We start from the raw sequence: 70,709 nt of genomic DNA on the forward strand, positions 1-70,709 counted from the left end.
TATCTTAATAGCTAAATATTTTTTCACTCTCAAAGAATACATTTGCATCCATGGGGGGGGTTATCACCCACACTGAGCACACAGTAGGTGCACCACAAATGTTTATGGATTCAGGAGAGAATGCATACATTGCATACATTGCAAGAGGGCCAGTTCATCTCATCAGAAGGCACTGCTGGGTTTCAAGCAGAGTGGGGAGTAACTATCCACCCAGACAGGGAAACACCTTTTTCACAACAACACCGGATCCTTAACCCACTGAGCGAGGCCAGGGATCAAACCTGCGTCCTCATGGATGCTAGTCAGATTCATTTCCCCTGCGACACAACGGCAACTCCCAGGTCTCGTTCTTTTTAATCTGTGTTAATTTGATGGGAAAAGAAGGGAAAGAAGTAGGGGGAGCGTAGAGAGGAAAGAAGGCAGGTGGTGAATACGTAAGATTTGGTATCCAATGAGACGTGGAGAGTGGTAGCCAGAGAGAAGTCAAGGGTGAGTCTTAGGTGGTCCACTTGGGCCCCTGAGTGGATGCTGGGATGGACAGTCAGGAGAAGAAACAGGTTGGCATGAAGGTGATGATGAGTCCAGTTTTTTGGCTCTCAGTTTGAGGTACCCATGAGACATCCAGAAGGTCAGATATTGGAAGGTCAATAGTGCTTGCAGATCTGAAGCTCAGAAGAGAGGCTTGGGTTCCAGAAGAGAAGAGTTGCAATAGTGGTTCCTGATCCTGGAGTGGAGGGAGCATGGCTGTGCAGAGGCCATGCTTCAGGAGCCCCTGGACCCTGCAGTCCCCTCTGATTTCAGCTGCAGTTACTGTGGACAGTTCCACACAAGCCCAGGCTCTCCTGGCGCTGGCAGAGTCCCAACTGGACCACCACAACCTTCTCCACCCCATGGCTGTGTGCTCATCCTGCTTTCAAGTGCCCCCTGGAAATGCAGAAAGTCAGCGTCCTTGCAGATGTCCTCCCCCAGCAGAGGCAGGAGTCAAAGGATCCGTGCTTTGCCCCCATTCCTTCAGGTAGGCAGGGAGAACCCTCCTTTAACAGGCTGAATGAGGTTCATCTACACACTCCTGGAATCCTGACTCTGAACCCTTTGCACAGAGCCTGGATCTTTGCAAAACTGTCTCCTAGAGGGCGTGCAAGCTGGCTCCTCCAGACGGGAGGGGGTGAAAGATGGAAGGCAGGTTTCCAGTCCTGATCCTCAGACTACGCTCTCCCAGCAGGAAATCAATGCCCCTGCCTTCTTCCCCGCTCTATACTGCCTCCAGGGCTGGGGGAAGCAGGACCTCCCTCACACTCAGGAGGACCCTCTACCAGCCCCTGCATGTTCTCCACTCCCACCTCTCAGGCTCAAACCGGCTCACCTGTCCTGGATCAACTGCAACAGCGCCACCTTCAGGTCATCCCGAAGAAGTGGATTTACCAAACCCTTGGGGCCGTGGGTCGGGGGCGCCACTTAGAATCCTTTCAGCTGGCAGATGTGATGGCAGAGTCTGGGTTTACACCGCAAGCAGATAGTTTAGGGCACCTCACTCCACCTCTCTGAGCTCTGTTGTACAATGGGCATGGCAATACCCCCAGGGGAGACTATGAGGCTAAAGCGAGATAATCACACGGCACTGAGAATGGGCCCCGGGGCCCCGCAAGAGCCCAGTGACCATTTCTGTTGCAAGGCTGATGACATGCTTGTTGGCCTGGTTTGGCAAATCCCCCAAACACCCAACAATTTCTGCATTTTATGGAAAAAAGAAAAAAAGAACATATAGAAGTGCTAGGCCCCCTTTTCTTTGATTCGTTGCTTTTTTGCTTTGGACCTCAGAGGCCCAGAATTCAATTGCTCACAATTGTCAGTTCAGCCCACAGTCATTATTAGTCACACATGGGTCCTCTTGTGTTTTCCTTTGCTTTGCTTTTGTCTCTTCCATCCTATTTCATGAACTCCCTTCCTTCCCTCGGCCCTCTCCTCACTGGCAAACCTTCTTAGGTAGGAGTGTGTGAGTGTGTAGCCACGAGACTCTATACTGCAGCATATAGATAGGCAGTCTCTGCCAGACGCCTTGTTTGGCATTACATTTTTATAACCTGCCCGTGTTAATACACGTCATTCTCGCTCATTCCATTGAACCCTGCCTGGCGTTCATTCTTTGCATATGTCACCTGTGATTTATCAGCTCCTTGAGGAGCAGGCATCTCGCTTACTTCCATCCCCTTGGCTATTACCAGTACATGCTTCGAGGAATATCCCCAGCAGGTCTCTGTCTACCTGTGTGAGGGATGCTCTGCAGGACGGGCCCAGAGGAGAACTGCTGGAGTGTGGGGTATAGGTCCTCCACCCTGGCCCCACAGCTTACACTCCTACTAGGACAAGGGTTCCTGTATCCCCACATCTCCATCAGTGCACGTCCATCTAATGGCTGTGGAGCTCCTTGTCACCTTCTCCTGGCCTTCCTGGGCTGTCCCTCCTGGACGTCCTGCAGAAAGAATCCATGAGGCCTCCTAGATGCCACATATTCTTTCCTCTTTTTTTCTTTTTAGGGCCCCACCTGAGGCATATGGAAATTCCCAGGCTAGGGGTCGAATAGGAGCTACAGCTGCCGGCCTGCACCACAGCCACAACAATGCCAGATCTGAGCTGCATCTGTGACCTTCAGCTCACAGCAACATAGGATCCTTAACCCAGTGAGCAGGGCCAGGGATAGAACCCACATCCTCATGGACACTAGTGGGGTTGTTACCACTGAGCCATAATGGGAACTCCTGTATTCTTTACCTTTTAAAACAAGGAAACCAGCTGCTGGATGTCCACACATCCCATCACCTGCTGTCATCCATACCCAAGGAACCAACATGGTCCCAGCCAGCTGGACAAAGGATGCTGCCTGAGCCTGAAGACGTACCAAGGGGTGGGACCAGCCCCAAAATGGCCCTGAAAATCCCATCCATACTGGGTGCTGAATCAACCCATCAAACGCCGCTTGCATGCCCACCACATTTCTCTAGGAAGCAGAAATGCAGGGCGACAACAGGGGGGTGGGTGATTTTGTTAGGGCTGCTGTCCTGAGCCCCCATTAGCAATTCTCTTAGTTGTCTCTGAGGGCCGAGGGGCCATGCAGTGTATAATAAGCTAGGGTCTGGGACCAGGTGGCAGTGTTCCCTTCAAGCTCACATTTCTCCAAATCTCTGCAGTGCTTTTTCCTATAGGCTTTCAGAGTCATGGGCTCTGGAGTCAGAATGACCTGGGTTCCAGTCCCAACTTGGCCACCTCACAGGGCTGTTGTAGATGACTATGTGTCAATACAGTGAAGTGCTTAGCTAGCTTCCAGGCACATGCTAAGCCTCAAAAATAGCCATCCATTATTCATAAAGATCCCATCAGAGGAAATACATTCTTTACTTTACAAATTATAAAAGGGGCTCCCGAAGAGGCCAAGCCACTTGTGGGAAAGCAGAATTCAAACTCAGGTCTGTCCGTTTCCATCTTCTCAGGCTGCCTGACTTCACTGATCCCATCCTCTGCCAAGACCTTGGGCTGAGGCCAGTGCCTTCATAGGCACTTCCAGGTCCTGGATGCAGTGGGGAACAGACCCCCCTGGGCCAGCTTGGCAGGAGTCCCTAGGGGAGTGGGAGGCCCAGGGCAGGCCTGGGCCCCAGCCGGGCTGCAGGAAGCCCCCAGGTGTTGGGGAAGGCAGCAGCCTGGCCGATCTCCAAGCACATTCAGAGCCAACCCAAGGGAAACCCCCATTCTGCCATTGCCGGTACGCCTGGGGCACCAGCATTGGAGACATTAAATATTAAATGGGTCGGCTGGCTTCCAAGATTGGTAATTAAAACTCTTATTTCATATTTTACACAGGATGGACAGGGAGGTCATGGGGCTGCTCTAAGAGGTTTCATAGCTCCCTTGTTCACTGATGATGTGGCTCTTCTGAGGGAAACCTCGCTCTCATCTGGGAACCACACTGCCCTATTTATAAAGTGATTTCCTGGGCGGGCAGGGAGTGGAGGTCAGGAGGGTCTCCAAGGGTGTAAGGCCTATTCAGGGCTCCCAGCAGGGTCTCGGGCTTTCTTCCTACTTCTCCAAAATGGATCTGTGTTCCCAGGAGCCTGCAGAGGGCTCGACCTCAGGCCCCTCACCTCTGCTGCAATTGCAGCCTGGGACCTGGGCACTGGCTCTGCAAATGGGGAAGGGGAAGGAGCGCCAAGGCAGCTGGAGGGAGGGCCGGAGGGAGGCGGAGCCTTCCCTTAGCCTCCAGCGCCATCTGCTGGGCATATGCTGAACTGCAGCTCCCCTGAGGCCAGCTGGAGACCAAATTTGAGCTCTGAGCAGGTGAGAATCAAGAAAAGTCAGGCCTGGTGATTCGGGAAACACTTTTAAAAACAATTTAGGCCTGTGAATTTTTCACTTTCATTCTCAGGGGTCAAGGGATAAATAAGACTCAGACTTGGATCCCTGGGGACCCAGTCCAGCAGGATTACTAGGATGCAAGTGGAATCATGGCGGCCTGGGCATGAGCCCTGGCCTTCATGATTTATTTACCTTAGTGATATTGTTGTGGGTGCTGTTCTCATGCTGCATGCCCATTTGACAGATGAAAACACTCAGGCTTGGAGTACTACTCAGCCATAAAAAAGAATGACATAATACCATTTGCAGCAACATGGATGGAACTAGAGACTCTCATATTGAGTGAAATAAGTCAGAAAGAGAAAGACAAATACCCTATGATATCATTTATAACTGGAATCTAATATACAGCACAAATGAACCTTTCCACAGAAAAGAAAATCACAGACTTGGAGAACAGACTTGTGGCTGCCCAGGGGGAGAGGGAGGGAGTGGGGGGAATCAGGAGCTTGGAGTTATCAGATGCAAACTATTGCTCTTGGAATGGATTTACACTGAGATCCTGCTGTGCAGCATTGAGAACTATGTCTGGATACTTACATCGCAACACAACAATGGGAAGAAAAATTATGTATATATGTATGTGTAACTTAGTCCCCATGCTGTACAGCAGAAAAAAAAAATGAAATAAATAAATAAATAAAGTCTTGAGACAAAAAACAACAACAACAAAACCTCAGGCTGAGAGAAGATCCCAAAGCCAGATTATTCCCCGCCCTCACCCTCATCATCAATCTTTTTGCAAAGCCTGCTCTTTTTACCCCCAAAACATAGCATGAGTTATTTTCTTTGTCCCACAGTCATTGTGCCCTCCTCAGTCAAGCCATTCTCACCTCCTCCCTGGACTGCTGCGAAAGCTTCCCCCAGAACCTTCCAGGGAGGATCTCGGCACCTCTGGCCTCACCCTCCATGTTCTATTCTTCCAAATAGCCTATGTGAAGTTCCCATTGTGTCTCAGGGGGGTAAGGACCTCATCTCCATGAGAATGTGGGTTCGATCCCTGGCCTCGCTCCGTGAGTTAAGGATCCGGTGTACTTCTAAGCTGCGGCATAGGTCACAGAGGCAGCCAGGATCCATGTTGCTGTGGCTGTGGCGTAAGACCCAGCTGCAGCTCTGATTCAACCCCTGGTCCAGGAATGCCCACGTGCTGCAGGTGTGGCCATTAAAAACAAAAAAGCCACTGTGATCTCAGCACTTGAATTAGATCACATCCACTGCTTGCTCAAAAACAGTGATTGCTCCCATTGCCTTTAAAGTAAAATCTCAGCTCCTTGCCAGAGTCAGAAAGGCCCTGCACAATCTGGCCATGAGCTTCTCACCAGCCTCATCTCGTGCCTCTCTCTGCTTCTCTCCACCCTCCACACCGCAGCCATGTGGGCCTCTCAATTCCTTAAACATGCCAAGTTCGTTCTGACCTCAGCTCTTTCGAAGATGCTGTTCACTCTGCCCAAAATGCTGTTCCCTTCACTTCTCTCCTAATCACAGAACTCCTCACAGAGGCCTTTCCCAACCACCTTCTCTAAGGAACATCTGCCTGTCATTTTCTAACCCATTCCTTTGTTTTGCTTTCTTTATAGAACTTCTTAGCACTTGCAATAGTTATTTCTTTTTCTTTTTCTTTTGCCACACAGAAGTTCCCTGGCCAGGGATCAAACCTGTAGGATAGCAGTGACCTGAGCTGTTGCAGTGACAACACTGTATCTCTGAGCCACAAGGAAATGCCAACAATTGTTTCTATTTGCTTATTAACTTTTTTTTTTCCTTTTTAGAGCCACAACTACAGCATATAGAAGTTTCTGGGCCAGGGGTCAAATCAGAGCTGCAGCTGCCAGCCACAGCAACACTGGACCCGAGCCGCATCTGTGACCTACACCACAGCTTGCAGCAATGCTGGATCCTTAACCCACTGAGCAAGGCCAGGGGTCAAACCCACATCCTCAAAGAGACAACACCAGGTCTTTAACCCCCTGAGCCACAATGGGAACTCCATATTTACTCATTACCATTTAAAAAGTGTTTCTCGGAGTTCCCATTGTGGCGCAGTGGTTACAAATCCAACTAAGAACCACGAGGTTGTGGGTTCAATCCCTGGCCTTGCTTAGTGGGTTAAGGATCTGGCGTTGCCGTGAGCTGTGGTGTAGGTTGCAGACACAGCTCGGATCCTGCGTTGCTGTGGCTCTGGCGTAGGCCGGTGGCTACAGCTCCGATTCGACCCCTAGCCTGGGAACCTCCATATGCCGCAGGGGTGGCCCTGGAAAAGGCAAAAAGACAAAATACTAATAATAAAATAAAAAGTGTTTCTCCAAATGGAATGTAAATTCTGAGCAGGTTGGGAGCATGCCAGTTTTGCTCATCATTGCACAGGGACTTCAGATAGTAGATACCAAACAAATACCTGGTACCAAATGCAGGTATAGCGTGTTGGAGAAGGTTTTCTGAGGATGTGACATCTACACTGAGACTAAGAAGTGGATAGGACTGGCTCAGGAGGAAGAGGAGGGGTCAGTTAGGGGTACCTCAGGCAGAGGGACAAGCAGGTCAAAGTGTCATAAGGCAGGAAGATGCTTGGCACCTTCCAGAAATTAAAAATGGATGGGAGTTTCTTGGTGGCTCAGTGGGTTAAGGATCTAGTGTCATCACTGCTGTGGTGTAGATTCAATCCCTGGCCCAAAAACTTTTACTTGCCGCAGGCACGGCCAAAAAGAAAATTCAAAGAAAGCTAGTATTGGAGTTCCCGTTGTGGCTCAGTGGAAACAAATCTGACTAGTACCCACGAGGACGCAAGTTCAATCCCTGGCCTCGCTCAGTGGGTTAAGGATCTGGCATGGCTGTGAGCTGTGGTGTAGGTTGCAGACTCGGGTCGGATCCTGAGCTGCTGTGGCTGTGGTGTAGGCTGACAGCTCCAGCTCCGATTCCTCCCCTAGCCTGGGAACCTCCCTATGCCACGGGTACGAATCTCCCCCCCACCAAAAAAAAAGGACAAAAAAAAAAAAAGAAATCTAGTATGGCTGGAGAGGAGTGGGTGAGAGTAGGCTACGGCAGAAGGCTGGGGGTAAATGGATTTGGACCTTGCGCACTCAGAGCCTGAGACCCCTTAAGAAGCTAGAGTCGAGGGGGGAGGTGAGCAGATCTGTGTTTTATGACATTGCCCAGGCTGTACCGTGAAGCACACGGGGAAGGCTGGAAGCAGGGAGACCATTTGGGAGGCCACCGTGTATTCACGTGATGGATGGGATGGCATGCCCCAAACTAGGGCAGAGGAGACAGGAGTGGAGATAAGTTGCTAAGTGCAGAGGCCTTGGGAGCACATCAGAGAAGGGGGCAAGAGAAGGATTCACTGGTCTACGTGATTGTACGGAATGGCATATGGAGGCAGGAGGCTGATGCGTGGGGAGATAAAATAAATCAGCTCTGAGTCTTTATGTTGCAGATCGTAGAAAACCCAAATTTAAATTGCTAGAAAGTCCAGAGACAAGATGAGCTTTAGAGTTTGTTGTTTGCTTGTTTGTTTTTCAGAGGCCAATGGTGTCATCAGTTACCCTGTTTCTTTTTGTCTTTTGGTTTTGCCTTCCAGTGTCAAGTGTCTCCCTGAGGCTGCTCCCCTCATGGTGCCAAAATGGCTGCAGCAGTTCTAGGCTTTACATCTGCACCTGCTCAGCCCAGAAGAAGAGAAAGGGACAGCTTTGGCTCCCTTGGGAAAATAGGAATAGACTTTCCCTCAAAGGCTAGCAAACCTCCCCTCATGTCTCATTGATCTAAAGTGAGCTTTGGGAGTTCCTGTTGTGGCTCAATGGGTTAAGAACCTGACACAGTATCCATGAGGATGCAGGTTCGATCCCTGGACTTGCTCAGTGGGTTAAGGATTTGGTGTTGCTGTAACCCGCAGATGTAGCTCAAATACTGCATTGCTGTGGCTGTGGCGTAGGCTCGCAGCTGCAGCTCTGATTCGACTCCTGGTCTGGGATCCTCCACATGCCACGGGTGCAGCCCTAAGGGGAAAAAAAAAAAGGAAGAAGAAGAAGCCACCACATCCAGCCTCTTTTCGTCCACATTGAGTTGCCGTGAGTACCTGATGGCAGTTATTGTGCCATCAACACCCTGCCAGGATTCAGGGCTGGGATGTTTAGCCTGTGATTTGACATCTCATAACCACACAACAATCATTAGCTATTAATACTTCACATCTTTTCCAATGGCTATAACCTGATTTTATAACTTGAATCAATGCCATGCTGCTTCCCCCCCCCCCCCCCGCCTGCACTCACAGTGCAATATTTGGGTTCTGACTGCTGATAGAAAGAAACAATTTTGTGTGAATGGCTGTTTGGGGACCAAGGCATCCCAGAGCCCTGAACATTAAATTCACTTGCAGCCCCAAGCTCAAACCCCCAAAGCCTCAAACCAGGTTGGTGATGCTTAGTCCCACGATGCAGAGTGAGCCAGCACCCCCCACGCTGACATCCCCCCACGTCCTGTCCATCGCAGGTTTTCCATTTTATCCTGAACCAGTTTGTTACTGTTCCTTAATAAACCACCCTCGAAGCCTTGTGGCTTGAAACAACAGTTGCTCCTCGTCACGCACGCCTCCGCAGCTTGGCCGGGTTTGGCTGAGTGAGGCTGGACTCCCCTGGGCTGCTCTGCTTGAGGCTGCAGGGGCCTCTGGTCCCTCCACATGCTTCTCATCTTCCTTGGCCTGGCAGGCTATGGCTGCCGAGCACAAGGGAGTACAGGAAAACACAGGAGGCCTCGCCCACCCACGTATCAAGTCACCAAGACCAGTCAAGGATGGAAAGTAATCTCCAGCTTCAGTGGGAAGGACCACCAGTTATATGGCAAAGGGCATGGATACAGGGCAGGGGCGGGGGTGTGCAGGATGGAAGCCAATGAAGCATGGTTTTATTTATTCAAAGTAATGGATATGGAGTTCCCGCCGTGGTGCAATGGGTTATGAATCCCACTGCAGCAGCTTGGGTTGCTGCGGAGATGTGGGTTTGATCCCCGGCCTGGCACAGGGGATTAAAAGATCTGGCATAGGTCACAGCTGCAGCTCAGATGGCCTCAGGTGTGGCCATAAAAACAAAAACAAAGTAATGGACAGTGTCCGGAGCTAAAATGATTGGTGTTTAAGAAGTCAACCCCTCCCCACACACACCCCCCCTTAAAGGAGGGGAGTGGATCTTGCTTGCTGGGTCGGCTTCTGCCCACCCTGTCCTTATGGAGATTCTGGATAATCAGTGAATCTAACAGAAAATGGGGGGCGGGGGGGCAGTTGATCTGTAGAACACAGAGAGAGAGAGAAAAGAGAGAGAGAGAAAGAGAGAGAGAGGAAGTTGGAGGGAGTCAAGAGAAAGAACACTGCCCAGCTCCAACAGCGCCTCAGGCCCTGTGCAGGGCTTCCTGACGCCTGGCGAAATCCCCAGCCTCAGTTCCTTTTAAAAAGCCACTTAAGGAGTTCCCACTGTGGTGCAATGGGCTTGGCGGAGTCTCTGCAACGTGGCTTCTGCACAAAGGACAGACACAAAGAGCAGTGGTGCAGAAGGAGGGCCTGGAAACAGATTCTCATACATGTGGGCAAAGACGTGGTGGCCCTGCAGAGCAGTGGGCAAAGGAGAGCGTTCTCCATAAGTGATTTTGAGACAACTGGGTCCCCAGAGAGGAAAAAATGAAATGGGACATCTAATTCCACCACTCGCAATAAAAACAATATGCAGACTTCAGGAGGATTTGGAACCAGGAACCGGAGGACTTTGGTTGAGAACTTTGGGGACTTTGGGACTTCGGTGGCTCCTCTGTCCTGACCCCTCCTCCTCCTCCCCTCCTGACGTTTATTGGGCGAGTTTCAGGTGCTGGGCAATGTACTGAGGGCTTGACGGGCAGTCTTGTTGGGTCCCTGCAACGTTCCCCCAGGGACAATATTATCATCCCCACTTTACCGCTGAGGAAACGGGCTGGAGTCAAGCCCTTTGTCCGAGGAAAAATAATGCACATGCGGCAGGGCTGGGATTTGAACCCAAGTAGGGCAGTTCCAGAGCCCGCCGTTCATTCTTCCTCCTAAAACAGCCCTCAAATCTGCCCCTTTCTCTAAGTGTCCCTTAAACCTCTCTCACGTGGATAACTGCAGTCATTGAAGGCTCGTAGTTCTCGCCCCCTTCAGTCTTAAAAGACAGAGTAGGCGTGTCATTTTTCCATCCAAAACCCTTTTATTACGGGCCTACTGATAGACAATCCTGTTCAACGGAATAGAATTGAGAGTCCAGAAATAAACTTGTATGTTCAGGGTCAACTAATTTTTTTTTGTCTTTTTGTCTTTTTATCTTTTAGGGCTGCACCTGCAGCATATGGAGGTTCCCAGGTTAGGGGTCCGATCAGAGCTGTAGCCGCCAGCCTACACCACACCACAGCAACATGGGCGCTGAGCTGCGTCTGCAGCCCACACCACAGCTCACAGCAATGCCAGATCCTTAGCCCACTGAATGGAGCCAAGGATCAAACCTGAATCCTCATGGGTCGACTCTTAAGGTCAACTAATTTTCAACAACGGTACCAAGACATTGTGATGGGGGAACGTTTAAATCAACGATAATAAAAAAAATTTAAAAGGGGAAAAAAAAAATAGCACCTCCTGGAGTTCCCTCTGTGGCGCAGTGGGTTAAGATTCTGACTACAGCATTTAGGGTCCTGCAGAGACCTGGGTTTGATCCTGGGCCTGGCACAGTGAGTTAAAGGATCCAGTGTTGCCCCAGGCGTGGCGTAGATTGCAGCTGCGACTCAGATTCAATTCCAGCCTGGGGAACTTCCACATGCTGCGGGTGCAGCCAAAAAGGAAAAAAAAAAAAATAGATTGATAGGTAAATGATAAATGGATAGATGGAAAGATGATAGAGAAAATGAAAGAGAGAGATGAATCATTTTTTTCTCTCTCAAAGCCAAGGTGAAAGGCAGTCCCTGTTGAGGAGCCACTCCCGGGGTTCCCCATTTGAACGGCAGGAAGACAGTTTAGCGCTTCTGCTTTGGAAATAAATGGGTTTAAGAGCATCAAGACAAACACCCCGGCTGGTAAGAACAGCTAGACTAGAGGGTATGGCATTAGCATACTGTTAGTTAAGGAATAATTGCTCTTAGGATACCAGCTTCTGCACAATAAAATGATTTTTAAAACAACATTTAAAAACCCCGATTAAAACATAATGCTCTGTTTAGTTACTGCCACAAAATGTTTCATTTGCAAATTACAGCCTAGCGGATTTAATTTACTTTCTGCTGACACCCATATTAGACGTGATGGACCAGGCAGGCACCATAGGCTGTAAGCCACAGAGCACATGAGCTTGTGGGCTCCACTGCTGAGCCTTTTTGGAGGGTGTGACATGGCCAGACTTCCTCCCACCCCTGGGACCCTGAGGGTCTCTGAAGGACTGCATACTGTGCTTCTCCCTTTCTTACCAAGAAGCGTTTGGGGTTCGGCAGGATGCTGTGTGCCGAGAGTACAGACTGAAAATTGGTGCTTCTGGGGCCAAGTTCAGCCAATTGATTGTCTACTTGGCTCACTCTTGATTTCTAAATATTCAAGCCAACATTTAAAAATCAGGAGATCTCGGAGTTCCCATGGTGGAGCAGCGGAAATGAATCTGGCTAGTATTCACAAGGATTCGGGTTCGATCCCTGGCTTCAATCAGCGGGTTAAGGATCCGGCATTGCTGTGAGCTGTAGCGTAGGTCGCAGTCACAGCTCAGATCCCACGTCGCTGTGGCTGTGGTGTAGGCCAGCAGCTGTAGCTCTGATTCGACCCCTAGCCTGGGAACTTCCATATGCTGCAGGTGCAGCCCTAAGAAGCAAAAAAATAAAAAATACAAATAAATAAAAATCAGGAGATCTCACGTAAAAATCTGGAGGTTTGGCTACTTTTGAAAAATGGGAAGAATTGACAACACTGAACTGTCATGGTTATGGCAACAGGAGGCTGGAGTTTGAGAGGTCCCGTGCTTTCCAGTCTGTCACAAGCCCTGCCTTTCTCTACTGTCTCCCTCACAGTGCGGAGTTTGAGACTTATTCAAATCCTATTTGCTGTTGCATGTGAGCTGCTGTTGTTTGTTTTTTTTTTTTTTTCAGTAGAAAACATTCCCTGATTTCACGTACATCCTTCTGGGTACCAACAGGAAACAGACGGCACACTCAAAGCTGAGTAACGAGGAGAGTTCAGTAACGGGATTATTTACAAAGGTATGGAGAGAGTTTAGGAAAAGCAACAGAGAAGGATACAGCACCCAGTGCTACCGACGCTGGGAAGTGTTACCACCCTTAAGTCTGAAGGGATTCTGGAGAGAAAGCCCACAGAAGGAGCTCGGGCTGGGTCAGGGACTGAGGCTGGGTCAGGGGCTGCAGTCAGCCCAGGATGACTCCACAGGAACAGAACCTCTTCCAAGGGCTGGTCCTCCCTCCCTCCCTCCCTCCAGTCTCCTCTGATGCTCCCCCACGGGAAGCCAGAAGACAGGGGAGTCCTCCAAGGCCTCCCATATAAGCCAGCCTCCTAGGACACAGCCTTGGGGAACATGGGAAGCAAAGAGGATCTGGCCAAAGGACCAAATGGAAGCGAGTCAGCATGCCATGTATCCATCAAGAGCAGCAAAACAAAACAAAAAAATACACTGAGAAGACCAAATGTTTGTGGAAAAATAAGAGAGTATCTGTGTGAAAGTTAAGAATATGTATTTTGGGGAAGTTCCCATCGTGGCAAAGTGGAAACAAATCCGACTGGGAAGCATGAGGTTGCAGGTTCGATCCCTGGCCTCACTCCGTGGGTTATGGATCTGGTGTTGCTGTGAGCTGCGGTGTAGTGTTCCAGACGCAGCTCAGATCCCGAGTTGCTGTGGTTGTGGCGTAGCTCAGCAACTGCAGCCTGGGAACTTCTGTATGCTGCAGGTGTGGCCCTAAAAAGCAAAAAAAAAAAAAAAGAAGAAGAATATGTATTCCTACATATTTAACGTGGGAATGCCTGGTCTGCTTCTCTCGTTTGCACCAGCTTCCTGGCCCCTGTAGGTAGCTGACTCTGCACCACTGATCCTGGGGAAATTATCCCCATCCCTGCTCCCTGCCCCCTCCCCCCCACACACTTTTTTTGGCTGTCTTTCCACTTGGAGAAGGAGAGTCCCATCCACCTCTCAAAGAGGAAACAGCATTTGAACCAAGACCCTCCCATCCCCCCTCCACTCCCTCACCCATGTCAAGTTCAAGTTCAGACACAGCCCTCCCTCCAGACTTGCCCTCCAGAACAGCTTATCCTTGTTTCTGCTCCTGCTGCCATGTGGTAGCTCAGCATCCCCGCCCTGGGGAGACAGCTGCCTGGTCTGAAGGCTCCCCCACAACTGGGAGGGACCCTTAGTGCAGGGAGGGAGGAGTCAGAAGCCTGATTTTGGTCCCTGGTTTGAGCTGCATTCTCCAACTCCGATTTGCCACTAATAGAGCTGAAGCTATTGTCCCCATTTATCTCAGTTCCTTAGGCCCTGCATTGAACAGCTGGCTGATTTTTTGATTGCCCAGCGTGGACCCCCATCCTGTGTATGAAGAGTTCCCTATTTTCTGAACCTTAGAGGGAAACAGAACCTAGCTCCCCCTGAAGAAGCCCCAAAGTCCAGATAGTCACTTTCTCAGCCTCCCTTGCAGCGAAGGCGCAGCCACGGGGCCAGGCTCAGCCAGTCACGGGACTGAATCCTGAGCAGCAGTTGCAGCAAGGCTGGCGTCTAAGGCAATAAGAGCAGCAACGGCACAGACCAGGGTGTCATCAGTGGCCAGGGTGGTGGCCTTGGTGGTGGCGGCATCATCTTGGCCACTCCAGTTCTGTGACCTAATTCTGGGCACAGCTGCACAGTCACCAAGCCTGATTTTCCAGCCCTCTCAGGGACTGTGTAAGTCACCAATACCCTTTCGGTGAATTCCTTTTCCAGACTTCATTCATGTTCCTTATAACTTTGAACTTCCACTGAAACATGTGCACACAGAACCCTGGAGGAATGAGGAGGTGCATGGCACCCCCAACCACTCCTGCCAGCAACTCCCTCACAAACTGTGTGTCAGTTAAGACTGTCTTGGAGTTCCCTGATGGCTCAATGGGTTAGGGATCCAGTGTAGTCTCTGCTGTGCTGCAGATTTGATCCCTGGCCTGGGAATTTCCTCATGCGATGGGCTTGACCAAAACAAAAAAAGTGATTATCTTGACTGCAAAAAAGCAAAACAACATAATAGCAAGGCCTCAAACTAACCAACAAGAAAGTGAACATGTTGGTTCACAAGAGCCTGGGTCAGGTGAGGCAGAGGCAGCCTCTCACCAGGAAACAGACTTTTCTCCGGGTCCCTTGTTTGTCTTTCTTGCTGTCAAGTTCATTGTCAGCCCCCTCACAAGGGACCCTGCCACTGTAGGCTCTCCTCTTATAGCAATAAAATGGCTACAATAGTTCTTGAACTCACATTCTCCTGCATCACCCCTGGAAAAGGAGTCTCTTCTGGGAGCTCCCCCACAAGTCCTGGGGTGTCCAGATAAGGTCACATGTCTTTCCCTGCACACACCTTGGTAGCAGGAAAATGGGATAAGTTGATCAGCTTAAGCTCATCAAGGCTCATCTCTGGAGCTGAATCTTCTCAAATTATAAGGTGAGAACAGGGCGGGTGGCAAAGTCCCCAAGGAGAGTCAGCTTACTGCTGGAGGGGAAGCAGAGGCACAGATGCTCGGAACTTCTGGGGGACTCAGTCTCAGCTCTGCTCCTGCCTGCCAGGATGAATCTGGCCAGTTCCTTTTCCTCTTCATGCCTCAGTGTTCAGGTCTGTACCATGGTGGAGAGCAGGGCACATTCTCCAGGTCTGTGGATCTTGAAGGCAGAGGCAGCGTGACCTTGACTCAGTGGCTAGATGGACTGAATTGTGTCACCCCACCCCAAATTCATACATTGAAGTCCTAGCCCCCCAGGACCTCAGATTGTGACTGCATTTGGACACAGGGCTTTAAAGAGGTGATTAAGGGACATTACCATTATGGCTTAGCAGTAATAAGTCCGAATAGTATCCATGAGGATTTGGGTTCTATCCCTGGCCTTGATCTGTGGGTTAAGGATCCTGCGCTGTCATGAGCTGCAGTGTAGGTCACACAAGCAGCTCGAATCCCGAGTTGCTGTGGCTGTGGCGTAGGCCAGGAACTATAGCTCTGATTTGACCCCTAGCCTGGGAACTTCCAAATGCTGTGGGGTGGCCCTAAAAAAGCAAAAAAAAAAAAAAAGGAAAGAAAGAGATGATTAAGTTCAAATGAAGCCTTTAGGGTAGGCTCAACTTTTAAGAAGGGGACACTAGGACATAGAGTGACAGCAGGAGCACTTATTTGCCTATGAGGACGTAGCCAGAAGGCAGCCATTGGTAAAACCAAGGAGGGAGGCCTCCGATGAAACCAAACCTGCTGACCACTTGACCTTGGACTTGCAGCATCCAGAACTGGGAGAAAATAAATCTCCGTTGTTTCAGCACCCAGTCTGTGCTATTTTGTTGTGGCAGCCGGAGCCGATTAATAACCAGAGCTCCTGAACGTGGAAGGGGAGGTCAGTCTGGCCAAGTTCCCATACCCCCTCCGCCTCTTGCCAGTTGTGTGGCCCTGGGCAAGTCACTTCCCTGAGCCCAGGGGAATGCGGGGAACATGTTCTCCAAAAGTGGGTACTGTTTCAACTGTTTTTATTGGACACGTGCAGACACGGTGACTGTTAAGAGCAGCATGAAAAGCTATTAGAGGGAGAAGAGAGAACCAGGGCCAGTGCGTTCATCAGGCTGCAGAAGCATCGGTGGTCAGAGGTTGAGCCTCATGAGGAGGGGTCAAAGGGCCCCCCACCAGCTAGGATCAGGGAGCCCCCTCTCAGCCCTACATGCCCCACCTCCAGACCCTGTCCTCAGCATCTAGAGGCAGAACTCTTGGGTGCTCCCTCTCCCAGGTCATAAACTCTGGCATAAGCTCCAGCTTCTTCATCCATAAAATGAGGATCGGGTGTTCCCGTTGTGGTGCAGCAGAAACGAATCCAACTAGTATCCATGAGGATGTGGGTTCGATCCCTGGACTCCCTCAGTGGGTTAAGGATCTGGCGTGGCCGTGAGCTGTGGTGTAGGTCGCAGATGCAGTTAGGATCTAGCGTGGATGTGGCTGTGGCTGTGGTGCAGGCTGGCAGTTGTAGCTCCCATTCAACCCCTAGCCTGGGAACTTCCATGGGCCAATGGGTGTGGCTCTAAAAAGCAAAAAAAAAAAAAAAAAAGCACACCCACAAAAGGGAGTTTCATGGCAGCACCTCCTACCTGCAGGTGTAAATACAGATTAGGATAAGAAATGCAAAGCCTCATCCAGAGCAAATGCTTGCAAAGCAAATGTGAAGGCCATTGTAGGTGTGATTCAGCTTCCCTTGGACTAGATATTCGTCTCCCAGGATAACCCAGATTTCAGCTAGACTCCTGGCCCTTTTAAATACAAATATGATCAGTGAAAACCACCACCCCTTCTCCTGTGGAGAGCTCAGTGTGTTTCCAAGATGCCTGCAGACACCCAGGGTGTAGCTTTCCTAGTTACCTCTGGATCTAAATGCCAGCTTATGCTGAATTTATTCTATTTCTGTCCCTGTGCCCCATGTCTCCAAAGAAACTCGACCCTTCCTTTGATCTTTGATGTACATACATGCGCGCGCTCACACACACACACACACACACACACACACACACACACACACTCCTCCTGCAGGGCCTTTGTGGGTCTAACAGCCTGTATTGAAAGTCTAGGATAACAGAGAGGGGTTTAACATCACAAGCATCCAGGCAAAAGACTCCTTAAATTCACACGTTAGATATTCTTTATCGTAAATGAATGTTCATGCTTCCTGCCCTGGAGATTTCTCACTGGCCTCCCCACAAAGTTCCCTGGACTCTCAGCATCTTGCAGGCCTCTCTACCCCTTTTGTCCTTCCTCTTCTCCCCCTCTTTCCTGGAGAGGCCCCTCTGAATTCTTCTCATTCCAGTATCAGAGGAATGGAGTTCCCTTGCAGCGTAGCAGGTTAAGGATCTGGCATTGTCCACTGCAGTGGCTTGGCTCACTGCTGTGGGGCAGGGGTTCAATCTCTGGCCCAAGAATTTATACATGCTGCAGGGCGTGGCCAAAAAAAAAAAAAATTCAGTATCAGAGTAAGGACGATTTGTTGTTATCAGCCCTAATTCTTCACCCCTCCCTGTGTCCTTTTTCCATGTGACTTTGCCCATCCCTCGCCCCAGAGGGGGAATACACTTTCCTGCCCCCTGACTATGGGCTCAGCCATAGGACCTTGTGGCCGGCGTGACGTTCACAGAGATAATAGAAGCAAAAGCATGAGCTATGCATGCATGAGGCTTCCTCTCTCACACTTCTCTGTTCTATGAGAAGAGCTTCCCCTGGGCAGCTACTGTCCCTTTAGCTGGGCCCACAAATGAAAACACATGGGAAGACCTGAGCGCACTGTGCCACGAGGAACCAGGCCCGGCTGGACCCGCAGCTTGAAGCAGAGCTGCCCAGCTGAGTAGTCCAGTTTACATGTGCCAATGCTTAGCAGACCTGCAGACACATGTGTGAAAATAAATTATGGCTGTTTTAAGCCACTGAGTTTTGGGGTGAACCGTGGTGCAATAAGAGCAGACCAATTCAGTAACTGGTGCTGGAAGAGGGAGGTTCCAATACAAGTCACTGAGTTTGGGACGAGACAATAAGCAGCCAGGAAACATTTTCAGGAAGCTGGAAAATATGGGGAAACCATTAGAGGAGATAAGAAAAGAGCTCTTTGGAGTTCCCATCGTGGCTCAGTGGTTAACGAATCCGACTAGGAGCCACGAGGTTTCGGGTTCGATCCCTGGCCTTGCTCAGTGGGTTAAGGATCCAGCATTGCTGTGGCTCTGGCGCAGGCCGGTGGCTACAGTTCCTATTCGACCCCTATCCTGGGAACCTCCATATGCCATGGGAGCAGCCCTAGAAAAGGCAAAAAGACAAAAAGGAAAAAAAGAAAGAAAAGAGCTCTTTTAGAATTGGGGGAAGGCATCTAGAGGAAAGCTGGCAAAAATATAGCTTTCTTGCTACTAGATAAACTTGAAAAGAGATGTGCTCAGAAAAGAACCTGGTGGTTTTGGAAGCAAGAGTTAGGGAGAACAGAGTCCAGAACTTGCCAAGTTGGAAAAATAAAACTCTCTTAAATCTCTCCAGCCAAGAAAAGATTCTTAAATCAAAATACAGTGTGGGGGCAAAAATTCAATCAAGATCATGGGTCCTTTCAGCTGACAAAAGGGCTCCTAGAAAGATGAAGGGTGCAACTCCACAAAATCCTGATGCCCCAAAGTATTTAAGTTAATTGAGTCTCAAGAAAGAGGTACGTGTTAAAAAGCATTGTGAGAATGGCCTTTGTCACATGGAACTGACGGGAATCACAAAAATTGAAAATCCCGGAGTTCCCGACATGGCAAAGTGGAAATGAATCCCACTAGGAACCATGAGGTTGCCGGTTCGATCCCTGGCCTCACTCAGTGGGTTAAGGATCCTGTGTTGTTGTGAACTGTGGTGTGGGTGGCAGATGTATCTTGGATGCAGCATTGCTGTGGCTGTGGCATAGGCCAGCAGTTCTAGCTCTGATTGGACTCCTAGCCTGGGAACCTCCATATGACTTGGGTGCAACCCTAAAAAGACAAAAAAAAAAAAAAGAAAAAAAGAAAGAAAAGAAAATCCCAATCGAGCAATGTATGTATGTGTATGACTGGGTCCCTTTGCTATGCAGTAGAAATTGGCACGACATTGTAAATCAACTATACTTTAAAAAAAAAAATAGAGAGAGAAATTATAGGAGTTCCTGTCGTGGCGCAGCGGAAACAAATCCAACTAAGAACCATGAGGTTGGGAGTTCAATCCCTGGCCTCACTCAGTGGGTTAAGAATCCAGCGTTGCCCCATGAGCTGTGCTATAGGTTGAAGATTTGGTTCTGATCCCGTGTTGCTGTAGCTGTGGTGTAGGCCGGCAGCTGTAGCTCTGATTCGACCCCTAGCCTGGGAACCTCCATATGCCTTGGGTGTGGCCCTAAAAAAAAAAAAAGAGAGAGAGAGATTATAGGAGTTGCCGTTGAGACTCAGTGGGTTGAGAACACGACATAGAATCCATGAGGATGCAGGTTCTATCCATGGCCTCACTCAGTGGGTTAAGGATCCGGTGTTGCCACAACCTATGGTGTATGTCACCGATGCAGCTGGTATCCAAAACCTGTGTTGCTGTGGCTGTGGCATAGGCCAGCAGCTGCAGCTCTGTTTTGACCCCTAGACTGGAAACTTCCATATGCTGTGGGCTTGGCCCTAAAAAACAGGAAAAAAAATGTAAAAAGATTATTGGAAAAAAGAAAACCCAAAATGTTTTTTGAGAGCTATATATTAGCAAAAGTACATCGTCCTGGATTAAAGGAGGCAAAGATTTTCCTTTCTTTTTGGGGGGTCTGTGTGGCCACACCTGCAGCGTATGGAAGTTCCCAGGCCAGGGATCAAATCCAAGCAGACTATGCCACAGTTGCAACAATGCCAGATCCTTAACTCACTGTGCCAGACCAAGGATCGAACTAGTGCCACTGCAGAGAAAATGCCAGATTCTTAACCTACTCTGCCCCAGTGGGAACCCCCTTCCTAAATTTCTATGGGAATGTACCAAGTTGAAAAAGCTGATAAGCCACCTATTAAGTGTATTTTCTTCAAATACTCTCTGCAAGATACTCTTCAGAATTAATCAAGGGAGCTGTTGGCAAAGGAAGAATTTCCCAGAGGGCAGAACCAAGAGCTGTAGAGAAGAGCAAATGTGGGAGCCACACTCCCAGGGAAGAATCAGGGGCCTAATCAAGAACATGCTTGTTCCCAGGATGGAGAGACCTGGCAACATTTGCCCAGAGGGATTTCAGAATTGCTATGGCCCAGGGACTGCAATTCTTCCTCCCATTCTTCCCCTTTCCAAATGGGAGGGTTTGTTGCAATTATGTTACTGCTGGTCCATATTCTATGCTGCAGGGGTGAGGAGGCAGACAACTTGTCTTTTCAGTTTACAGATCACAGAATCCAGAGGAGTCCCATCCAGACCTGACGTAGATCATGAGACTGAGGACTTTGAACCTGGTGGGGCTTTAGAGGGTCTTGGGGTGAATGTGTTTTGCATGTGGGAGGAATTTGAATAATTGTGAGTAAGATAGCCAGCTCTGGTCAATAGGTTGCTATTCTCAATCTTCCCACGTCCCTGTTTCCACACTTTCTGTCATGCCCCTTGAACTTGGGGCTACCCCATGGCTTGCATTGGCCAATAAAATGTTAGGAAATAAGACAGAAACAAAGGCTTAAAATGTGATTGTGTGTCAGGGGTTCCTCTGTAGCCCCTCTGACATCATTATGAGATGAGTTCGTCCCTTTAGCTTGGGCCTCCCCAAATTAATACATGCGCAGAGGACTTGACCCCAACCTACAGAGAGAAGCCAAGCTCAGCTAAAGAGAGCTTTTATTACTTTCATTTTTTTAGATTAAAGTATAGTTGATTTACAATGTTCTGTCAATTTCTGCTGTACAGCAAAGTGACCCAGTCATACATATATGTACTTTTTTTTTTTTTTGGTCTTTTTAGGGCTGCACCCATGGCATATGGAAGTTCCCAGGCTAGGGTTCAAATTGGAGCTGTAACCACTGGCCTACACCACAGCTCATGGCAACACTGGATCCTTAACCCACTGAGAAAAGCCAGAGATTGAACCCTAGTCCTCATGGATACTAGCCAGCTTCATTACAGCTGAGCCACAACAGAACTCCTATAGATACATTCTTTTTCTCATATTATCTTCTATCTTGTTCTATCTCAAGGGGCACTATTTAGTTCTTTTTTGTGGCTGAAGAGTATTCCTTTGTGTATATGTACCACATCTTCTTAATCTATTCATCTGTTGATGGACATTTAGGTTGTTTCCATGTCTTGGCTATTGTGACTAGTACTGCAGCAAAAATAAGGTGCATGTGTCTTTTTGAATGAATGTTTTGTCCAGATAGATGCCCAGGAGTGGGATTGCTAGATCATGTGATAGTTCCGTATTTAGTTTTCCAAGGAACCTCCATACTGTTTTCCATAGTGGTTGTACCAATTTACATTCCCGCCAACAGTGTAGGAGGGTTCCCTTTTCTTTATACCCTCTCCAGTATGTGTTATTTGTACACTTATTAATGATAGCCATTCTGACTGGTGTGAGGTGGTTTAGATTTGCATTTCTCTAATAATTAGTGATGTTGAGCATTTTATCATATGCCTGTTGGTGATCCATATGTCTTCTTTGGAGAAATGTCTATTCAGGCGTTCCGCTTTTTTTTTTTTTTTCTTCTGTATTTTTAGGGCTGCACCCATGGCATATGGAAATTCCTAGGCTAGGGGTTGAATTGGAGCTGTAGATGCCAGCCTATGCCAGAGCCACAGCAACACCAGATCCGAGCCACATCTGCAACCTATACCACAGCTCAAGGCAACACTAGATGCTTTAACCTGCTGAGCGAGGCCAGGAATCAAAACCATGTCCTCGTGGATGCTACTTGGGTTTGTTATTGCTGAGCCCATGGTGGGACCTCCAGGTCTTCTGCCAATTTTTTGATTGGCTTGTTTGCTTTTTTGCTGTTAAGTTGTATGAGTTGTTTGTATGTTTTGGAGATTAAACCCTTGTCAGCTGCATTTAAGAGAGCTTTTAAAGCAAAGAAAGAGGGAGTTCCCATTGTGGCTCAGTGGAAACAAATCTGACTAGCATCCATGAGGACACAGGTTCCATCACTGGTCTCGCTCAGTGGGTTAAGGATCCAGTGTTGCCATGAGCTGTGGTGTAGGTGGCAGATATGGCTCAAATCCTGAGTTGCTGTGGCTCTGGCATAGGCCAGAGGCTTCAGCTCCAATTTGACCCAGCCTGGGAACCTCCATATACTGTGGGTGCAGCCCTAAAATGACAAAAAAAAAATTAAACTTTTTTAAAAAGCAAAGAAAAAATAAATTATTATTGCTTTAATCTACTAAATTGAGGGTTATTTATTGTTCAACAAAAGCTAACTGATACACTTGCTTTTTTTTTTTTTTTTTGTCTTTTTGCCATTTCTTGGGCTGCTTCCGTGGCATATGGAGGTTCCCAGGCTAGGGGTCGAATCGGAACTATAGCTGCCGGCCACAGCCAGCCATAGCAACATGGGATCCGAGCTGCATCTGTGACTTACACCATAGCTCACGACAACGTCAGATCCTTAACCCACTGAGCAAGGCCAGGGATCGAACCCGCAACCTCATGGTTCCTAGTCGGATTCATTAACCACTGAGCCACAACGGGAACTCCCTGATACACTTGCCTTCTGCCTCTACAGTCCCTACTCTCAAACTCAACCCTGGGCTGGCCCTTGAATATCAAAAATACATCTCAGCTAAACACAAAGCCTTTTGAGATTACTTCTTCTCGAAAGTTCCACCCTTCTTAGAGGTAGTCAGAGTTTTAAATCACGATCTTCTATTTTATGTTACGATTGGTTTATCCCCTGGAAACATACTTGGCTACAAGTAAGAGAAAATCCTCCAAAAGTGCCTTAACAAATAAGGGTTTTTAAGATTCCCTCTCTCTCTGAATGTAGAGAGTCTTACCAGTCTTGCCGGAGATTTGTTTTATTAATCTTTTTATTAGTCTTTTCAAAAAACTAACTTTAGGCTTATCGATCTTTATTGTATCTCTGTTTTCTATTTAACTAATACATGATTCGATCTTTCTTTTGTCCTTGCTTTTACCTTCTTTGGGTTTATTTTGTTTTCGTTTTCCAGTCTTTTGAGTTGAGTGGTTAAATCATTACCTTTAACTTTTTGCTATTTCTTTGGGCCGCTCCCGTGGCATATGGAGGTTCCCAGGCTAGGGGTCGAATCGGAGCTGTAGCCACCGGCCTACGCCAGAGCCACAGCAACGCAGGATCCGAGCCGTGTCTGCAACCTACACCACAGCTCACGGCAACACTGGATCGTTAACCCACAGAGCAAGGGCAGGGACCGAACCTGGAACCTCATGGTTCCTAGTCGGATTCGTTAACCACTGCGCCACGACGGGAACTCCTAAATTTCCCTCTTAAAATGCTTTCTCATGATAACACAGATTTGGAATGTAGTATTTTCATTATCAGTCAGCTCTAAATATTTAAAAATTTTCATTACAATCCTCTTTTTTTAACCCATTAATTATTTTCATGCCTATTTTTAAATGTCCAAATATAGGGATATTTTGACCTTTTTTGCTTATCAATTCTTTACTTAATTCCATTGAGATCATAATTTACGTTTCCATTTCCTTGAAATTTGTTAAAGTTTACTTTATGGCCTAACATATGATCAATTTTTATATATGTTCTAAACGTGTCCTAAAATGATGTACATTCCCCAACTCTTAGTTCTAGGTATGTCCATTAGGTCAAGATCATGTTTTGGGGGGTTTTTTTTGACTTTTTACCTTTTCTAGGGTCACTCCCGCGGCATGTGGAGGTTCCCAGGCTAGGGGTCCAATTAGAGCTGTAGCCGCCAGCCTACGCCAGAGCCACAGCAACGTGGGATCCGAGTGGCGTCTGCGACCTACACCACAGCTCACGCAACGTCGGATCCTTAACCCACCGAGCAAGGCCAGGGATCGAACCCGAAACCTCATGGTTCCTGGTTGGATTCATTAACCCCTGTGCCATGACGGGAACTCCAGGTCAAGATCATGTTTGATGTCTGCTTGATCTATCAATTATTGAGAAAGGTGTGATGTTTTCTAAAAAAACCTGTCTTTTCAATAAGTGGTACTGAGAGTTCCCATGGTAGCTCAGCGGTTAATGAACCCAACTAGAATCCATGAAGACGAGGGTTCGATTCCTGGCCTCGTTCAGTGGGTTAAGGATCTGGCATTGCCACGAGCTGTGTTGCATGTCACAGACGTGGTTTGGATCCCTCGTTGCTGTGGCTGTGGTGTAGGCCAGCAGCTACAGCTCTGATTCGATGCCTAGCCTGGGAATTTCCATATGCTGTGGGTGTGCCCCCCCCAAAAAAAGGACAAAAAAAAAAAAGAGTAGTGCTGGAACAGCTATATATCCATAAGCAAAAACAGAATTGATAAACCTCAGTGATATTTTGCACCATATGAAAAATTAACTAAAAATGGATCTTAGACCTAAATTTAAAACCTAGGGAAAAACATAGAGAAAATCTTTCCAATCCTGGGCTAGGCAAAAATTTCTTATATAGGATTCTAAGAGCATAATCCATAAAAGAAAAAAAGGATAAGTTGGACTGCATCAAAATCAAGAACTTCTCCTTGAAATACACCATTAAGAAAATGAAAAGGTAATCCACAGAGTAGGAGAAAATATTTGCAAATCACATATCTGATAAAGAACTTTTATCCACAATATACGAACAACCTCAAACTCCACCATAATAAAAGAAACTATACAATTTTTTTAAGAGGGAGCAAAAGATTTGAACAAACACTCCACCACAGAAAATATGAAGTTGGCAAACATGCACCTGAAAAGATGTTCAGCATTGTTAGTCATTAGAAGAATGTAAAATAAAACCATACGAAGGAGTTGCTTGGTGGATCTAGTGGTTAGGATTTGGTGTGCAATCCCTGGTCTGGGAACTAAGATCTTATATCAAGCCACTGCATGCTGAGACCAAAAAATAAATAAATAAAAATTTAATTTTAATTTTAAAAAACCATATGAGGTATCACCATGTATCTATTTAAGTGATTGTCAAAAAACCTTTAATATCAAGTATTAAAAGATGTGGAACAATGGCATTCTTCTACATTGCTTCTGGGACTATAAAATGACACCCCAAACAATGTAAAATGAATCCTTGTGGAGAACAATTTGACAATTTCAATAAAAGCTGAACATACACTGCATGGATACAACCCAATAAGCCTACTCATATGTATTCAGGACAATGAGATGGAAACTTAAAATCTGTACTTGGGAGTTCCCTGGTGGTTCAGGGGGTTAAGGATCCAGCAGTTAGTGCTGTGGCTCAGATCACTGCTGTGGTGCAGGTTCGATCCCTGGCCCAGGAACTTCCAACATGCCATGGCATGGCCAAAAACAAAAGCAAAAACAAACCTAACCCTATACATGCATACTTATAATGACTTTATGCATAATTACTAAAAATTGGAAATAATTCAAATGTTCTTCAACTGGAAAATGGATAAACAAACTGTGGTATATCCATATAATGGATAACACTCAGCAATGAAAAGGAATAAACTACTGATACCACAACAACATGGATTAATCTCAAATGCATTATGCTACAAGAAGGAAGCCAGACTCAAAAGACTACATACTCTAATATACATGATTCTTTCTGGAAAATTAAAGGGACAGAAAACAGATCAGTGGTTGCCAGGGGTGATGGGCTGGTTGTGAAAGGGCACTGGGGAATTTCTTTTCTCTGTGTGTGTGTGTGTGTGTGTGTGTGTGTGTGTGTGTGTGTGTGTGTGTGTTTAGGGCTACACCCACGGCAAATGGAGGTTCCCAGGCTAGGGGTCAAATTGGAGCTATAGCTGCGTCTGCAACCTACACCACAGCTCACAGCAACACTGGATCCTGAACCCAATGAAGGAAGCCAGGGATCAAATCTGTGTCCTCACGGAAGCTAGTCAGATTCGTTTCCACTGAGCCATGACAGGAACGCCTCACTGGGGAATTTCTGGAGCTAATGGAACTGTCCTATATCTTGATTGTGGTGATAGTTACACGACTGCATGTGTTTGTCAAAAATCCTGGAACTATACACCAAAAAAAGGGTCAATTTTGCCGTATTACATTTTACCTTAATTTAAAAATTAAAGAGTTCCTGCTGTGGCACAATGGGAGGATCAGCAGCGTCTCTGGAGTGCTGGGATGCAGGTTTGATCCCTGGCTTGGTGTGGTGGGTTAAGGATCTGGTGTTGCCACAGCTACAGCATAGGTCAAAACTGAGGCTCACATCTCATTGGAGCCACCAAAAAGGACAAAAAAAATTTAACTGAAAATAAAAAAGGGGGGAAGTTCCCATTGTGGCACAGCAGAAATGAACCTGACTGGTGTCATTTCTAGTGGGTTCAATCCCTGGCCTCACTCAGTGGGTTAAGGAGCCGACATTGCCATTAGCTGTGGTATAGGTGGCATACGCAGCTCAGATCCGAATTCCATGTTGCCATGGCGGTGTTGTAGGCCAGCAGCTGCAGCTCCTAGCCTGGGAACTTCCATATGCCACAGGTGCAGCCCTGAAAAGAAAAAATAAAATAAAATAAAATAAAATGATAAAAATGGAAAAACAACTGCATTAGTCATGATAACCTACGATACACTAAAATATAACAAACATTAACTTCAAACCCTCAGAACTTTATAGTATCAAAAGCATATCTATTTATTACTCTCGATATTTTTTTTTCCTTTTTTGGCTGCCCTGCAGTATATGGAGCTCCTAGGCTAGGGCTCAGATCCGGGCTGCAACCTATACCACAACTGCGGCAAAGCAGAATCCTTAACCCACTGGGCCAGGCCAGGGATTGAACCTGTAGCCCAGGGCTCCAGAGATGCTGGCAATCCCCTTGCACCACCGCGGCCAGTGGTCTCTCTGCTTCCTGCAGTGTTTACTCGAGGGCTCATTCTGATGCGGCAGCCACTTTATGGAACACTGCTGGTCTCCATGGCAGAGTGAAAGTGGAGAAAGGAAAATCACACACTGGCCCTTAAAGCTTCCATCCCACCACGACACCTGCCTTTTTCATTGGTCAAAGAAAGCCACATGGCCATATCTCTGTTCAAGGGCAGACCTGCCACATAGCCAAGAGAAAGACAGGAAATAATTGGTGGACGACACTCATGTATTCCGTAATCTCTCCACTCTGATGGTGAATTTGTTGATCCTCTTTTAAAGTTCTATCAATTTTTACTCTGTACCATAGTTAAACTATAATGTTAGGTGGATACAATTTAGAATTATGTGCTTCTGGGGAGGTGAACCTTTCTCATTGCAAAATAGCTTATTGGTATTAGCCATCTTTTGCTACGCTTGGCTGCAGTGACAACATGGTAGCATGAATCACGCTCTTGCTCTTAAGGAACCCACCCGGAAGTGACACATTTCATGTTGCATTCGTCAAAGAAAGCCACATGACCGACCACACCTCGTTTCCAAACCTCAGTGGCTTACAACAATGAGGGTCATCTTCTCACTCAGGGCGTACATCCTTCGTGGGTCATTTGTGACACTACCCACTCATGCTCGTCTCCTTTCTACCTTATTTTCATTCAAGGACCCAAATGGAAGTAACCTCCCCATCTGGGACATGATCTGCTTGTGGCAGAGAGAAAGAACAGTGATTCCTTTTTTTTTTTTTTTGTCTTTTTGCCTTTTCTAGGGCCGATCCTGTGGCATATGGAGTTTCCCAGGCTAGGGGTCTAATCGGAGCTGTAGCCTCCAGCCTATGCCAGAGCCACAGCAACACAGGATCCAAGCCACGTCTGCGACCTACACCACAGCTCATGGCAACGCCAGATCCTTAACCCACTAAGCAAGGCCAGAGATTGAACCAGCAACCTCATGGTTCCTGGTCAGATTTGGTAACCAGTGCGCCAAGCCGGGAACTCCACAATGATTCTTTTTTATTATTATTATTTTTTTTTTGTCTTTTGTCTTTTTTGTTGTTGTTGTTGTTGCTATTTCTCGGGCCGCTCCCGCGGCATATGGAGGTTCCCAGGCTAGGGGTTGAATTGGAGCTGAAGCCACCGGCCTACGCCAGAGCCACAGCAACGCGGGATCCAAGCCGCGTCTGCAACCTACACCACAGCTCACGGCAACGCCGGATCGTTAACCCACTGAGCAAGGGCAGGGACCGAACCCGCAACCTCATGGTTCCTAGTCGGATTCGTTAACCACTGCGCCATGACGGGAACTCCTATTATTATTATTATTTTAAATTTATTTTTGTCTTTTTAGCCACCACCCTACCCCCCTCGACCCCCCTACAGCATATGGAGGTTCTCAGGCTAGGGATCTAGTAGGCGCTGTAGCCACCAGCCACAGCCACAGCCACGCCAGATCCCAGCTGCGTTCTGTGACCTACACAACAGCTCACAGCAACACCGGATCCTTAACCCACTGAGCAAGGCCGGGGATCAAACCTGAAACCTCATGGTTCCTGGTCGGATTGTTTCTGCTGAGCCATGACAGGAACTCCAGAACAGTGATTCTTAAAGCTCTGCTCAGGCGTACACACATAATTTCTATTCACGTTTCAGTGACCGAGCCTGAAGTACATGGGGTGGAAAGTACAGGCTTCTTACAGGGAGGAGCAGCAAATTACTGACAGCAATAATAAAATTCATCACACTATTTCTAGCAATGCTTTTCACCTCAATGTCTATTTCACCCAAAGTTAATACAGCAGCCCCAGTATGGAATCTCTTTTTCCATTCTTTGACCTCAAATTTTCTGTCTTAAACATTGTAACATTATGCAGCTAATTTTTTTTTCTTTTTTTGATTTTTAGAGCCGCACTTGCAGCATATAGAAGTTCCCAGATTAGGGGTCGAATCTGAGCTATAGATGTCAGCCTACGCCTCAGCCACAGGAACACAGGATCTGAGCCACATCTTCGACCTACACCACAGTTCACAGCGACACCGTATCCTTAACCCAGCAGCATATGGAGGTTCCCAGGCTAGGAGCTGTAGCTGCCAGCCTATGCCAGAGCCACAGCAACACAGGATCCGAGCCTCATCTGCGACCCACACGACCCTCACCACAGGTCACGGCAACGCTGGATCGTCAACCCACTGAGCAAGGGCAGGGATCGAACCTGCAACCTCATGGTTCCTAGTCGGATTCGTTAACCACTGTGCTACGACGGGAACTCCTCTAAGATGGTATTACAACCTGTCTTTTAATTAGAACGTTTAGATTTTTTAAAATATACTTATGATTAGTGAAACGTTTAAATTTATTTATCCACTTTACTTTTTTGCTTTTATTTTTTTTAAGGTCGCACCTGCAGCATATGGAAGTTCCCAGGCTGGGGGTTGAATCAGAGCTACAGTTGCCGGCCTGCGCCACCCACAGCAACTCGAGATCCAAGCCGAATCTGCAATCTACACCACAGCTCACCACAACACTGGATCCTTAACCCCCTGAGCAAGGCCAGGGACCAAACCCACATCCTCATGGCTTCCAGTCAGATGCGTTTCCGCTGCACCACAGTGGGAACTTCACTTTATTTTCGATGTGTATTTTTTCCTCTTTTTTCTGTTTTTTGTTTCTGCCTCACTTCTTTTTTTTCCCCTTCCCTTCTTTCTTTCTGTTTTCTTTTCCCCTTTTTTTTTTTTTTTTTTCCCCTTTCACCTGCATCTGCAGCATATGGAAGTTCCCAGGGTAGAGGTCCAACTGGAGCTACAGATGCCGGCCTATGGCACAGGCACAGCAACATGGGATCTGAGCTGCATCTGCGCCTACGCCACAGTTCACGACAATGCCCAATCTTTAACCCGCTGAGCAAGGCCAGGGATTGAACCAGCATCCTCCTGGATAATAGCTGGGTTCCTTATTGCTAAGCTACAATGGGAACTCCTAATTTTTTTTTTATTTTTATTTTTTATTTTTTTGTCTTTTTAGGGCCACACCGGAGGCACATGGAGGTTCCCAGGCTAGGGGTCCAATTGGAGCCAAAGCTGCTGGCCTACACCACAGCCACAGCAACGCCAGATCCGAGCTGTCTGCAAACTACACTACAGCTCACAGCAATGCTGGATCCTTAATCCACGGAGCAAGGCCAGGGACTGAACCCCAAACCTCATGGTTCCTAGTTGGATTCATTTATGCTGCACCATGACGGGAACTCCCCTAAATTTTTTTTTTTTTAAACACGGTGTTACAACCTGTCTTTTAATTAGAATGTTTAGATTTTTAAAAATATACTTGAGATTAGCAAAATGTTTAAATTTATTTTTCCACTTTACTCTTTTGCTTTTTTTTTTTAGAGCCACACCTGCAGCATATGGAAGTTCCCAGGCTAGGGGTTGAATCAGAGCTACAGCTGCTGGCCTGCACATAGCTACAGCAACTGGAGATCCAAGCCACAACTTCGACCTACACCACAGCTCACCACAACACTGGATCCTTAACCCCCTGAGCAAGGCCAGGGATCGAACCCATATTCTCCTGGATACTAGTTGGATTCATTTCCACTGTGCCACAATGGGAATTCCTCCACTTTATTTTTGCTATGTATTTTTTCCATTGTTTTCTGTTTTTTTGTTTCTGCCTTTACTTACTTCTTTCCCCCCCCCCCCCACTCCTTCTTTTCTTTTTCTTTTTTTCTTTTTTCAGCCCCATCTGTAGCATATGGAAGTTCCTGGGCCAGGGATCGATCCAAATCTCATCTGCAACCTACACCACAGCTGTGGCAACACCAGATCCTTAACCCACTGAGCTGGGCCAGGGATCAAACCAGCAACACCACAGAAACAATTCTGACCATTAACCCACTGCGCCAGAGTGAGAACTCCCTTTCCTTCTTTTTAAAAATATTTTTCTTCTGCTGGTTTGTTCTATAATTATTTTTGTTCTCTCAATGGTATGCCTTAAATTTTTAACATTCATATTTTATTAGAAGTCTAATGCTCGAGTTCCCTTGTGGTACAGCAGGTTGAGGGTCTGGTGTTGTCACTATAGCAGCTCAGGTCACTGCCCTGGGTTCGATCCCCAGCCCAGGAACTTCCACATGCTGTGGGTGTGGACAAAAAAAAGAAGTCTAATGTTAAGCAATATTTTTATGGGCAATGGATCGATAGAACTAATAGCTCCAATTCTTTACTTTATCTATATGCAATCCCTTTGCCATATTGCTTCATAACTCCTTCCTACTATAGTGTTGGACTCAGTCATGTGAGCCGCTTTGGTCAATGAGATGTTTAAAAAGTATTGAAAAATGTACTTGTGTATTTCCATTGCTCTTTTGTGTGCCTGTCATTGCCATAGGAACTGATCCCAACTGCCTGGATGGTGAGTAAGAGACACATGGAGCAGAGTCAAGGCCCCCAGCCAAAACCATCCTAGATCAGCTGAACTCAGACATGCAGACAAGCCCAGCCAAGTTCAGCAGAGCTGAACCAAGCCTGAGCAAACACTAGACATGTGAGCAATAAACAAATATAGCTGTATCCCTCTTAGGTTTCACGGCTGTTTGTTATGCGATAGTTAACTCACACTTTACAATGTTTTAACTTCAGTAATCCTCTTATGCTTTATATACTATTGTTCCATTATTTTGGTTTTGTCTTTTTTAAACCCACAAAATTACAAACTGTCCTTGTTTATCGCCCCCGATATTTGTTTATACTTACTGTTCCTCAGATCTTCCTCCTGGGATCATTTTATTTCTTCCTGAAACATCTTTTCGGAGATCCTTCAGTTAAATTCTATTGGTAGTAACTCAGTTTTTGTTGACCCAAAAATTTTCATTCTTGAAAGATAGTTTGCTAAGTATAAAATTCTAGGTATAAGGTTATTTTCCTTTTTTTTTTTTTTTGGTCTTTTCAGGGCCGCAACCGCAGCATATGGAGGTTCCTAGGCTAGGGGTCCAATTGGAGCTATAGCTGTCAGCCTATGCCACAGAAACAGCAAGGCCAGATCCAAGCCATGTCTGTGATCTACACCACAGCTCCCAGCAACACCAGATCCTTAACCCACTGAGCAAGGCCAGGGATCAAACCTGCATCCTCATGGATACTAGTCAGTTTCATTTCTGCTGAGCTACAATGGGAATTCCAGGTTATTTTCTCTCATCACATTAAGGCTATTATTGCTTTTATTATTATCATTGCTTCTGTCATTGCTGTTGAACAGTCAAGAGCTGGTATCACTGTATTTCTATGGTAAATTATCAGACTTTCTTCTCTTTTTTTTTTAGCGGCTGCACCTGTGGCATATGGAAGTTGCCAGGCTAAGGGTCAAATTGGAGCTTCAGCTGCAGCCTACACCACAACTACAGCAACACTGGATCTGAGCCACATCTGCAACTTATGCTGCAGCTTGCAGCAATGCTGGATCCTTAACCCACTGAGCAAGAACAGGAATTTCTTTTGGGGGGAGGCGTTTAATTTTTTTCCCCCACTGTACAGCATGGGGATCAAGTTACTCTTACATGTATATATTTTTCTTCCCCACCCTTTGTTCTGTTGCAATATGAGTATCTAGTTCTCAATGCTACTCAGCAGGATTTCCTTGTAAATCTATTCTAAGTTGTATCTGATAACCCCAAGCTCCCTATCCCTCCTACTCCCTCCCTCTCCCGTTGGGCAGCCACAGGTCTATTCTTCAAGTCCATGATTTTCTTAAGAACAGTAATTTTAGGAGTTCCCGTTATGGTGCAGTGGTTAACGAATCTGACTAGGAACCATGAGGTTGCAGGTTCGATCCCTGGCCTTGCTCAGTGGGTTAAGAATCTGGCGTTGCCATGAGCTGTGGCGTGGGTCGCAGACGCCGCTCGGATCCCGCGTTGCTGTGGCTCTGGCGTAGGCCGGTGGCTACAGCTCCAATTCGACCCCTAGCCTGGGAACCTCCATATGCCGCGGGAGCGGCCCTAGAAGAGGCAAAAAGATACACACACAAAAAAAAAGAACAGCAATTTTACCCACATCCTCATGGACACTGTGTTGGGTTCTTAATCTGCTGAGCCACAATGGGAACTACTCCCTGTCTGCTTTTTATTTATTTATTTACTTATTTATTTATTTTGCTTTTTAGGGCACACCCAGGGTATATGACAGTTCCCAGGCTAGGGGTTGAATTGGAGCTACAGCTGCCAGCCTACACCACAGCCACAGCAATGCCAGATCTGAGCCGCATCTTCAACCTACATGCACCAGAGCTCATGGCAATGCCAGATCCGCAACCTATGGAGCAAGGCCAGGGATCAAACCTGCGTCCTCATGGGTCCTAGGTGGATTCGTTTCCACTGTGCCATAATGGGAACTCCTCTGTCTGTTTTTAAAATCACCTCATGCTTTGGTGTTCTGTAGTTTCACCAGACTGGATCTGGGATTTCTTTTTTCTAATCCTACCCGGAATTCATTTGCTTCCTGGGGATGCTCACTTATCTTTCATTGATTCTGGAAGGTTCTCAGCCATCACTATTCGATAACGTCCTTGCTCATATTCACTCTGTTATCTTCTAACATAACTGAGAAGCATATGATAGACCTTGTTCTTTTTCATTTCCTTGTCTCTCTGGGATGTCTTTGGGGTTATATTCGTCAAATGAATTTTTTAAAATTAAAGTATAGCTGATTTTCAAATCTACTTTTTAGCCCACTGATTTCTCTTCAGCTGTATCTACTTTGTTATTTAACCCTTCCAATGAGCTCTACACTTAAATCGGCTGCTGGTCTTCTCTGCTCATGGGTTTTGTGTTGTTTGATTGTGAATTAACATTCATTTGGAAGCTTATCTGTGGGAATTCTTTGAGACCCGGGTAGACAGTGAATTCTTACACAGAGGACTTGTGTTTGTTTTGGCCAAGTACCATAGGTGCTATCTATCCAGGTCCATTTTATTTGATTTTTGTTACTTTAGGGCCGCACCTGGGCACATGGAGGTTTTCAGGCTCGGGGTTGACTTGGAGCTGTAGCCGCTGGCCTACACTCCAACCACAGCAATGCAGGATCTGAGCCACATCTGTGACCTACACCACAGCTCAGGACAATGCCAGATCCTCAACCCACTGAGCAAGGCCAGGATCGACCCTGTCAGATTCATTTGCACTGAGCCATCGCAGGAACTCCTCCAGGTCCTCTTTAAATTGAAATGTTCAGCTTGGCCTCTTGGACCATGCACATAGTGCAGCCACGTAATGACCAGACTTTAGTTATACACCCACTAGGGAAGTGTTTTACCCCTCCACCAGGAACCAAGGTAGAGTCAATTTTCTTTTTCTTGTTTGTTTGTTTTTTAGGGCTGCACCTGTGGCCTATGGAAGTTCTGAGGCTCGGGGATTGTATCAGAGCTACGGCTACCGGCCTACACCACATCTAGAGCAATGCAGGATCCAAGCCACGTCTGCAACCTACACCACAGCTCATGGTAATGCCAGATCCCCTGCCCACTGATTGAGGCCAGGGATCAAAACTGCATCCTCATGGATACTAGTCAGATTAATTTCTGCTGCGCCACAACAGAACGTCTGGTAGAATCAATTTTCTTTGCTGCCTACCTCGGCAGGGCAGATTTTTTTTTTTTTTTCCTCTAGCTTATCCTTCGCTTGAAGATAATGCCTTCTTTGGTCCCAACCTGACCCAAGAAAGGTCCCAATTTGGCTCTTGTTCCGCCTGGACCCAGGTAGATGCCCCCATAGTTGTAGCACCATTATTATTTACGTACCTCCAGAGATGATTTTCAAAATATTTGTCAGTGGTGACAGACAGTACCTGTGCATTAATTCTAACTTCCTAGGCTTGTGTTTCTGCTTCCTTTCTGCCCTCAGATGATTCTCCTGACTTTCTCACAAGCTTATCCATATATTTCAAAGGATATTTTCAGTATTTCTCCTAGCAATTTTATATATTTTGTTGCTGTTATATTTGGAGATATGTAGTTGATAATATTACTAGAAACAAAGCCCAAGTAAGAAGTTTATTAGGCTCATGCCAAAAACATTCAGGGGGAAGCAGTCTAAAGCTGAGACTATAGCTTAACGTTATATGAGACACAGGCGCTCTCAATCTTTCTGCTTTGCTAGCCTTAGAATTGCTTGTATATCACAGGCATATGATAGCGACTGAACTTCCAAACTTTATGTCTGCTTAGAGACCAGAAGAAAATAAAAGTGGCAAAGCACTTAAGGAGCACACTCAACTAGAAGTCCTACTGGACTTTGTAAAAACAAAAACAAAATAAACAAAAAATTTTCCAGAAGCCCCACTCCATGACTTCTATAATAAATATTATGGGCCAGATATTGGCCATATGCCTATGCCTAGTCCAACTACTGGCTAATGAAAATGAGTTTACCATGAATAGTCTGGATTAATTATGAGCCATCCCCTCCAATTGGGATGAAGGTCTACTTCCCCTAGGATCAAAAGATCTCCTCAGGTATCTGAACAAAATGAAGCTTTTCCTAGGGGTGCCCGGCACAACATTTGCCACACAGAGGGTACTTGGTCCTTTCACTGAGCATTTACTGAGCATCCACCACGAGATAAAGGCTCTGTGGAGGGGCGAAAAGATTTGACACAGTCCCTGCCACACAAGCTGATAGGTCGAAGTGTTCAGGACTCCGAACATTCCGCAGTTGTCCCAGAAACTCTCCTGCGGATTGACCTGTCCAGGCTCTACTGCGCAGGCGCTAGCTCTCTCGGGGCCAGCTCCATACGCCCCGCCCCGAACGCGAGTCCCGCATGCGCCTCCGGAAGCACTGGCAGTTTCGGGGGCGGGACCGACAAGCGTTTCCGGGGGCGGGAGGTGCAGACTGGGGCGGTCGCGGCTGCGACGGCTTGAACGGGCCTGGCGCCGGCGGCGGAAAGTACCCTACTTGCAGGCTATGTGAGCGCCAAGTCCTTGGCAGGTATGTCAGAGTCGGGACAACGAGTAGCATGAGGGCAGGAAAGGAAACCGGAGAGGTTTGAGGGCTTCTCTGCAGTTCCCGGCGCGCGCACCGCTGGCACCGCCAGGCCCATTACACCCACCGGGATGTTTAAGCCGCGCGCGGGCCGTTGGAGTCCCGGGGACCTGGGTCCGACTCCTGCCGTATCCGGCCAGGCTACTTCGTGTACAGCGACACCAGGGCCCCCGAGGCAGCGTCTTGCCCAAGGTCACCCCGCGGCAGCGGACTTCGGCGGACCAGGGCGCTTAGAGATCCTGCCCCCCGTCCGTCTGCCAGCTTTTTGGGGGCGCGGGGTGGGTGAGGCTTGGCGGCTTCGGGTTCGAATCAAGGCAGGGAGAAAGGCTACGTCCAGACCTCGCTGTAATCGGTCTCTGTTTACGTCTGTTTCACCGCTCTTGCTGTCTGTGTCACCTGTTGTCACCTGCCCTTTTTGCCTTTCAACTTTGTGGCATTGTCAAGTTTGTATTTTTCCCCACTTTGTTTCTCTGGAACTCATCTCTGAGTATATGGGTCCTGTCGTTATTTCTGTTTACACTTTGCTTCTGTAACTTTTGATCCTGTGTTTCCCTTTTAGTCCTTATTCTCTCTTATTCATGGCCTGTCAGTACAGCTCTTTGGCTGTATGTTTCTCTCTCTCTGCCAATGGTGTGTTTCTCTGTTTCTGCCTCTCCTAACTGAGTTTCTCTGGGCGGGGCAGGCCTCCCGGACCTCTGAGCCATGGAAGGTGACTCATGACCCGGTGAAGCTTCCTGCACTTGGTGACATTCTTAGCGACTCGACTGCGGTCTGGCCTCAGTTCTGACAGGTGTCACCCAACCTAAGTGTCAGGGTGCAGGAGTTCCTGGAGAACAGAGAGAAGTCCATCTCAGGGCCAGAGTAGCTTGATGAATCCTTACCTTTTCTTTCCCATGGTTTTTCAGGCCTGCACAGCTCCCTACTTCCCTTTTCTCCATCCACATGGCTTCCAGGGTTCTAAGGAGCCTGCTCTTGGATTTACAGCTGCTTAACCATACCTGTCTACAGGCAAAGGAAAGGTCTATCTGAGATCCTCTGCCCCTTAGAAGGATTCGTGGAACAGTAGCCGGATTTCTGGGAGAGCATACATGCTTAGTTCAGAGATTGTGCCACTGTGTACAGTTAAATTATGAGAAACCTCATAATTTGGGGATCAGTCTTTGCTTTGCAAAAGTATTCACTGGAGAGGTAAGCCAGACACAAGAGAACAAATATTGTATGAGGCACACTTATGTAAGGTATCTAACATAGGCAAATTCAGAGACGGAAAATAGAATATAGTTTACCAGGGGCTGGCGGGGAGAAGGAATGGAAGAATTATTGTCTAATGGATACAGAGTTTTAGTTTGGGATGATGACAGAGTTCCGGAATAGGTAATAATGATGGTTGCACAACAACACGAATGTACTTAATGCCTAATTTTATGTTAAATATATTTTACCACAATAACAAAAGAAAATTGCTAAATGTGGATTCCTGGAACTGACAAGCTCTTTGAAAATGTGATTTTAAAAATTCGTTCTGGGAGTTCCAGTTGTGGCTCAGCAGGTTAAGAACCTGACTAGTATCCATGAGGATGCAGGTTGGATCCCCAGCCTTGCTCAGTGGGTTAAGGATCCGGTGTTACCCCAGGCTGCCACTGCAGGTCTGATTCCACCTCTAGCCTGGGAACCTCCATATGCCTCAGGTGTGGCCCTGAAAAAGGAGAAAAAAAATCATTCTGTAGCTTTTCGGAACAGTTAGTTGAACCTTTAGTTTCTTGATGTCCTCTCTCCACAACCAAGATCCTTAGAAAAGGAGTTTTGTTAAAAGAATTCAGTGAAAATTTCTACTTGTAGCAAGTTTCCACTCTCACTCTCCTTCCGTAGTCATTGTACTCAGTGCAGAAATTGGCTGCATATATAGGAAATTTGAGAAAGATTTTATTTTTCACAAGAAGAAAACTTAGATTTGGGAAAATAGCCCTTTTATCACAATAATGACAAATTATGTTGGTTTGTGTTTTCTGATGGAGGAGGCCTTTGTTTTATGTTCTCTTACCTAAGCTATCGGTTTGCCTGTAAGGCAGTTAATTGCGCTTTCTTATATGAGGTAGCAGCTGATTCACCTGTGTGAATCCTGGGTACCATGATTATTTTATGTCACCAAAGGAAGAGGACACTTCCAGTTAAGCTACTACATGTGCTTTTTTACATTTTCAGACTTATTTAGGCATTTAAAAATGATACTCTAGTGCATATGTATAAAGAAGAAAAGTGAAATGAATTGGTTCAAGTGTTCGTTAACTTTCTTAACATTTCCACTCTATGGAATACCTTTCAATTCAGAGTTGATCCGCACTTTTCCACAGCGTTGTCCTTTTTCCCATCAGAAACATTGATGAGGCTCTCAGGAATGCACTATCATCGTCTTAGAGACAGCTATTATACCTTCCACCTGGCCGTCACATCCTGATTTCGGAAATTTTAAAACGTGAAAGAAATGTGCCTCTTATAATCAGTTGAATATGCTTTATATCATTTTCATGAACTTTCCCCCTTTTCACTTTATTTACGTTTGCAATTAGAATAGAAAGATTTTTTTTGTCTCTTTGTAACATATTGAAGGAAAAAACTTTTATTTTGTTGGCATATGAAGTAATTTTCATGAAACAAGTGCTGGTTCTTCCTTCTGCTTTCTTGACTGAGCTGCTTTTCCTGAATTCTAATGAATATGAGGGTGCAGTTAAAGACATTTCCTTGGCTTTATTGTAACGTAATGGCAGGATGACTGATAAGGGGGGAGTTAGTGATTAGAACAATTCCTTCTCTTTTGAATCTCAAAGAGTGTACTACAGGGGACTTTTTGCCCTGAAGTTTGAAGTAAAAGATTCAGCTGTGACATGAAGCAAACTTCCTAAAGTAGGTAGGGTTTTTTTTTTTTTTTAATCCTAAAATTTTACTAAGTTCTTGGCTAAAGTGTTCCAGTTAGAAAACATAGGGATATTATTGATTAATAATCATCTGGCGATGGAAAACACTTTTCCAGAGGATATTTTTAATTCTGCAAAGTTACATAGGTATTGACCAGTGTTGATTTCCTGTTTTTGACAAAGGTATCGTGGTAATGTAAAATGTTAACATGCAAAGAAATCTGGGTGGAATCCCCACTGTGGCCCAGTGGGTTAGGAATTCGACCTCGAAGGTTTGACCTCTGGCCTGTCACAGTGGGTTAAAGGATCCGGCGTTGCCGCAGCTGTGGCTTGGATTCAGTCCCTGGCTGGGGAACTTCCATATGACATGTGCAGTCATTTTAAAAAAAGAAAGAAAGAAAACTGGGTGACAGGCATGCAGGAACGTGACATTTTTTTTTTGCAACTTTTCTGTAAATCTTCAATTATGCCAAAGTTAAAAGTTTGTTGGAAAAATATGAAGGCATGGAGTTCCTGTCGTGGCGCAGTGGTTAACGAATCTGACTAGGAACCATGAGGTTGTGGGTTTGATCCCCGGCCTTGCTCAGTGGGTTAAGGATCCGGCATGTGAGCTGTGGTGTAGGTTGCAGACACGGCTTGGATCCTGCGTTGCTGTGGCTCTGGCGTAGGCTGGCGGCTGGGTTTTTTGTGTGTGTGTGTGTGTTTTTTTTTCCCCAGTAAAAATAATAATGTAGTTGTATTTAATTGTCCTAGACCAGAAGTTTCTTTTACTTCTCTTCTGAGGGGTAGATGTAATTGGTGTTTAAACAGTGTATATGGGGAGTTCCCTTCCTGATGTAGTGAAAACGTATCTGACTAGGATCCTTGAGGATGCGGGCTCACTCCCTGGCCTTGCTCGGTGGGTTAAGAATCCGGTGTTGTTGCCATGAGCTGTGGTGTAGGTCACAGACGCGGCTCACATCCTGCATTGCTGTGGCTGTGGTGTAGGCTGGCGGCCACGGCTCCATTTCGACCCTAGTGTGGGAACCTCCATATGCTGCAGGTCTTTTATGTCTAACTTCTTTCTTTCGCCTGGCATAATGTTTCGGGATTCAGCCATGTTGTCATATCTGTCAATACTTCATTCTTTTTTATTCCTGGAGGAATGGCATAACACATGTAGCACATAATAAAATGAAATAATATTTCATGGTATAGATAAAACACATTCTATATATCCAGTCATCAGCTGAGAATATTTGCGTTGGTTCCACTTTGGGGCCATCATGAATAATGCTGTTATAAACATTTATGTTTAAGCTTTCTGTGGGTGTCATATGTTTTCATTTCTCTTAGATGTATACCTAAGAGTAGAATAGTTGAGTTACATGATAACTGCTACTTTTTGAGGAGCAGCCGAACTGTTTTCCAAAGTGGCTGCACCATTTTACATTCCCACCAACAATGCATAAGGGTTCTAATCCTTCCGTATCCTCTTCAGCGTTTAGTAGTGTCTGTCTTACTTATCTTAGCCATCCGAGTGGGTGAGAAGTGATACCTTATTGTAGTTTCGATTTAAACTTCCCTAATGACTAGTGATATTGAACGTCTTTTGTGTGCTCTTCTGAATGTCCTCTCTGGAGAAATATCTGTTCAAGTCCTTTGCTTATTTTTCAGTTGGATAGTAGTATTTTTTCTGGCTGCCCTGCAGCATATGGAGTCCCCCAGCCAGAGATCAGATCCAAGCCACAGTTGTGACCTAAGCCACAGCTGTGGCAACACTGGATCCTTTAACCCACTCTGCTGGGCTGGGAATTGAACCTTTGTCCTGGCTCTGCAGAGACACCGCCAGTCCCATTGTGCCACAGCAGGAACTCCTGGGTAGTCTTTTTATTATTAAATTTTAAGAGTTTTTTATATATTCTGGATACAAGTCACTTATCACTTATGTGACCACCTCTGTGTTGCAGGTTATTTCCTCACTTTCTTGATAGTATTATTTGTACCCTGAGCTACTCTTGCATCTTTCCACCTGATTCAGTCAGTCCCATTGGGTTTCTTTCTGTTTTCCATACTCACTGTTACTTTCATTGCCTCAAGCCTAGACCATATTTACTGAAATCTTAGAATTAGCCTTTACTTCCGACTTGCTCCTGCCTTAAGTCCATCAATAGATTATGCTTTCTGAACATAGTTCATTGCGTGTCACTCAGAAGTTTTCGTTACTGCTCCCAGTACCCACATTTCAAGTTCAAACTCAGCCTTCAGCAAGGGAGTACCAATCATTCTTTCCAGACTTGCCTCCCACCACTCTCTGTCCCTTGTAGAAGGAAGCATAGTTAACCATGTACATGCCACCACCAGTGGCCTTGAATGAAAACAAGCTTTTGAGAGGGCTTCTGGTGGTAATTTTACCATAGAATAGGATCTTACCCCTCAGTGCAATGGTACCAATAACTCAGTTTCTTCAATGTATCACACTTACAATACTCTCAACCAACAAGAGGTTACAATAAACCCATGTTATGTGGTTAATAATTTTTCTTTCTGTGTTACTGAGATAGGCTTATAGTTTTTTCTTTGTTGTCCAGTTTTGATTTGGTTTTTGTTTTTGTTTGAACTCGCCTGTGGTATGCAGAAGTTCTTGGGCCAGGGATCAAACCCATGCCACAGCAGTGACAACACCAGATCCTTAACTGCTAGGTCACCGGGGAAACGCTTTGTTGTCCAGTTTTTTGTTTGTGTGTTTGCTTGTTTTTGTCTTTTTTTTTTTTTCCTTAGGACCACACCCACGGCATATGAAAATTCCCAGGCTAGGGGTCAGTTCATAGCTGTAGCCACCAGCCTATGCCATAGCCACAGCAGCTTGGGATCCAAGCCTCATCTTTGACCTACACCACAGCTCACAGCAATGCCGGATCCTAACCCACTGAGTGAGGTCAGGGATTGAACCCACAACCTCATGGTTCCTAGTCAGATTTAGAACTCCTTTTCAGCACTTTAAAGATGTCTTTTGGAGTTCCCCTTGCAGCTCAAGCAGTAACAAACCTGACTAGTATCCATAAGGACACAGGTTCAATCCCTGGCCTTGCTCAGTGGGTTAGGGACCCAGCATTGTCGTGAGCTATGGTGTAGATTGCAGACTTGGCTTGGATTTGGCATAGCTGTGGCGTAGGCCAGAAAAACCCTAGCCTGGGAACTTCCATATGCTGAGGGTATGGCCCTAAAAAGACCAAAAAAAAAAAAAAGATGTCTTTTGTCTCGCATTGTCTCCTGTCTCCTGGCTGGTATTATTTCTGACAAGAGGTTTGCAGCCTTTTTTTGTTGTTTTTTGTTTGTTTTGGTCCTCTGTACACACAGGGTCTCCCTCTGGCTGCTTTTAAGATTTCCCCTCATCACTGTTTTCATGATTTGATTATGATATGCATCATAGTTTTCTTCATACTTCTTGTGCTTGGGGTTTGTTGAGCTTCTTGGAGCTGTGGCTTTGTAGTTTTTGTCAAATTTGGAAGAAACTGTCCCACAGCTCACTGATGCTCTTTTCCCTTTTTTTTTTTTTTTCTTTACTCTCTATCTTAGGTTGTTTTGCTTTGTTTCAAGTTTACTAATCTTTTCTTCTGGAATGTTAAATTTGTTATTCCCATCCAGTGTTTGTCTTTTAATCTATAGAAGTTCAATTTGTTGGAGTTCCCATCATGGCATAGTGGTTAACGAATCTGACTAGGAACCATGAGGTTGCAGGTTCAATCCCTGGCCTTGCTCAGTGGGTTAAGGATCCGGTGTTGCCGTGAGCTGTGGTATAGGTTGCAGACACAGCTCAGATCCCGCATTGCCGTGGCTCTGGCTTAGGCCAGCGGCTACAGCTCCAATTGGACCCCTAGCCTGGGAACCTCCATATGCTGCGGGAGCAGCCCTAGAAAAGGCAAAAAGACCAAAAAAAAAAAAGTTCAATTTGGTTTTGTTAGCTTTCCTGTCTACCTACTATGTGTAATTTTCCTCAGCTTTCTTTCTTTGTTCTTTTTAGGGCTTCACCAGTGGCATATGGAGGTTCCCAGGCTAGAGGTTGAATTGGAGCTGCAGCTGCCGGCTTATGCTACAGCCACAGGAGCACGGGATCTGATCCTCATGGATACTAGTCAGGTTCTTAACCTGCTGAGCCACAATAGGAATTCCTCCTCCATTTTCTTGAACATAAAGAATGTAGAATTTTCTACCATTTGTATAAATCTGTCATTTCTGGGTCTGTTTCTAGTCATTTTTTTTCTCCCTATTATAGGCTATATTTTCCTGCTTCTTTGCATACCAGGTGATTTGGGTTTTTTTTGTTTTTTTTTTTTAATTGGATGGCAGATATGAATTTTACCTTATTGGGTTCTGGATTTTTTGGTCTTATGTAAATCTCCTTAATATTTGTTCTGGAACACAACTATTTGGAAATAGTTTGATCCTTTTGAGGTTTGTTTTTAAGTTTTCTGGGTCTAATTTGTCCCCACTACTGAGATACGACTCTTCTAAATACTCAGGATTTTACCCTTAGGGAAATTTTCTTCTATTAAATTTTATTTGAATATCCTTTCTACTCCATTTGTTTTGTTCTTTCAAGGATGCTAATAGCCACTCATTGGATCTCTATTCTGTGTTCTTCTGTTCTATTATCTTCTCTCTTGCTGGGGTTTTTTTTTTTTTTTTTTTCCCCTTTTGAGGTTGTACCTGTGGAATATGGAAGTTCCCAGGCTAGGGGGCGAATTGGAGCCACAGCTGCTGCCCTACACCAAAACCACAGCCACACCAGGTTTCTTGGCTTGGGACCTGGTAGATAGGAGGAATTGTATGCTGCCCTCAAGACTTCCTCTTACTCTGGTGGTGCCAAAATTTGTATTGACAGGGTAGATATATAACTGTAGAGTACACTAGGTACCTTCCTCTGAAACAGCAGCTGTACTGTTAGTATAGGTAGGTCACCACTGCCCGTGAATTTGTAAATATTGCTTATATAGCAGGAAAACCTGCCGAAGAGGTTTAGGCTTTGTATGTTACAAGGGAATATGTGCAAATGCCACACTCTAATTTAAGGGTGGAGGTCAGATACTTACTAAATTACAAAGGCTATTACTACCTTGACACAGTTAAAAATAGTCACCTGACTTTTTTCAAGATTTTTTTTAAATGTATGGTAAAATATATATCGATTTGCCACCATTTTCAAGTGTACAATTTAGTAGCATTAATTATACCCCCATGTTGTTTCTACAACACTTTCTAGTTTCAAAATCTTTTCATTATACCCCGAAGAAACTCTGATTAGACAATAACTCCCAATTTCTCACTCACCCAAGCCTCCTAGTAACCTCTAATCTGCTTTCTCTGAATTTGCCTGTTCTAGATATTTCACATAAGTAGAATGACGTGACATTTGTCCTTTGTATCTGGCTTACATTAACGTTTAGTGTGATGTTTTAGAGTAATGTTTTCAGTGTTCATCCATGTTGCTGCATATATCAAAACCTCATTCCTTTGTGTTCTTTATGTGTTTTTTCAGTATAATCGATTTGTAATACTGTTAAAGTTCTCTATTTCCTTATAGATCTTCTGTCCTGGTCTTCTTTTTAAGGGCATGGGGACGTACCTGCAGCACATGGAAGTTCCCAGGCTAGGGGTCAAATCAGAGCTACAGCTGCTGGCCTGTGCCACAGCCATAGCATTGTGGGATCCAAGCCCTGTCTGCGACCTGCACCACAGCTCAAGGCAATGCCAGGTCTTTAACCCACTGAGTGGGGGCCAGGGATCAAACCCACATCCTCATGGCTACTAGTCAGGTTCATTTCTGCTGAGCCACAGCAGGAACTCTGTCCTGTTTTTTTATCCATTATTCATAGTGAGGTATGAAGTCTCCACCTGTTGTTGTAATCTGTTTCTCTCTTCAATTCTATCCATTTTTGCGTCCTATATGTATATATCTCTTGTTACATCCATTTTTTGTTATATATTCTTGATAGAGTGAACCTTTTATCCATGTATAATGTCCATCTTTGTTCTTGTAATCTTTCTGACTTCACATCTATTTTGTCTGTTAATAATCCAGTCACCCCTGCTCTCTTCTGGTTTCTCTTTGCATGAAATATCTTTCTCCGTTATTTTACTTTCAACTTCTTTGTGCCTTTGTATCTAAAGTGAGTCGTGAGTCTCTCTCTTTTTTTTTTTTTTTGGTCTTTTTGTCTTTTCTAGGGCTGCACCCGCACCCACGGCATATGGAGGTTCCCAGGTTAGGGGTCTAATCAGAGCTATAGCTATGCTGGCCTACGCCAGAGCCACAGCAACGTGGGATCCGAGCCGAGTCTGACCTACACCACAGCTCACCGCAATGCCAGGTCCTTAACCCACTGTGCGAAACCGGGGATCAAACCCGAAACCTCATGGTTCCTAGTTGGATTCGTTAACCACTGAGCCACAACGGGAACTCCTAAAGTGAGTCTCTTATAATCAACATACAGATAAACCGTTTTTTAAAATCCAATCTTTTTTTTTTTTTAATCTTTTTAGGGCGGCACCTGCAGCATATGGAGGTTCCCAGGCTAGGGGTCGAATCAGAGATATAACTGCCGGCCTACACCACAGCCACAGCTACACAGGTATCCAAGCCATGTCTTTGACCTACACCACAGCTCACGGCCATGCCAGATCCTTTACCCACTGAGCAAGGCCAGGGATTGAACCTGCGGCTTCGTGGATGCTAGTCGGATTTGTTTCTTCTGAGCCACAGTGGGAACTTCTAAAATTCATTCTGCTAGTCTTTTGCCTTTTAATTGGAGAACTTAACGGATTTATGTTTAAAATAATTACCAGTAAAAAAAAGACATACCTTTTAGCAATTTGTTTTCTGTGTATCTTGTATGTTTTTATTCCTCAGTTCCTCCCTTACTGCCTTTTAAAAATATTTAATTGAGGTTTTTGTATACTATTTTAATTTCCTTTTTTTTAAATGTATTTTTTATTTTCCTAATAGTTACCTTGAGGCTTATAATTAGTGTATTAAATTTATAACAAGCTAATTTCAATAGTAAATGATCACTCTATTCCTATACATCTCCATCCCTCCTTCCTCGTTATTAGTGTCACTGATTACATCTTGATACATTGTGTGCCTAGTAACAGTTTTATAATTATTGTTTTATTTGCCTTTTAAATCATTCAAGAAAAGAGAGGGGCTGTAAATCAAAAGTATGATATCAGCTCTTTTTTTTTGCCTTTAATTTTTTAAAAAAACTTTTTATTGTAGTTAACTTTAATATCAGCTCTTTTATTTATCTATGCTATTGCCTTTACTGGTGGTCTTGATTCCTTCATATAGCTTTGAATTACTGGCTAGTGTTCTTTTGTCTGGTGTGAAGGATAGCTTTATCATGTCTTATTAGAGGAGACTTACTAGTAACAAATACCCTTAGCTTTTGTTTATCTTGGAATGTATTAATTTCACCTCCATTCTTTTGTTTTGTGTGTTTTTATGGCCCCACCCATGGAATATGGAAGTTCCCAGGCCAGGGACTGAATCCAGGCTGTAGCCAGGCAATGCCAGATCCTTTAACCCAGTGAACTGGCTGGGGATCAAACCTTCTGCAGTGACCCGAGCCACTGCATTTGGATTCTTAATCCATTGCACCACATCACGAGCTGCTTCCCTTCATCCTTGAAAGGATAGTTTTGCTAGGTATAGAATTCTTGGTTGACAGATCTTTCTTTAGCACTTTAAAGTCATGCACTGTCTTGAGTGCCATGATTTCTGATGAGAAACTAGCTGTTAGTCTTACTGAGGACCCCTTTTATGTGATGAATGGCTTCTTTCTTGCTGTCAGTATTCTCTGTTGTCTTTGGCTTTCTATTATTTGACTTACAACGTATCTCATATGGATTAACTTTATCTGCTTGGAGTTTAAGCTTCTTGGATGTGTAGGGTTTATGTCTTTTATCAAATTCAGAAAGTTTTCAACTGTTATATTGTTTAATGTCTTTCCTACCCTTTTGTGCCTTCTGAAACATTTATTTGCATGTTGATATAGTTAGTAGTTTTCCACAGGTACCTCAGTTTGTGTTTATTTTTCTTCATTCTTCTTAATACTCCTCAGACTAGATATTTCAATTGCTTTACCTTTTGATCCTGATTTTTTTTTTTTTCCCTTCTGCCTGATTAAATCTGCCATTGAACTTCTCAGAAACTTTTTATTTCAACTTGCATTTGTTTCCTTGGCCACAGGGTAGGTGGCTTAGCAACAAGGGTTTTTTTTTTTTCACAATTTTTTTTTTCTTTTTTTTTTTCTTTTTTGACTGCCCCAAGGCCTATGGAGTTCCCAGGCCAAGGATCAGATCCAAGCTGTAGTTGTGACCTAAGCCATAGCTCTGGCAATGCCAGATCCTTAACCCACTGTGCTGGGCTGGGGATCAAACCTGCATCCCAGTGCTTCCAGGACACCGCTGATCCTGTTTCACCACAATGGGAACTCCTTTTTTCACAATTTTAGAGGCTAGAAGTCTGAGATAAAAGTGTCGGCAGATTTGGTTTCTCCTAAGACCTTTCTCTTTGACTTGCAGGTGCCACCTTTTCACGGTGTCTTCACATTGCACAAGTGCCTCATGTCTCTGGGTCCAAATTTCATATCATATAAGAACACAATCAGCTTGGATTAGGGCCCACCCTACCAACCTTGCTGTAACTTAATTACTTTTTAAAGGCCCTATGTCCAAATATAGTCCCATTCTGGAGTATTGGGGATTTGGGCTTTAACACAGGAGTTTTGAAGGATACAATTCAGCCATAATGGAGCTATTAGACTTTTCAGCTCCAGAGTTTCTATTTGGATACTTTTTATAGTTTCTCTTTGTTGACATTGTCCTGGTTTCCTTTAGTTCTTTGTCCATAGTTTTCTTTAACAATTTGACAGCTTTAACTAGTACTTAACAATGTCTGGAATTCCTCAAGGATAGTTTCTAATTCTTTTTTTTCCTGTGAATGTACCTTATTTTCCTTTTTGTTTGTTCATTTTGTAATTTTTGGTTGAGAACTCGATATTTTGAATATTCTAATGTGGTAGCTCTTGAGGTCAGGTTCTTCCTCACTTTGGGGATTTTTTTGTTGTTGTTGTTTCTTGTTCAGGGCTGTAGTTGTCTGCATGGTGATTTTTCCAAACTGTTTTGCAAAATCTGTATCCCTTATTGCATGTAGTCACTGGAGTTTCTGTTGCTTTATCTATGTGGTAGGCTATGTCCTGACAGATTTCCTTAAATGTTTCGGCCTAGGGAATAGAGGAGAAAAGTCTTCTATTTTAAAAGCTTGTGATAGATGCTACCGTGGAAGCCACTGCAGCCTGAGGGCATCAGGACAAAGCTGCATGGGTCAGCCAGACTGGCCAAAATGAAAAAAAACAAAAAACAAACAAAAAAAACCCAATTTTTGGAGAAATGGCTTTTGCTGTCCACCTTGGCATAAGCCAGGCCCTCTAGAAAATTGGGCCACTGTCCCATAGACTGTGGCGTGGCTGAGGGCTGGGGATGATTGCTGATCTGCAGCACTTTGCTCTCAGTGTCTGATCAGGTTCCGGAAATCTGAAATGGTTGATTCTGACCATTTTAACAGTTTACTGATTGTTTTGGTGGAGGGACTGACCCCTCTGGAGCTTCCTACTCCACCATTTTCTCTAACATCATTTATGGCGTTTATTTTTGTAGAACGGTTTGTTTGTTTGTTTTGCTTTTTAGGGCCGAACCTGGGGCATATGGAAGTTCCTAGGCCAGGGATCAAATCAGAGCTACAGCTGCTGGCATACACACAGCCACAGCAACACTGGCTCCATCTTTAACCCTCTGAGCGAGGCCAGGGATTGAATCCACATCCTCATGGATATTAGTTGGATTCTTAACCTGCTGAGCCACAGCAGGAACTCCAGAACTGCTTTTAAAAGTCTGGTCTCAGGAATTCCTGTTGTGGCTCAGCAGAAACAAATTCAATAGGAACCATGAGGTTGCCTGTTCAATCCCTGGCCTCACTCAGTGGGTTAAGGATCCGGCGTTGCCATGAGCTGTGGTATAGGTCACAGATGCGGCTGGGATCTGGCTTTGATGTGGCTCTAGCGTAGGCCAGCAGCTACAGCTCCGAATGGACCCCCAGCCTGGAAACCTCCATATGCTGTGGGTGCGGCCCTAAAAAGTGAGGAAAAGGGAGGAGAAAAAAAAAAAAAGGCTTATCTCAGTCATATAAAATTGTAAAACATACTTGAAATACTGAGGAAACGATTAAGATAATTTTTCAATAAATAGTGTAGGGAAAATAGGCTCACCATTTTGGAGGGGAAAGAAAAAACTAGATCCCAACCTTCTCCTTATGCCAAAATAAACTTTGTGTATTAAGATTTAAATGGCTTTTTTTAAAATGGTGCCAGAAGGAGTTCCCTGGTGGCCTAGTAGTTAAAGGATCTCATATTGTCATTGCTGTGGCATGGTTTTGATCCCTGACCCAGGAACTTCCTCATGTTGTGAGTGTGGTTAAAAAAAAAATCATGCCAGAAATAAAACCTAAATATTTCTTTTTACTTTTTAGAAATAATCTTGGAGTCAGGAATGCCTTTGTGTATCTAACACAAAACCCTGGTGCCATAAAAGCAAAAAATTGGACAATTTACATAAATTTTGAAGTTAACCTCCTGAATTTACAAAAATCAATGATGAATTGGTCAGTTTATTTGAGCAAAGGGTATGATTCATATATATAGGAAAAACAAATGACCAGTAAACATGAGTGAAATACCACTCTCATTCATAACTAGAGAAATGTTGATCAAAACAATGAATTATGGGTTATTCCCTTAGGAGATTTGCACACTTTTTTTCTTGTTTGATAAAATCCAGCATTGGTAAGGGTGCAGGGAAATAGACACTGTCATTTACTGGGGCAGGAGTGTGACTAGAAGCAACCTTTCTGGAAACTGGTTTTATTCAGTTTATATATATTGAGATTATATATTACATATCTCAAGCACATAATACTTTGACCTAGCAATACCAGTGGTAGACATTGCTCTCTAGATATTTCCAGAGATATGCCAAGATAGTTATGCACAGATGTCCAATGTGGTGTTGCTCATAATTTCAAAGACCCAGACAATTGAAATTCTGTCTTTTTTGTTTGTTTGTTTTTGTCTTTTTAGGCCCACTCTTGTGACATATGGAGGTTCCCAGGCTAGGGGTCAAATTGGAGCTGTAGCTGCTGGCTTACACCACAGGCACAGCGACTTGAGATCCGAGCCATGTCTGTGACCTACACCACAGCTCACGGCAACACTGGATCCTTAACCCACTGCGTGAGACCAGCAATCAAATCCAAGGATCCTAGTCAGGTTTGTTAACTGCTGAGCCACAACGGGAACTCCCAAAGGGACAAGGGATTTCTGTGTTGTCTCTTTCCTTTATAAGGTCACTAATGCCATTCAGGTGGGCTCTGCCCTCATTGTCTAATCGTCCCCCAAAGCAAATACCCACCACATTGAGGTAGAGTTTCAACATGTGAATTTAAGGACACAGTCAAATCAGTCTATAGCATGTCGGATGATCTGCATGCTAATTGAATGACAGAAGCTAAGTGTAGAATAGAATGTAGGTGATGAGCTCATTTGCATAGGAATTTTTATTTCTTTATATCTTTGGGGGACCGCACCTGCAGTATAGGGAAATTTGCCGGGCCAGAGATTGAACCTGAGTTGCAGTTGTGGGTAGAAATTTTTGAAGGATGTATATTATTTATTCTGATAATGCATAGAGAAGTTTCTAGAAATATACACAGGAGTTTGTTAATGGTGATTTCTTCTGGGGGAAGAAACTAGGGCTAAATGGAGAGGTTTTTCTAACAACTTTTTGTAAATTTTTTATGTGTATCATCCCCCCACCCCCCTGTTTTTCAGATAGCTACAAACAAAATTCTTCAGTGACCAGAGCAGAGAATCCAGATGTAGCTCTCAAAATTTACATAACCTCTAGGCTATACATTTATATAGTTAAATTTTCCTTTGAAATTACAGACACCTAAGTAGTTTATTTCCTGGCTTGCTTTTAAATTTTTTCTTTAAAATTATTAAATTTGGGAGTTCCCATTGGGGCTCCATGGTTAACGAACCCAACTAGTTTCCAGGAGGACATGGATTCGATCCCTGACCTTCCTCAGTGGGTTAGGGATTCGGCATTGCTGTGAGTTGCAGAGTAGGTTGCAGACGTGGCTCAGATTTCTCATTGCTGTGGCTGTGGCGTAGGTTGGCAGCTACAGCTCCAACTCGACCCCTAGCCTGGGAATCTCCGAATGCCACAGATGCAGCCCTAAAAAAAAGACAAAAATATTATTAAATTGGTATTATTATTTTTTTTTTTCTTTGCTGACCGCCCCATGGCATATGGAGTTCCCAGGCCAGGGATCAGATCTGAACTACACTTGTGACCTATGCCACAGCTATGGCAACACTGGATCCTTAACCCACTGTGCCAGGCAAGGGTTCAGCCTGCGTCCCAGGGCTCCAGAGGTGCTGCAATCCCATTGTGACACAGTTCACAAGGATCTCCTGTGAAATGTTTTAAGAGCTATAAACCATAAATTAATACTTCATTCTAAAAACACTCTCTTGGCGTTCCCATCATGGCTCGGTGGTTAACAAACCCAACTAGTATCCATGAGTACTCAGGTTCGATCCCTGGCCTTGCTCAGTGGATCAGGATCCAGCATTGCTGTGAGCTGTGGTGTAGGCTGGCAGCTATAGCTCTGATTTGACCCCTAACCTGGGAACCTTCATATGCCATGGGTACGACAACCCTAAAAAGACTAAGATAAAATAAAATAAATAAAAATGTTGTCTTCTTAAAGTTATTTTGTTTTACTTGGGATTTATATAGCTTCAAATATTTCTGGATTCCATTTTCCCACTCAGACACAGGCAAAATCAAGAATTAATACCATAAAGAATGGTGGGTGGTGCTTGCTTTTGGCACCGTCACACCTGCAAGCCTTGCTCTGGAGGATGACAGCTCCACCCACAGTGCCCACAAGTAGGGGGAACTTTGTGGAACTGTGGACCTTGTCTTAATTTTCTTATAGTGATCGGTACGTTTCTCTTGGGGCTAGAATTAGTACTAATTTTTCTCTTTCTTGTAGCACCGAACGAGATTTGTGATGAAATGGAGCCTGGAACAAACTCTTTTCGAGTAGAATTTCCTGACTTTTCCAGCACCATTCTGCAGAAACTAAACCAGCAGCGCCAGCAGGGACAATTATGTGATGTCTCCATTGTTGTCCAAGGCCACATTTTCCGGGCACACAAAGCTGTTCTTGCTGCCAGTTCACCCTACTTCTGTGACCAGGTACTCCTGAAAAACAGCAGGAGGATTGTTTTGCCTGATGTGATGAACCCCAGAGTGTTTGAGAACATTCTCCTATCAAGTTACACGGGACGTCTAGTAATGCCTGCTCCAGAAATTGTCAGTTACTTAACAGCAGCAAGCTTCCTCCAGATGTGGCATGTGGTAGACAAATGCACTGAGGTTTTAGAGGGAAACCCCACAGTCCTTTGTCAGAAGCTAAATCATGGCAGTGACCACCAGTCTCCAAGCAGCAGTAGTTATAATGGCCTGGTAGAGAGCTTTGAGCTGGGCTCTGGGGGCCACACCGATTTCCCCAAAGCCCAGGAACTGAGGGATGGAGAGAATGAAGAGGAGAGCACCAAAGACGAGCTGTCATCTCAGCTCACCGAGCATGAATACCTTCCTAGCAACTCGTCCACAGAGCACGACCGGCTGAGCACTGAAATGGCGAGCCAGGATGGGGAGGAGGGGGCCAGCGACAGTGCCGAGTTCCACTACACCCGGCCCATGTACAGCAAGCCCAGCATCATGGCTCACAAACGCTGGATCCACGTGAAGCCCGAGCGCTTCGAACAAGCGTGCGAGGGCATGGATGTGCACGCGCCCTACGACGAGCACCAGGTCACAGAGTCCATCAACACCATGCAGACAGAGCACTCCGTCCAGCCCTCGGGAGTAGAGGAGGACTTCCACATCGGGGAGAAAAAGGTGGAAGCGGAGTTTGATGAACAGGCTGATGAAAGCAATTATGACGAGCAGGTGGACTTCTATGGCTCTTCCATGGAAGAGTTCTCCGGAGAGAGGTCAGATGGGAATCTGATTGGGCACAGACAGGAGGCTGCCCTAGCATCGGGTTACACTGAGAATATTGAAATGGTCACAGGAATTAAAGAAGAAGCTTCCCACCTGGGATTCTCAGCCAGCGACAAGCTGTATCCATGTCAGTGTGGGAAAAGTTTCACGCACAAGAGTCAGAGGGATCGACACATGAGCATGCACCTTGGCCTTCGGCCTTATGGCTGTGGTGTCTGTGGTAAGAAATTCAAAATGAAGCATCATCTCGTGGGCCACATGAAAATTCACACAGGCATCAAGCCATATGAGTGTAATATCTGTGCAAAGAGATTTATGTGGAGGGACAGTTTCCACAGGCATGTGACTTCTTGTACCAAGTCCTACGAAGCTGCAAAGGCTGAGCAGAATACGACTGAGGCTAACTAAAAATAGGATCTGGTCTTTGAGTGGCAGGCACAAAAATAAACTATGGTAATTATGCAAATCTGGGCACAGATGATGCGTGCTACTTGCTATTATGAGAGAAGCTTAAAAAAAAAGAAAGATATTTCTGAGAGACCAGCTCTAAGTAGGCCAATTAAAAAATCTAATTCTTGAAATTTGTATGTTCCAGGCCTGGAGTGGGTAATGGGGATACATTAGCCCCCTCCCCACTTGGCAAGGTAAACCCTCAGGCCTGTTGTGATCGAGGCAGGTGGACTTGGGGATAAAGACACCTGCACGTGGAACTGGACTCCAACCCACCAGTTCCATTTCAAGTGGCAGCAGTTTTTGATCACTCATTATTACAAGGTCATGTTGGAATTTTATTTTGCTCTTACTATAGATACTTAGGTAATGTTGGTTTGTTTTGGTAGCTGCTTCACTGAATGAAATGCTACTTATGTAATAGCTACAAATAATGTGATTCCTAGGATACGAAGTTGATTAACAGAGCTCTCTTAGCTGGTTTTATTCTTCTAAAGGGTATTTTAACTACAACTATGGAGATACTAAGAGGGTGACATTCTAAGTATGAAACAAATAACTTATGGTACAAGCCTCAGTTTCTCTAAGATGCCACTGTCACAATGTGTTTCAGACTCTTGACAAGTCAATTTTATATTTTAGTACTAACATTTAGTTGAAACAATTGTATCTAATTGTAATTCTCTAGGGTGCCAGAGATAGGTGTTCCTAATAGGTTCTCTGTCCCAAATCCTGTTTGTTTAATTGTAGCATCTACATGGCGGGATCTGCTCTGTGGCTAGTAGACATCTAGCCTGCTTCACCTCTGCCACGGTACCATTGGCTGCTCCAGCTGATATACTCTGTCTTAGGTTATGGAGCTTCCTGAAGAGATCAGGCAGTGACCACAGTTATTGGGGAGGAGCCAGAAGTCACGGCTGAGAACTTCAGGAGCTAATAGAGTGCTACGGTGACACTCCAACTTAGAATGAGAGTTGCAGAATTTGGAGTATCGGGTTATACTTGATGGGGTGGGGGGACTGCCCAAGAAAAGAGGAGTCTTGAAAATACACTGGCAGGGGAGATACTCATAAAGGGGTACACTGAGCTAATAATTCCAGCTCTTGATGAGTGCTGGAATGTGTTTTAAAGGGGAAAAGAAAGAGTCCTAATTTTAGAAAGTAGTCCACAGATTCACGCTCCCATATTATAAAGCTGCATAAATTTACAAGTCATAGCTATACCTACCAAAAAAAAAAAAAAACCAAGAAAAGCAGCTATTCTGAGACCTTTTCTGAGGATCAGTCAGAGGTTTTAGGTTAAAAAGGAAGCATATATTCAGGATGTTTTAAGCTGTGTAATATACCTGAAGTCACCAGGGTAGGACAGGGTGCTACTGTTAACTTTACCGTAAACTTACTGGTTTATTATTTCTTAGTGGAAACTTTTTTTCCTTAAAATAAAAATAACTTTTCCTGGATTTGGGGTGAAATTTTGTTTTAAAAGTTTGGCTTTGCTCTAATATGATGGACATTGCTGGCAATGGCCTCTGATCCTCAAGCTCCTACCATCAAGGCATTTAGTTGTTAAACGTTATTTGAAAGGGGGAAGAAAGACTTATTTACCAGTTAACTCTTGTAATCGAGGTTACAGACCAGGGATCTACTCATTAACACTGTATCATTCTCGATATATAAAAGCACTTTGTATTTAAAACTTTATTATAAATATATATATTATATTGATTTTTTTTAACCTAGAAACTAGATATTACCTCTTGGTTGTTTGCCACATTAATATCCTCTTCTCTTTAAGTGTTGAAGCTTCACCAATTAACAGTCTTTTCTCTGTGTACCTGGCGGAGTATATAGAGGTGACTGTACAATTGAGCTCTTTTGCTCCTTCTCTTTTTCTTTCATTAGAAAACGGTGGGTTTTAGGTATGATCCTAACCATCATGTGTGAGAAGAAATTGTTTGATTTCTCCTGCTTATTTCAGTACTAAGGCAATGAAGCTATTTTGTTTTGCCAAAGCTGATCACCCTCTCCCGTGGTATCAGCAAACCATTTTCTGCCTGTTTGGAAGGTTCGATGCGCTGGTTTCTATTAAAAGTTATATTCAAGTGAGTATCGCAACACTTGGGAAGAAGAGTCTGAGAGGTAAAAATAAAATGTCCTGGAGAAATCATGCTCCTTCAGTTACATTGAGACCAGCACAGTACCCCGTCGTGAGCAGTGGTGGCGAAGCGCTCTTGTTCAGCCAGGGCGGGTGGGCAGCTCTTGGGGGGTCGATGGGGACTTAATTTACTGTGCTGGGACTTAATTTACTGTGTGGTGAAGAGAAGGAGGCCTTTTACTGAAATCCTTCTATGTACATCAGCTGCTAAGTGTGGTGTTTAAAATACAAGTTCCTCGCGTCTGCTGTTGGAAGCTGTGGACGGTAGTGGGGTTTTCATCAAAATTAGCCTTGCAGGTCAAGTCAGCCAGACCCTGTGAGGTGGCTGGGCATCTGAAATGTTCTGAGAGGGGACGGAAGGGTATTGTCTTAGTGTGGCTGTTAAAAGCGACTCTGTAATCTTTGCTTTTAGGCTGAGGGAGTCAGGCTATATTACCACCTTTTTTTCCTACCCATCCTGGCTTGGATAGCCTCTGTCCTTACCCTCGGGACTTTAGAAAATCTTTATCCTTCCCGTTGAGTTTGGACAGTAGTGGGTAACGTTTCCAAACAGTCTTTCAGGGATCGTGTCAGTGGCCTACAACCAAGGTATTTGTCTCCTGCTTTGAGTCTTAACTGTGATTTTTTTCCAGTTCCAGTGATGAAAGGGCTTCAAGGCACCACCAGTGGTATTTAATATTAGTATTTATGCCGTACGTTTAATTTCAGATCCACCCATTGCAATATCCACTTGGGAAAGTAGGCGTCTAACTGGAGAAGGACTGCAGTAGCCTCTCCTCGGCCGTCGAGGGTTACCCTCTGACACGCTTAGGCCCCAGCCTGTTGATTTGATTTCTCCATCTCCTTTTCTTCCAGTCCCTTCTTTTGGCCACTGCTTTCAAAGAGTCTGCCCGGAAGTGTCCCCTCCATTCTGTTGGGCATTTGCTGAACTAAACTGACCATGTGCTAACTTCTAGCTATTTGGGAAAGCTGCCTAGTCTCAGTGCTGGCTTCCCCCTCCCCACGCTGCTGCGGAAGTGAAGTTGGGGCGGAGCAGCAGCAGCAACGAACGCTGCGCTTTCCCCCGGGGAAGGGTGTCAAGGACGCCATCACACCAAATCCAGGTGTTTGCTTTTGTGAGGTCTCTGATAACTTAGGAATGCTGAAAACCAAGCGACATGTATCCCGACTCCCCCCTTGCCCCTCTGTGCCACACTAATTTTGTGATTTAGGTTGCTTTCATGGGTAACTAACTTTGTTCAGTGAAACCAGGGTGCGTGTTTGGGTTTTTTCTTTGCTACTTATATGTTTAAAGGTACATGTTTCTTATTTCAGACCTCTACTGATAGTGCCCTGTGGGAAGATGCTGGAACACATTTTGCAAATGTGACTTTTTTTTTTTTTTTTAGTTTTGCTTGAAGCCTGTGTCATAATGTCAATTGCTGCTGCCTTCTTTCCTTTTAGAGGTTCCCAATGTTTCTTCCAGAAAATTACTTTATTTATGCAAGTCAGGTGACTCTTAGACCACGAAACCATTTGATGATAAACAGATTATCATTAGGTGCATATCTTATTGATATTTTGTGAAATGTTATGCCTGTGTTGCAAAAGTTAACTAGTTTTGTCTTTATATATTGCTGTCTTCAGTGTACAGCATGGTTTTACTTAATTGAATGTTACTGTTTAATATTTTCTTCTTATAGAAGAGCCCATGCCCTTTTGTATGACATGTTTTAATAAATGTTATCTGTCAACTTTGTAAAAGTTTTGTTTTTCACTCTGGATATATGACCACATGTCTTTGTTTTCGCTCTGGCTTTTGCCACCTGAGAATACAAGGTACGTTGCGGCCTCTGTGAGCAAATGCCAAATAGCCTGATCCAGTGGGTAGTGAGTTATCGTCTGTTGTGTCGGGCCTTGACGGTGATTGTCTCATTTCAACTCCCACCAGCCCCACCAGGTATTTAGGTGCGTCAGTTACTCTCTGTTTGCTCCTCCAGATCTCCCCACCCTGTGCTTCACTCTGGAGGCTCGCCTTTGTGCACCTGTCCTGGCTCCTGGTCCCGATCTACCAGAGACGCGCTGGGAGGAGCTTGGCGGATCAGGGGAGTGAGAAGGTGGCGCATTTGTTTCCCTGGCCCCTTCCTGCCGGGTGTGGGTTGACAGCAGCTGGGCTTCTCTGCCAAAGGCCACAGCTCCTGTCAGGCAACCTTGAGGTTTAGGAACTACAGCCCCCCCTTGTCCTTTCAAGCCGAGCGTTGGTCCCAACTCCCTGTTTGCCGGTCCTCGGGGGCAGAAGTGTCCTCATAGGAGTTCGTTCACCCTCCTCGCACCCTTTGTAAATAGTCCCTTTACGAGACGCTCCTCAGTCACCCCAGCTGAGTGTGCCATCCGTTTCATGCCAGGACTCCAGCTGATGCCTCAGGTCGTCTCGTGTGTGAGTCTGCTGTGATTCAGAGAGGGTAGGTCTGTTAGCAAAGGTGGTACTGTGCCTGCAGGGTGGAGCTCAGATTCACAAGCAGGACTTGTGGCTGCAACACACAGAGGAGGTTTTTTCCACTGCTCTAATGACCTTCCTGCTCTTTTGCTGGGTCTCTGTCTCACCTCACTTCCCCCACCCCACCCCACCCCCCCGAAAACCCTCAAGAAGCAGCAACAGTGTTCTTTAAAAGTGCTGCAGGCACCGAGGGCCCCACGTATTTCCTAACAACAGCTCATTACCAGAGACACTGCTTGTTTTAGACCAAACTTAACCATCTTCCCACACAAACCTTCTGTTACCACTGTTTGTTGTGAGGGTTTTTTTTTTTCCTTCCCTCCCCATTGCTGATTTTGAAGCCAACTACAGATTGCCTCAGCTAGCTTAGCCATTCTCTGTGTGGGAAGAAGTCCAGAAGAACCATTTCTAGCCTTCTCTTGGGGTGGGTGCCTGTCCATCCTGACCGAGGAAAAAGACTCGATGCTGCTGTCCAGTGACCCGTTGAACCCCTCCTTGTACCCTTCCCGGGGCACCCCGCTGAGGCCCCTGGGTACCAGCAGTCCAGCCCACCTAGGAAGCATTTTTCACACGGCCCGCCCCGGGGCGGAGACCCCTGTGTGGTGTGAAGATGAGAAGCACTCTGTTTCTTAGCAGGAGAAAGGAAAAAGGCCAAGTGGCTTGTTTGTATTTGGGAACAGAAGGGGGCGGCATGTAAGGGGTGTTATCCAGATGGAGCGTATAACACCTGTGTAGTTTATTTAGATTTCCTGAGTCAATTCAGGGACGGCTTCCCACCACCACCGGAGCATTTCTTGGGAACAGTCTCCATGCCTGGGCACCTTGGAGGGTACACAGCTCTAGCATTTGCCCACAGTCAATGGACCGGTTAGCAGGTCAGCCACAGGAAATGAGGTAAGCTTGTTGAACTTGATGTAGCCGTCATTTACCATGTGGGAAAATTTTTAAATACATTCTTTCTCAGTGCAGAACATGGAAGCAAATAACTCCACTCTTCCATCTCTATCTTGTGTTCTCTTTAAGAAGACGTGCTCATTGTTCTGTGTATGGTAGACAGAGGATGGTAGAGGAAGATGGGCACTAATGGCCTTTTTTCCCCCTTCATGAGGAACCAGAAGGGGTGTGAAGGTGGGAAGAGAAGTCTCAGTCTCTTTCTGAACTGGTCTGAATCCAAAGCAAACCATGTGATTTTATAACCTTCCATCACTTTCTTGTCCCAATGCAAGGAGCTTGATGCAGTTATAGGAGAGTCACAGCTGTCCTTTAAGGGAGTATGTGGACTCCATAAAAACAAGATAATGCATAAGCAGTACTGTAAGTAAATAAACGTTATAAAAAATAGTAGCTTTTAGACTCCAGAAATTGTGAGTTCTTTTTGTTTTTTCTTCTGCGTATTCCAAAATAAGAGAATGGTACTAAAGCCATTAAATGTCTTTATAACTTAATAAGATACTTATTGCTCCCCAGAATATAATGGTCTGTCTAATGTAACAGCTAACCTTTATCAATAGAAACTGCTGCTTCTAGAACTGCCCCTGTCTTGTTAATTTGGGGTCAGCCATGCTGCGATAAAATCTCCCTCGTTAGGGTTCTCTGAAAAGATCCTCGACTGCACAGAGCTCCCCTCGTGATGGACGGATGCCAACTCTGTAAACACTGCTAGAATTCCTACAGGATCTGGCTGAGTAGAAATTACAGGCTTTAAAATGACAGCAGTGACCTTGAGCCAAACTAGAAGGGATTAATTTTTACCTCATTTATACAGTGTGTCCTAGTGTGTGAAATTCTCTTGTCTATTCATAATATGAAAATAGCATTTTTCTTGGAGAGCCCTTATTGTTACTGCGGCTCCTATATATTTATTGGGCTCCGAACACCCACTCAACCCACTGAACACCCTACCTACTTTATAGGTGTAAGAAGAATTGGGATTAGACTATAAATAACGGTTCTAAGGGTCACTGCAGATTTAACAAGTGCTAAGTAAGTACTTGACTGGCATTAATTCCTTTATTCCTCGTCACAGTCGCATGAGGCAGCATTTTCTTCCAGGCCACCTTATGTAGCAGGAAAGAATGACAGCTTCCTATTCTGCCGGGGCCATGTTCTTTCCCCTCCTCAGAGAAGCTCCTCCCTAAGCCCTTCCCTCCTGGGCCAGAGGACATGCCTGAGACTTGCCCAGTGAGTGGTCCCTCTTTACCTGCAGGGAGCTGAGCATGGCTTCTAGTGCGGAGGAGCATGATCCGAGGCCAGGTTATCCTTCTGGGACCTTGAGGTGCTGGGCGATTCACTCGGTACCCCTTGGGTTCACGCCCTTTGCTTTCTTTGGGAAAACAGAGACTCCATCCAGAAACTGTTACAGGCCCGACATTGGCAGCTCACCCTACTTGAGCTCTTGGGTTCAGAAAATACATGGAGAAATTAACCACGGGAATGGAGAGTCCAGCGACTGTTTTAAACTAGCAGCAAAGTCCCATCAAGGAAAAGTCCCTTACTCCAAGAAAAGAGCGGGGAGAAGGAGCGATGAGGCCACCGCCACCCGTGTCCCACCAGAGCAGCTTCAGTTTCACATAGTACAATTAACTGCTTGCTCCTTAATAGGGTTTACGTTTACATGGGCCTACTGTAAACGTTCCACCCTTCCAAGCGCTTTTTGTGGACTGACTCTTCGCCGTCATGCCAGCCTTGTGAGGCAGGTGCTAATGCCATGTCTGTCTAGCAGGAGGACCCTGACCGCAGAGCCAGGATTCAAACCCAGGCAGCCTGAGTCCTGGGCTCCACTAAGCTCCACATGCTCTGTTGGGTTCAGAATGTCCAGAGTAAACTCCACTCTGCCTGCTGGTGCCTTGGGTGTTAAATTTTGAATGTAAATAATCTAGAGAGAGGTTCCAAAGACTAAGGGCTTATCTGGGCCCGCTGACCACTGCTCTGGTGTTTATCTCCAGGAGACCTGGTCTCGGCACCAGCAGTGCCTTTATCTCTGAGTTGGTGCGCTCCAAGCAGGCGCACTCTGTGCCCCTCAGCATCCGTCCCTCATAGCAGCCCCCACTCCTAACATAGTCTCCTGCCGTCTGACTGCTGCAAGAGCTCCTCCTTTCCACGCAGATCTAATCGTGTCACTTCCTATGATCCACTTGGTAGGATCTTAACTCCTTAGCTTGCAAACCAAGGCCCTGATCTCACATTAGCCTACTTGTCCTGTCTTACCTGCCAATCTCCACTTGGGCCCTGGGTTTTCTTCGTCCTTGCATGGATGATTTTTCCTGCCTTGAATACTCATCCTTCTCTTTTCCCTTCACACCTCCCTAACCTTAGTCCTCCTGGAAAACTTTGTATTGTTCCAGGCTCTGCAAAAATAATCCCTGGGACACCTTTCCCAAGCACCCCTGACAATTATTCACACCACTCTTAGGGATTCCATTTCACTTTGAACTTGATTCTACTGTAGCATTTATCAGTGTATTGTAATTTTGTATATACCATCCATTCTCCACACAAACCCATGTGCCCTGCTAGACAGTGAGTGCCTCAGAAATAGGAACTGTGTGCTAATTGTCTCTGAGTGGCCGTTCCTGGCACAGTCCTGTCCACAGTCAGTAAATACTGCTGAATTTAAAAAATAGTAGTATATGCAGTTTCTCTGCTGAATCTTTATCTGCCAGTTACAACCATGGACTTTTTTGCTTTGTCAGAGAACTTTCTTAGGAAGTATGGGCACCCAGCAATATTACCAAGTACCCTCTTCCCACTGAACGTCACCTCGGTGTCGCTAAAATTCCCAGTTAACCAAGAATTCTAAGATAAGTATCGATGCTCTTTCCTAACCCAAATGAAAGATTTTGTATCCGAACAAATACCGAGCTGTAATACGGAACAGTGTTTATTTAAAGTCCAGTCAGACGAAAGAGGGCAGTGAGATTTACCCAGAAGAAAAAATGATTTCTGGTAAAGAAAAATCAGTGTCTGGCTCACACCAGAACGTCAATAACTTAAACAGTTGACAACTTGCTTTGGAAGTAGAGTAAACTGAATTGTAAGCACTCCTTATTAAATATACCAGCCCTATAGTGAAGAAAAGTGGTGCATTTTTGTTGTTGTTGTTACCTTCTGCTGAGAAGCTTGTTCTAGAAGAGGGCATATTTTCAGTGAGATTTTGGCACACTCTAAAACAGATGGTTACATGTTCTTTGTTGCTTCATCTAATACTAAAATTTGTGGCAATTCATTAAGGCCCAAAAGTTGCTTTTGGACAACCTTCAAACTGTGGTTGTGGCGATCTGAGCTTTAAGTAGCAGTAGAATGTTGTAGTTGGGAAACACAGGACCTGGGCTCGGCAATTGGGCAGGTTATAAGAAATAAAAACAGTTTGCTTCCGAGAGAGCATGGCGTGAGAGAGTGTGGCATGACACTTTTTTGACCATCTGAAAGAAGAAGAGGCAGCAGTGAGCTTGTGGCTCACACGGGAGCTCTGCCAAGATGTTAAACAAGCAGTTCTGCTAGAAGCAGTTTTGGAAGCATCTTAGGGCACATGTTCCCAATCTCTTCAAGTAGAAAGAACTTTTTTTTTTTTTCCTTTTTGGGGCTGCACCCAAGGCATATGGAGGTTCCCAGGCTAGGGGTCCAATCGGAGCTACAGCTGCCAGCCTACACCACAGCCACAGCGACGCCAGATCTGAGCTGTGTCTGTGACCTACACCACAGCTCACAGCAACACTGGATCCTTAGCCCACTGAACGAGGCCAGGGGTCAAACCCACATCCTCATGGATCCTAGGTGGGTTCGTTAACCGGTTAATATTAAAAAAAAATTTGCAGGGGTTCCCATCATGGCTTAAGGAACCCACTTGGCATCCATGAGGACATGCTTTCGATCTCTGGCCTCGCCCAGTGGATTAAGGATCTGGTGTTGCCGTGAGCTGTGGTGTAGGTCACAGACACCGCTTGGATCCCACGTTGCTGTGGTTCTGGCGTAGGCCGGTGGCTACAGCTCCAGTTGGATCCCTTGCCTGGGAACCTCCATATGCTGCAGGTATAGCCCTAAAAAAAAAAAAAGACAAAAAAAAATTTGCGGGAGTTCCTATTGTGGCTCAGCAGTAACGAACTTGACTAGTATCCATGAGGAGGTGGGTTCGATCCTTGGCCCACTCAGTGGGCCATTAGCAATAGTATAGGTCGCAGACACGGCTCGTATCCCGAGTTGCACTAGCTATGACATAAGCCAGCAGCTGCAGCTCCCATTCAACCCCTAGCCTGGAAACTTCCATATGCCGCACATGTGTCCCTAAAAAGAAAAAAGAAAAGAAGAAAAAAAGAAAAATTTGCAGAGCCCCCTCCCACTGTGAGAGTAGTTGATCAAGAAAAATTCAGAATGACAAAACACTATTATGAAATCAGTACACTTAAATGAACTTGTATTTATTCAAAACATATATAGTTGAAAAGTATTCGTGCAAACACGTGGGGTATCTCAAAAGTAGCTTTATATCCTTCCAGGGTCTATTTTTTGGTTCATTCATTTTGCTCATATATTAATTTTTTTTTAAGGCCACACCTGTGGCATATGGAAGTTCTCAGGCTAGGGGTTGAATTGGAACCCCAGCCGCAGCAACACCAGATCCAAGCCACACCTGCAACCTGTGCTGCACCTTGTGACAATACCAAATCCTTAACCCACTGAGTGAGGCCACGGATCAAACCCTCAACCTCACAGAGACTAGTCAGGCTCTTAACCCATTGAGCCACAATGGGAACAACCACTTGGCTCATTTATGTATTAATCACCAGTTTGGGCCCTGGGCTGGGCCTCTAGATGTCTTCAAAGGTTGTGAAAAGCACTCTGGAGACAAAGAACTGGACGTTTCGGGATAGGGCGTTTGTTGTCTGTGTCATTTAATTGACTAAACCTTACGAATCCAGGCCTGTAAATAAGATTTAACCATCAACTTGAAGAGAACATTTCTCAAACAAACCTAGCTGTGGATGTGGTCAAAGCCACTGAGCTTAAATTCATTAATAGGACAAGACCCAAGGTACAGCCATTTCCTGTAAAAGCTGTATAGCTACTGTCAATAGCACCTGCTTTTCTAGGTTTTCTGTTTGGTTGGTTTTTTCCTTTTTTCTTTTTTCTTTCAGGGCTGCACCTGCGGCGTATGGGGTTCCCAAGTTAGGGGCTGAATCAGAACTGCAACTACTGGCTTACGCCACAGCAACACCAGATCCAAGCCACACCTGTGACCTTCTGCTCAACTTGCAGCAACACCAGATTCTTAACCCACTGAGTGAGGCCAGGGATCCAACCTGCATCCTCATGGATACTAATTGTTTTCTTAACCTGCTGAGCCACAACAGGAACTCCCTTTTTCTGGGATTTAACTAATCACTGTCATCCTGAGGGTGAAAGGGACAAAGCTTCCCATCAATGATGCCTATATCTGCCTCCCAGGATCTTCCCATGCTCCCTTTCTGAACAGAACCCTTTGCTCATGATTTGTCTGCCGTATTTCAGCACATTGAATTCATAAGGACAATGTTGAAGCTAGAGAATAAGTCATTAACAGGCTCTCAGAGAACACACTATTAGGTAGAGTCATGTTTTCCAAAAAACAAAAAACAAACAAACAAAAAAACCTATAAGAGCCTAAAACTAGGTACTGTTCCAGATACTGGGGATATAGCAGTAAATAAAACAGATACAAATCCCTGCTCTTCTGGCGTTCCCATTCTAGAGACAGATAAGACTGATAACCTCTCTAGTACTAATGAGAAGAACGACAAACTCTCAACCCAGGAACAGAATCCCCTAGGGACATGCAAGAAACCTTCCTAGTGCTATCAGCATCTTAGCAGGGCCTGAAGGGATGAGCAGACTTCTGATCTGTGGAACTGTGGATTGGACTGAAGAAGAGGCCAACCTGCCCAGAAGGAAAAGCACGAAGAAAGCCTTGGAAGTGGGAAAGTATAAAGGGGCTGTGGAAGTACGGTAGGAAAGGTGGGTTTGGGGACCAGGTTGTTACTATGGTGATGGATGTCAACTGCCAGGCTCTCTGCTACCTTCTTTACCTGTAATATCTCTTTAGATCTTTACTATAACCCAGCTTGAAAAGTAAGGGAAAACCAGGAGTTCCCTGGTGGCCTAGCCATTAAGGATTCAGCATTGTCACTGCTTAGGCTTGGGTCACTGCTGTGGCTCAGGTTCACTCTCTGGCCTGGGAACTTCTATGTGCCTCGGGTGCAGCCGAAAAAAAAAGGTTAAGGGAAAACCAAAGCTCAGAGAGATTTAAGCAAGTAGCAGGTCCTCTCACCCTGGGGCCCAGCCTCACAGCAGTTATACCATGTTGGAACTCGAGGTCACACAGGACTGCAGATCCCAAGCTAAGGGATGTGGATTTGATTCCATGGGTGACAATCAGAGCTGTCAGGAAAATTAACCCAATGGAATGGTATGACCTAGGACATGGTATCCGGGCTGCATTCCCTACATGGGTTGAGTGACAACAGGCTTGCCCATGTGGTCTCCTGGGTGTGGAACCAGGTGCCTGGAGGGAGGAGCCAATATGAGCCCAGGTAGGCCAAGTTAAAAGTCAGGGATGAAATGGGGCCACTGGACTCCCAGTCGCCTGAAGGGGGTACTGTTGTTAAGCTAGGTGGGGCATCTGAGAACAGGAATTGGCAGAGGCGACTTCTAAACTTGCTTTTCTTCCACGGGATTTTCGCCTCTGGCACCGGCCATGTCCCCTCTTGCCATGCATGCCGGTGAAATTTCAATTAGCGATTCCTTTGATGTAAGTTCAAAAATTGCTGGACCCGTGTCCTCCAGAATGGGCAACACTCACCCTCTTCTCTACATGGAGGTCATGAGGGGAAAGGTAGTTGGCAGGGAATCCCAAGAACCCCATCCCCCCACACACATCAGTTCTTTACATTGAAGGTGGCGGTCACCACTGCTGTCCTCATTATTCTCACCTAGAGCGTTGTGCCAACCTGGTCTCCCCGTTGCTTCCTACACACACCAGTCAACCTCTTCCATCATATCTTCAAGCTGCTGTAAAGCCCCCAGGGGGTTCCCAGTTCCTCCCAACGTAGGCCCAGACTCTCCAGACCAGAGGCTTAGCCTTCCCTTCTGGTTTATTGTTTTTTATTTATTTATTTATTTATTTATTTATTTATTTATTTATTTATTTATTGTCTTTTTGCCTTGGTTTATTGTTTGTTTATTTATTTATTTATTTATTTATTGTCTTTTTGCCATTTCTAGGGCCGCTTCTGCGGCACATGGAGGTTCCCAGGGTCAGGGTCTAATCGGAGCTTTAGCCACCGGTCTACACCACAGCCACAACTCGGGATCCAAGCCGGGTCTGCGACCTACACCACAGCTCACGGTAATGCCGGATCCTTAACCCACTGAGCAAGGCCAGGGATTGAACCTGGAACCTCATGGTTCCTAGTCAGATTCGTTAACCACTGAGCCACAACGGCAGCTCCCCACTTGGTTTATTTTTGCTCTTTCTCCATCCTACCTGTTCTACTCACCAGCCAAATCCATATTCCCTTGAAATGGCTCTCAGCTTCCCCATATCCATGAAGCAATACTGAAATCCCCTCTGCTGAGAAGGGGTGCCCACTTTGTCCTCTCCTCCTGCCAGAATCCTGCCCATTGGTCTTGCCCAGAGTAAAGGCCATTTCTAACGCCCCCTCCTCTAAGAAGATTTCACTATTTTTCCTATCTCAGCATCAGGAGCTCTTCCTTAGAGCCCCTGTAAAACTTAGGTTGTGTCACCCCTGCAAGCATCACTGTGTGCCCACTGCTAAGCTCTGTGAGGACCAGAAGGGCGTAGAGACCTGCTTGCGTCTATGTTCACTGCATGGTTATGTGCCTGACAGCATAAGGCCTGGCACCCAACCAGTTTGTTCAGTTGAAGTCAGAACAGGCTCCTCCAGTCTTTAGGAAGGCTTGGGTGGCAGTAGCAAAGTGAGAGGCTGGAGACACCAAAAAGCTCACTGACAAAGAAATACCAAATTCGTGTTCTGATGCAAGCTGAATATGTATGAAACTATACCATGATTGGTCGTCTTTCTGCATAAATTCAGCTACCCTGTGAATGCAGATTTTTTTTTGTAACCAGCCACCCCCAACCCAAGAACTGCCTCAGAAATTACTGGGTGTTGAAGGTTGGCTTTGATATTTAAATTGCTCCCTTCTTGGGGTCAAATGTGCTGACTCACTGAGAGGACCTGAGGTACCTCCACCAGCCCATGAGCGGCTGTCACAGCCTGGTGCCCAGGATCAAGAACTGAGTGCTAGCCTTACATCAGGTCACAGGCAACAGTGACACCGGCAGGCAAGCTGCTTCTGCTCCTTGGGGTATCTTTGTCATCTTTACAAATGGAGACCAATGATAATTCAGGGGTTTTTTTTGTTTGTTTGTTTTTTTTGTCTTTTGTCTTTTGAGGGCCACACCCGCGGCATATGGAGGCTCCCAGGCCAGGGGTCCAGTAGGAGCTACAGCTGCCACCCACAGCCATGCCAGATCCGAGCCATGTCTGCGACCTATACCACAGCTCATGGCAATGCCGGATCCTTAACCCACGGAGCAAGGCCAGGGGTCGAACCCAAAACCTCATGGTTCCTAGTTGGATTCATTTCCACTGCACCACGACGGGAACTCCCAGTTGTATTTTTTAAATTTTTAAATTTTTATTTATTATTTAGACACACCCATATAGAAGTTCCCTGGCCAGGGATCCAACCTGCACCATAGCAGCAACCAGAGCCACATCAGGGACAATGCCAGATCTTCAACCTGCTGAGCCGACAGGGTACCTCTCTGTTTTTTTTTTTTTTTAACTTAGGAGAATGACCAGCTTCTCTGACTTAAACCCTGTCTCTTCTTTGTTCTTGGAGTCATCAGAGTCACAAACGGCTGCTTTCCGAAGTTCAGACCCCAAAGAATCACCCTGCCTTGGGCAGAATGAAAGTCAACTTGTTATTCTACAAAATGCCTTGGAGGCAGTCTGTCCTGTGGTCAGAGTGGCACTTGGGGGGAATTCTGCAAGACTGAAAGGCAGGAGTTCCCACTGCGGCACAGTGGAAACGAATCCGACTAGTATCCATGAGGATATGCATTTGATCCCTGGCCCTGTTCAGTGGGTCAGGGATCCAGCGTTGCTGTGGCTGTGGTGTAGGCTGGCAGCTGCAACTCCAATCCGACCCCTAGCCTGGGAACTACCATATGCTGCGAGTACAGCCCTAAAAAAGCAAAAAAAGAAAGAAAGAAAGAAAGAAAGAAAGAAAGAAAGAAAGAAAGAAAGAAAGAAAGAAAGAAAGAAAGGAAGGAAGGAAGGAAGGAAGGAAGGAAGGAAGGAAGGAAGGAAGGAAGGAAGGAAGGAAGGAAGAAAGAAAGAAAAAGATGGAAGCGCAGCGTCATAATCTGTGGTTGGGAGCCCCTTCCCACATATAACCCTTACCTGCTCCAGGGGAAAGTGTTACCCGTCTTCAAGATCTTTTCCAAACAACAGCTACACTCCAGCTGCTACTGAGCCCTGGCCTCCATCAGAGATCATAATGATATAGAACTTGTATAGACAGCAATTGAGGAAGAGAACCTGAGTAAGAGGTCCTCCCCTGATCACTAGGAAAGCAGAGTTTTCTCTTGGTAGAGTTTAATGACATATGGACACAAGAAAGTTGGGCAGGGTGTGCTAGTCTTTTCATTGCTCTATGAGTTAGTTCGAACTTAAAGAAATTGACCCCAAAGCCTGCATTATCATTGTGTGATTAGTCTTGACCTCAGGATTTCCTGCTGGCCACATGCACTTTTTTTGGTAACTGGAGTATGATCAAGCATAAAAGAGCACAAATCATAAATGTACAAGTCAGTGAATTTTCACAAAATGAATGTACCCATGTCATAAAAGAAGCACAGGGCACAGGAGTTCCCGCTGTGGCACAACGGGACCAGCAGCATCTTAAAAGCACTGGGACGAAAGTTCAATCCCCGGCCCCGCACCGTGGGTTGGGGATCCAGTGTTGCCGCAGCTGTGGCTTGGGTTGCAACTGTGGCCGGGATCTGATCCTTAGCCCAGGAACTCCATATATTGCAGGGCGGCCAAAAAAAAAAAAACAGAAAACAAAACTTGGGGCTCAAAACCCCACATTCCTCTTTCCATTTCCTCACTAGTAGCACCCACATGTTAGTTTTGCCTATCTGTGAACTTTACGTAAATAGGATCGACTAGCACATACTCTTGTGACTATCTTCTGTGGCTCAGTGTATGTTTCTTTTTTTTTTTTGTCTTTTTGCTATTTTGTGGGCTGCTCTTGTGGCACATGGAGGTTCCCAGGCTAGGGGTCGAATCGGAGCTATAGCTGCCAGCCTACGCCAGAGCCACAGCAACGCCGGATCCTTAACCCACTGAGCAAGGGCAGGGATCGAACCCGCAACTTCATCGTTCCCAGTCTGATTTGTTAACCACTGCGCCACGACGGGAACTCCAAAGCGTTAGCCCCACTGTTTCTGAGCTTTAGCTACCTTGTTGTGTGTGACTGTAATTCCTCCTACTTAACATTTATTCTTTAAATGGAATCGTCCACCAAATTGCAATTCATACTCCATCAGAGTACCACTCCCCATAGCAGACCACTTCAGTTATGGACTAGAGTGTCATATGTGATCCTCATCCTATAGAAACAGCATTACCATCTACAAGAAAGTGACACAAGCAAGGGAAATGGCGCCTATTTGGAGAGACTCCTGGGCCAACTCTATGGCTTGAATTTAATCAAGCAAAGAAAGGACCATGCTTACACTTTTGCCTCCAATTCTGAGTGTGTGGGTCTCTCTACAGAGGGCTAAGGTCAGGGTGTCTTTGCATGTGCTTTGCATGTGCACAGCCTTTCTGCTGTGGAAGCTGAACTGGAAAAGGATCTAGAGGCTGGAATGATGAGGAAAACTGAAAGAAGAGCTCCACACATTTCTTTGAAAGGGAAGTCTGTCGAATGGGTGCGTTTCTGGAACGTATTGCTGGTGTTAGGGGAACCACAGACTCTCCCACCCTGTCAGTTATGCGCTTCCTTTAGCACCTGGAGCATGACCATTGCTCTCTTCTTAAAGGTAAACTCTGCCTATTTTTCAGCTCTGTGGAAAGGCCAGGTGAACAGCAGTTTTGAGAGAAGCTTAAAGTGAGGATGGAGCAGGGCTAGCATGGTCTCCCTACCAATGGGTAGGGCAGCTGGAATGCTGCCCACTCACAAGGGCTCTGTGAACTGTATTCCTAGTTCTGAGCCATCTCATCCTGTGGGAGCCAGCTAGAGCCTGACCTCTATTTGTCCTTCCTTTGTTCCTCGTTTAAAAACATTCACTGAGCTTGGTGCTAGGCACAGGGACCCACCAGAGTGGGGAACAAGACACAGTCCCTG

General features: G+C 45.6%; 1 protein-coding gene across 1 annotated transcript; it reads left to right on the forward strand.

Moving 5' to 3' along the window:
- Positions 1–35,952: 35,952 nt before the first annotated feature.
- ZBTB43 (zinc finger and BTB domain containing 43) lies at positions 35,953–57,524 on the forward strand. Its single transcript, XM_047768423.1, has 2 exons — positions 35,953–36,074; positions 52,197–57,524. The coding sequence occupies exon 2, from the start codon at positions 52,220–52,222 to the stop codon at positions 53,621–53,623; it is 1,404 nt and encodes a 467-aa protein (XP_047624379.1). The 5' UTR covers positions 35,953–36,074; positions 52,197–52,219; the 3' UTR covers positions 53,624–57,524.
- Positions 57,525–70,709: the final 13,185 nt, after the last annotated feature.

The sequence above is a fragment of the Phacochoerus africanus genome, chromosome 2 (assembly GCF_016906955.1).
Source record: "Phacochoerus africanus isolate WHEZ1 chromosome 2, ROS_Pafr_v1, whole genome shotgun sequence".
Classification (NCBI taxonomy): Eukaryota; Metazoa; Chordata; class Mammalia; order Artiodactyla; family Suidae; genus Phacochoerus; species Phacochoerus africanus.

What these genes read in the sequence shown, in the direction of transcription:
- ZBTB43 (XM_047768423.1), top strand. Translation starts at nt 52,220, where the DNA reads ATGGAGCCTGGAACAAACTCTTTTCGAGTAGAATTTCCTGACTTTTCC.